This window comes from Dendrobates tinctorius, unplaced genomic scaffold, assembly GCF_039654945.1.
Source record: "Dendrobates tinctorius isolate UK_male_01 unplaced genomic scaffold, ASM3965494v1 ptg000035l, whole genome shotgun sequence".
NCBI lineage: Eukaryota > Metazoa > Chordata > Amphibia > Anura > Dendrobatidae > Dendrobates > Dendrobates tinctorius.
Window position 1 is genome coordinate 11,597,633 of NW_027361703.1, and position 72,089 is coordinate 11,669,721.

The window sequence follows — 72,089 nt, forward strand, 5'->3', positions numbered from 1 at the left end:
TGTCTTATATTCTAGGTTCTTCAAAGTAGCCACCTTTTGCTTTGATTACTGCTTTGCACACTCTTAGCATTCTCTTGATGAGCTTCAAGAGGTAGTCAGCGTAAATGGTTTTCACTTCACAGGTGTGCCCTGTCATGTTTAATAAGTGGGATTTCTTGCCTTATAAATGGTTTTGGGACCATCAGTTGTGTTTTGCAGAAGTCTGGTGGATACACAGCTGATAGTCCTACTGAATAGACTGTTAGAATTTGTATTATGTCAAGAAAAAAGCATCTAAGGCCGGTTTCACATTAGCGCTTTTTAAGCGCACGCACGGCCGGGGGTAGCTCCGCCCCCGAGCCGGCTCTCTGCCCGGCGTGCCCGCCCCTTGCTTGTAGCGCCGCCTACTAGCGGACAGCGGCGCCTGCGATCGGCGCACCCTATCTTTAGCATAGGGTGCGCAGATCGTGCGCAGGCCGTGCGCTAGTTGCGCTTTGACCTGCGCTGCGCACTTTTGACGGTGCGCCGTGCGCGCCAAAATCCGAAAAGTTTGATTTTGGCGCGCACGGCGCACCGTCAAAAGTGCGCAGCGCAGGTCAAAGCGCAACTAGCGCACGGCCTGCGCACGATCTGCGCACCCTATGCTAAAGATAGGGTGCGCCGATCGCAGGCGCCGCTGTCCGCTAGTAGGCGGCGCTACAAGCAAGGGGCGGGCACGCCGGGCAGAGAGCCGGCTCAGGGGCGGAGCTACCCCCGGCCGTGCGTGCGCTTAAAAAGCGCTAATGTGAAACCGGCCTAAGTAAAGAAAAACGAGTGGCCATCATTACTTTAAGAAATGAAGGTCAGTCAGTCCGAAAAATTGGGAAAACTTTGAAAGTGTCCCCAAGTGCAGTGGCAAAAAATCATCAAGCGCTGCTGCGGAGGATAAGTTCATCTGAGTCGCCAGCCTCAGAAATCGCAGGTTAACAGCAGCTCAGACTAGAGACCAGGTCAATGCCACACAGAGTTCTAGCAGCAGACACATCTCTACAACAACTGTTAAGAGGAGACTTTGTGCAGCAGGCCTTCAAGGTAAAATAGTTGCTAGGAAACCACTGCTAAGGACAGGCAACAAGCAGAAGAGACTTGTTTGGGCTAAAGAACACAAGGAATGGACATTAGACCAGTGAAAATCTGTGCTTTGGTCTGATGAGTCCAAATTTGAGATCTTTGAGATCTTTGTGCGACGCAGAAAAGGTGAACGGATGGACTCTACATGCCTGGTTCCCACCGTGAAGCATGGAGGAGGAGGTGTGATGGTGTGGGGGTACTTTGCTGGTGACGCTGTTGAGGATTTATTCAAAATTGAAGGCATACTGAACCAGCATGGCTACCACAGCATCTTGCAGCGGCATGTTATTCCATCTGGTTTGCGTTTAGTTGGACCATCATTTATTTTTCAACAGGACAATGACCCCAAACACACCTCCAGGCTGTGTAAGGGCTATTTGACCAAGAAGGAGAGTGATGGGGTGCTACGGCCAGATGACCTGGCCTCCACAGTCACCAGACCTGAACCCAATCGATATGTTTTGGGGTGAGCTGGACCGCAGAGTGAAGGTAAAAGGGCCAACAAGTGCTAAGCATCTCTGGGAACTCCTTCAAGACTGTTGGTAGACCATTTCCGGTGACTACCTCTTGAAGCTCATCAAGAGAATGCCAAGAGTGTGCAAAGCACTAATCAAAGCAAAAGATGGCTACTTTGAAGAACTTAGAATATAAGACATACAGTATTTTCAGTTGTTTCACACTTTTTTGTTAGTCATGAAAATAAAGAAAACTCTTTGAATGAGAAGGTGTGTCCAAACTTTTGGTCTGTACTGTATACTCGACACAAATGGAAGACAAGCATGGTATATCCATTGAGTGATAAAAATTCGTTAAATAGGTAAGCAATATATATCACTAATGGTATACATATGGAATAATTAGGACCAACTGCAAATTCAAACACAAGAAAAAACGAACCCTCCGCACCACGCAGTCATGAAGTCCAAGAAAAGTAGAGAAAATTACAAAATCTTCATTAAATATTCAAAAAAACCAGGACAGAGATAAAAGCGGGAAGCCAAAAGTGGCAGCAACATCAGCACCCATACAAAAGGGCTGGGAGACACGTATTAATAGAGGTGTAACTATACATATGCAAATCAAGCCTGCGCATATGGTGTAAAGCAGGACAAGACCCCTTATATCATAACATGGGTAATATAAAACATAACCCATACATGCCACAAAAACATGTCATAAAGACACCCCCTGAGGAAGGAGTAATTTCTCTGAAACGCGCGTCGGGGTGGCTGGTGGACCACGCGTGACCCCGCTGCTGCACCCTGCAAGGTACAGTGCCTTGCGAAAGTGTTCGGCCCCCCGGAACTTTTCAAACTTTTCCCACATATCATGCTTCAAACATAAAGATACCAAATGTAAATTTTTGGTGAAGAATCAACAAGTGGAACACAGTTGTGAAGTTGAACGAAATTTAATGGTTATTTTAAATTTTTGTGGAAAGTCAAAAACTGAAAAGTGAGGTGTGCAATATTAGTCGGGCCCTTTACTTTCAGTGCAGCAAACTCACTCCAGAAGTTCATTGTGGATCTCTGAATGATCCAATGTTGTCCTAAATGACTAAGGATGATAAGTATAATCCACCTGTGTGTAATCAAGTCTCTGTATAAATGCACCTGCTTTGTGATAGTCTCAGGGTTCTGTTTGAAGCACAGAGAGCATCAAGAAAACCAAGGAACACAACAGGCAGGTCCGTGATACTGTTGTGGAGAAGTTTAAAGCTGGATTTGGATACGAAATGATTTCCAAAACTTTAAACATCCCAAGGAGTACAGTGCAAGCCATCATATTGAAATGGAAGGAGTATCATACCACTGCAAATCTACCAAGACTCGGCCGTCCCTCTAAACTTTCATCTCAAACAAGGAGAAGACTGATCAGAGATGCAGCCAAGAGGCCCATGATCACTCTGGATGAACTGCAGAGATCTACAGCTGAGGTGGGACAGTCGGTCCATAGGACAACAATCAGTCGTACACTGCACAAATCTGGCCTTTATGGAAGAGTGGCAAGAAGAAAGCCATTTCTCTAATATATCCATAAAAAGTGTCACCTGGGAGACACACCAAACATGTGAAAGAAGGTGCTCTGGTCAGATGAAACCTAAATCTAACTTTTTGGCAACAATGCCAAACGATATGTGTGGTGAAAAGACAACACAGCTCATCACCCTGAACACACTATCCCCACTGTCAAACATGGTGGTGGCAGCATCATGGTTTTGGTCTGCTTTTCTTCAGCAGGGACAGGGAAGATGGTTAAAATTGATGGGAAGATGGATGGAGACAAATACAGGACCATTCTTGAAAACCTGTTGGAGTCTGCAAAAGACCTGAGACTGGGACGGAGATTTGTCTTCTAACAAGACAATGACCCCAAACATAAAGAAAAATCTACAATGGAATGGTTCACAAATAAACATATCCAGGTGTTAGAATGGCCAAGTCAAAGTCCAGACCTGAATCCAATCAAGAAACTGTGGAAAGAGCTGAAAACTGCTGTTCACAAACGATCTCCATCAAACCTCACTGAGCTCGAGCTTGCCAAGGAAGAATGGGCAAGAATTTCAGTCTCTCGATGTACAAAACTGATAGAGACATACCCTAAGTGACTTGCAGCTGTAATCGCAGCAAAAGGTGGCGCAACAAAGTATTAAGTTAAAGGGGCCGAATAATATTGCACGCCCCACTTTTCAATTTTTGAATTTCAACAAAAATTTAAAATAACCAATAAATTTCATTCAACTTTACAATTGTGTCCCACTTGTTGTTGATTCTTCACCAAAAGTTTACATTTGGTATCTTTATGTTTGAAGCATGATATGTGGGAAAAGGTTGAAAAGTTCCAGGGGGTCGAATACTTTTGCAAGGCACTGTATATAACTTTATGTACTATCTGTATACTCTGTCTTTATGACATGTTTTTGTGGCATGTATGGGTTATGTTTTATATTACCCATGTTATGATATAAGGGGTCTTGTCCTGCTTTACACCATATGCGCAGGCTTGATTTGCATATGTATAGTTACACCTCTATTAATACATGTCTTCCAGCCCTTTTGTATGGGTGCTGATGTTGCTGCCACTTTTGGCTTCCCGCTTTTATCTATGTCCTGTTTTTTTTGAATATTTAATAAAAATTTTGTAATTTTCTCTACTTTTCTTGGACTTCAAGACTGCATGGTGGGGAGAGTTCGTTTTTCATATATACTCAAGTATAAGCCGACACGAGTATAAGCCGAGGCACCTAATTTTGCCATGAAAAACTGGGTAAGTTTATTGACTCGAGTATAAGCCGGTATGCATTGTCCTCTCATCCCTGTCCTGGTATGCATGGCTCCCCCGTCCATGTCCTTGTATGCATGGCTCCCCCATCGCTGTCCTGGTATGCATGGCTCCTTATCTACCAATCCTTGTATGCATGGCTCCCCCATCGCTGTCCTGGTATGTATGGCTCCTTATCCCCTATCCTTGTATGAATGTTTCCTATTAATAAAAACAAACATCCTACTTACCTTGCCTACGCGCCCTTGATGCATCTCGTTCCAGTGCCAGCAGCTCTTCTTGCCGAGCGATCACGTGGCCCCACTCATTAATGTAATGAATATTCACTCCACGCCTATGGGAGTGGAGAGGCGTACATGTTCATCACCTTAATGAGCGGGGCCACGTGATCGCTCGACCGAAAATGCTGCTGGCGCCGGGACCAACAAGCAGCAAGGGCGCGCAGGAAGGTGAGTAGGATGTCTTCTGGAAGCCGGTGGCTGCGGGTGTCACTGTGCGCGCTATAAGAGAAATTAATATTCATTTCTCTTTAGCAGCTGGCACAGTTACAGCTGCGGCTCCTGCCTCCTGTGACCCGCTGCTCCGCCGCTCCCCCCTCCCCCACCAGCCTTCTGGGACAATTGACTCGTGTATAAGCCGAGGGGGATTAATAACAAAAAAATGTGCTGAAAAACTCTGCTTATACACAAGTATATACAGTATATTTATTTTTCTATGATGGAGAGGTGTGTAATGTTTTATCCATGCTTCAAACAAGTGGTGATGACTTCTGAGTTCTTCTTTATGTTTGAGTGGTTGTTTATTTTCAACATCATTCTTCAGTTCTCATCTCAACACATCCACTTTCATTGAGAACATATGAGGGGCATTCATTAAAGATTTCCCCTGACCCACGTCCTGTGGACTGAGAGCAATGAAACTTGGCACAGTTATTAGTCATTCCCTACATAGGTGCCACCTAGGGACACACACTTCTTCTATCTCTTGAAGCAACTGTAAACACCTCGCTTGTAGAAGTCGACAGGTTGCTCCAAAAGCCACGTTGTGACTTCGGGAATCAGAGGTTCATCATCTGGAAAATGCTTGTCCTTCAAAAGATACTTCATTGTTGGAAAGAGGTGGAAGTCCGATGATGCGAGGTCAAGTGAATAAGGGGGATGCGGTAGAAATTCAAAGCCATATGTGCATGCTTCCGTTTAAGTAACATGTGAGTTTTGAACTGGTGTATTGTATTGCAGAAGGCGGACACCTTTGGTGAGCATGTCACATCTCTTGGTTTTGATGGCCTCCCGCAGTTTCCGCAGCAGTGAAGCATAATATGCCCCAGTGATTATGGTACCCTTTGATAGGAAATCCATCAATACAACTCCGTGCTGGTCACAAAATACTCTGAGCATGACCTTACCTGCCGAGGTTGGGGAATGTGTCCTCTTTGGAGTCGGTGAATCATGATGCCTCCATTGCATCGACTGGACTTTAGTCTCAGGATCATAGTGATGGACACAGCTTTGATCCTGTGTGAACAGTCTGTTGAAAAAGTTCTCCTGGTTTCCATGGCACATCGTCAATAGAGCCTGAGAGCTTCCGACTCATTCCTGCTTCTGGAAAGGTGTGAGCAGCCGGGGAACCCAGCGAGTGAGTGCCTTATGCATGTAAAGATGGTCTTAGATGATTTTTTCCACAGACCCCACATGAATCTTGACATTTTGGGCTAGATGGCGAATGGTTACTCAGCGATTTTCCAAAATGGCAACCTCCAATTGCTGAATAGTGTGTTCATCAATAGCAGAGTGGGGTCGCCCTGGAATTGGAGCTGATTGCACCGAAGTCCGACCACATTTGAATTGACGATGCCATTTCCTCACTACATCATATGATGGGGAATCATCACCATAAACCTCTTTCATCTCATCGCATGTCTCCTTTGGTGTGCGGCCTTTCAAGTAAAGGAACCTGATGACTGCTCCGTATTCCACTGGGTCCATTATCAAACCTCACACCACTACAGCACCTGTAAAATCAAGACCGTTATCAGTTCTGAGCTGCAAATTGACACATAACCTATAGAGACTTATATGATTACACATGTGCAGGTTCAGCGCCCTGTGATAAATAGAAGTGGGTCATGGGAAATCTTTAATGTTTCTGATGATTGTTCTACAGTGACACTGTAAAAAGCAATTCCACAAGCATTTCCAAACTATTATCTCTTTTGAGTGGCTCACGTCACAATCTGCACCAGGAGAAAGGTCCGGAGGTAAAATCAGGTTTTCTTGAATTAGAACATGGGTTATTTACCATCTCGATAACTGTGTTGAGGTCTACATTTTTACAAAGGGGGGAACTTCATTCCTTTTGTTCAATGCCCTTTATGCTAATCATAAAAATGTGCTCTATTTATACAATGTGAATGCATTACCAAAGTATGTGGGTGCATTACCATCTGGATGCTAAAAATATAATGTCTATAAACAGCTGTGCAATATGATGGCCCTATACAAGCAATTATAATAAATAATCAGACAACCTTTCTCAATCTTTGACCATATTTTTACTGCAGCATCATCTCTGCTCAAAGATGATCTCAGCAAAATCTTTGATATGCAACAATTTATGGGACAGATACTTTCTAAGGAACATTCTTCCAAGTTGGCAAACCATTCTGTAACTCAGAAAACTCTCATTTGGCCACCTACTTGTGACCCTCTTTATTTTAAAATGTAAAGGACTTTGTAGCAGCATGTTCTTAATTTTCCCAAAAGAACAGTGACATGTTAGATTAACTCTTTACCCTACCTATTTCAGACTATTCATGGATCCTGGAACACCAGTACTATCACCGTCCTAGGTGGTAGTTAAGCAGTTTTCCAAAATACCTGTCTGTCCATTAAAGTGGTCTCTCTTCAGTGGCATTGAAAAAACAACATTTCTACCTATATAAGAGCTTCCTAAATACACAGTATCTAGAAGTAGAATTAACTACCAAGTTCTGGAGAGCTCTCAAAAAGTTATTTCCTGCCGAGTTATATTTGTCTTCAGCTTTCTATCCTTAATCCAATAGATGAACCTGGAAAATAAATCAGATCTTGGAGAACTTCCTCAAGAATTTCTGTATTCGTAAACAAATCAGTGAACTCACTTCCTCAGACGATGTTACTTACAATCTTCATACTGGAATGTCTACTCAAGTGGCACACCTCCTCATTATGTATGGACAGTAGTGTTGAGCTATACCTTCCGATATCGTGAAATATCGGATCGGATTGGATCGGACCGATACCCAAAAAGTATCGGATATCGCGGATTCCGATACAGGAAACCAATGCAAGTCACTGGGACAGAAATATCGGAATTAAAATAAACCCTTTCTTTCCTTGTAGATTAATTCTACATGAAGAAAAACAACTAAGAATAATGAAGAATGTATTGGGGGAGGTGGAGGAGACATTAAAGGCATAGAGGTTTAGCCCAATCAAATGGAATAGCAGGAATTTTTTTTTTTTTTTTTTAAGACGTTCGGCGTTACAAAGATATTGACTATGTTAACCTTTGTTATATTCTGTCAGATATGTATGTTTCACTACTTCCATGCTCTTCACCTTCTTTTTTACTCTCCCACACTTTCTCCTTCATGATCCTCAGCAGCAGCAGTTACTTTTTCATCAACTTCTTCTTCACCTTATTCATCTTCTTCTTCTTCTTCTTCTTCTTCTTCTTCACCTTCTTCCTATTATTCTTTTTTTTTACATTCTTCATATTCTTCTTATTCAACTATTATTCTTCTTCATATTCTACTTCTTCATCTTCTTCCTATTCTTCTACATCATATTCTTATTTGTGACAGGCATTCCTGTAGTTGTTATCTATAAAAGTTTGAAGATTACACCTTCCGTTCTGTCTGTCACAAAAGATTTACAACAGGATTTGTCCGCATTCAGTTTGGCCTGCAGCAGCAGGCATTTTCCAGGGGCACCACGAGGAGGAACGGACTCACCCCCATACACTGCTTAGTCTTCTTCTGCTTATAATTTAGATAATATCTTTTGCTCTGATTTTTAGTCTTATGCTTAATGTTCTGCTTTTTGTTCTTCTGCTTCTTGGTCTTCTGTCTCTTGATGTTCTGTATCTTGGTGGTTGTCTTCATGTTCTTTGTCCTCTTGGTCATCTTCTTCAGGGTCATCTTTTTGGTCTTCTTTGGGGTGGTCTTCAGGGTCATCGTCAGGGAGATACAGAGTGATTACCAAAAACCATTTCAAAAAGCTTAAACTTGGAAATGTAGCAGAAGGTACAAGAACAAGAAAGCTGAGGAACTGCCGAGAACCAGCTGACGGTACTGGAACCCGGATGGGTAGCAGAAGGAACAAGAACCAAAGGAACTACCGAGGACCAGCTGATGGTACTGGAACCCGGTTACTAAGCAGGAGGTACCTGTGCCAGAAAGCATTACCAAGGGCCAGCAGATGTTGCTGGAACTCGGATACCGAGATGGAGGCACCTAAGCCAAAGGCACTGCCGAGAACCAGCTGACGGTGCTGGAACCCGGAGGGGCAGCAGAAGGAACAAGAGCCAATGGCACTACCGAGGACCAGCTGACAGTACTGGAACCCGGTTACTAAGCAGGAGGTACCTGTGCTAGAAAGCACTACCAAGGACCAGCAGACGTTGCTGGAACTCGGATACCGAGATGGAGGCACCTAAGCCAAAGGCACTGCCGAGAACCAGCTGACGGTGCTGGAACCCGGAGGGGCAGCAGAAGGAACAAGAGCCAATGGAACTACCGAGGACCAGCTGACGGTGCTGGAACCAGGAGGGGCAGCAGAAGGAACAAGAGCCAATGGCACAACCGAGGACCAGCTGACGGCACTGGAACCCGGTTACTAAGCAGGAGGTACCTGTGCTAGAAAGCACTACCAAGGACCAGCAGACGTTGCTGGAACTCGGATACCGAGATGGAGGCACCTAAGCCAAAGGCACTGCCGATAACCAGCTGACGGTGCTGGAACCCGGAGGGGCAGCAGAAGGAACAAGAGCCAATGGAACTACCGAGGACCAGATGACGGTGCTGGAACCCGGAGGGGCAGCAGAAGGAACGAGAGCCAATGGCACTACCGAGCACCAGCTGACGGTACTGGAAGCTGGTTACTAAGCAGGAGGTACCTGTGCTAGAAAGCACTACCAAGGACCAGCAGATGTTGCTGGAACTCGGATACCGAGAAGGAGGCACCTAAGCCAAAGGCACTGCTGAGAACCAGCTTATGGTACTGGAACCCGGATGGGTAGCAGTAGGTACCCATGAAAAACAAAGTTGCAAGGCCGCGAGCAGGCGGCAGTTACCGAAACCCACAGTCCTACAGGGGGTGCTTTCCTATTGGCACTATGGGACCAGCCTTTATTGCCAGATCCCGCAGCCCACATAGGAAGCACCTAAACTGCAGGCACCATAGAGTCGGCTAACCCGACCGCAACATGACAGGACAAAGTATTGGTGCCAAATTGCCGTTGACACTTCCCGGAAACAGCTGGCATGCTGGAGCCAGGCTGGGCAGGAGGGAGTACCCGTGCCAAAGACACTGCCGAGAACCAGCTGACGGTGCTGGAAACCGGAGGGGTAGCAGAAGCTACAAGAGCCAATGGCACTACCGAGGACCAGCTGACGGTGCTGGAACCCGGTTACTAGGCAGGAGGTACCTGTGATAGAAAGCACTACCAAGGACCATCAGATGTTGCTGGAACTCGGACACAGAGATGGAGGCACCTAAGCCAAAAGCACTGCTGAGAACCAGCTTACAGTACTGGAACCCGGATGGGTAGCAGAAGGTACCCATGAAAAACAAAGTTGCAAGGCCGCGAGCCGGCCGCAGTTACCGAAACCCACAGTCCTACAGGGGGTGCTTGTCCTATTGGCACTACGGAACCAGCCTTTATTGCCAGATCCCGCAGCCCACATAGGAAGCTCCTAAACTGCAGGCACCATAGAGTCGGCTAACCCGACCGCAACACGACAGGACAATGTATTGGTGCCAAAGTGACGTTGACACTTCCCGGAAACAGCTGGCGTGCTGGAACCAGGCTGGACAGGAGGGAGCACCCGTGCCAAGACACTGCCGAGAACCAGCTGACGGTGCTGGAAACCAGAGGGGTAGCAGAAGCTACAAGAGCCAATGGCACTACCGAAGACCAGCTGATGGTGCTGGAACCCGGTTACTAAGCAGGAAGTACCTGTGCTAGAAAGCACTACCAAGGACCAGCAGACGTTGCTGGAACTCGGACACCGAGACGGAGGCACCTAAGCCAAAGGCACTGCCGAGAACCAGGTGACAGTACTGGAACCCGGATGGGTAGCAGAAGGTACCCCTGAAAAACAACGTTGCAAGGCCGAGAGCCGGCCGCAGTTACAGAAACCCACTGTCCCACAGGGGGTGCTTGTCCTATTGGCACTACGGAACAAGCCTTTATTGCCTGATCCCGCAGCCCACAAAGGAAGCACCTATACTGCAGGCACCATAGAGTCGGCTAACCTGACCGCAACACGACAGGACAATGTATTGGTGCCAAAGTGACGTTGACACTTCCCGGAAACAGCTGGCGTGCTGGAACCCGGAGGGGCAGCAGAACGAACAAGAGCCAATAGAACTACCGAGGACTAGCTGACGGTCCTGGAACCCGGAGGGGCAGCAGAAGGAACAAGAGCCAATGGCACTACCGAGGACCAGCTGATAGTACTGGAACCCGGTTACTAAGCAGGAGGTACCTGTGCTAGAAAGCACTACCAAGGACCCGCAGACGTTGCTGGAACTCGGATACCGAGATGGAGGCACCTAAGCCAAACGCACTGCCGAGAACCAGCTGACGGTGCTGGAACCCGGAGGGGCAGCAGAAGGAACAAGAGCCAATGGCACTACCGAGGACCAGCTGATGGTACTGGAACCCGGTTACTAAGCAGGAGGTACCTGTGCTAGAAAGCATTACCAAGGACCAACAGACGTTGCTGGAACTCTGATACCGAGATGGAGGCACCTAAGCCAAACGTACTGCCAAGAACCAGCTGACGGTGCTGGAATCCGGAGGGGCAGCAGAAGGAACAAGAGCCAATAGCACTACCGAGGACCAGCTGACGGTACTGGAACCCGGTTACTAAGCAGGAGGTACCTGTGCTAGAAAGCACTACCAACGACCAGCAGACGTTGCTGAACTCGGATACTGAGATGGAGGCACCTAAGCCAAAGGCACTGCCGATAACCAGCTGACGGTGCTGGAACCCGGAGGGGCAGCAGAAGGAACAAGAGCCAATGGAACTACCGAGGACCAGATGACGGTGCTGGAAACCAGAGGGGTAGCAGAAGCTACAAGAGACAATGGCACTACCGAGGACCTGCTGATGGTGCTGGAACCCGGTTACTAAGCAGGAGGTACCTGTGCTAGAAAGCACTACCAAGGACCCGCAGACGTTGCTGGAACTCGGATTCCGAGATGGAGGCATCTAAGCCAAAGGCACTGCCGAGAACCAGCTGACGGTGCTGGAACCCGGAGGGGCAGCAGAAGGAACAAGAGCCAATGGCACTACCGAGGACCAGCTGACGGTGCTGGAACCCGGAGGGGCAGCAGAAGGAACGAGCCAATGGCAATACCGAGGACCAGCTGATGGTACTGGAACCCGGTTACTAAGCAGGAGGTACCTGTGCTAGAAAGCATTACCAAGGACCAACAGACGTTGCTGGAACTCTGATACCGAGATGGAGGCACCTAAGCCAAACGTACTGCCAAGAACCAGCTGACGGTGCTGGAATCCGGAGGGACAGCAGAAGGAACAAGAGCCAATAGCACTACCAAGGACCAGCTGACGGTACTGGAACCCGGTTACTAAGCAGGAGGTACCTGTGCTAGAAAGCACTACCAATGACCAGCAGACGTTGCTGAACTCGGATACCGAGATGGAGGCACCTAAGCCAAAGGTACTGCCGATAACCAGCTGACGGTGCTGGAACCCGGAGGGGCAGCAGAAGGAACAAGAGCCAATGGAACTACCGAGGACCAGATGACGGTGCTGGAAACCAGAGGGGTAGCAGAAGCTACAAGAGACAATGGCACTACCGAGGACCTGCTGATGGTGCTGGAACCCGGTTACTAAGCAGGAGGTACCTGTGCTAGAAAGCACTACCAAGGACCCGCAGACGTTGCTGGAACTCGGATACTGAGATGGAGGCATCTAAGCCAAAGGCACTGCCGAGAACCAGCTGACGGTGCTGGAACCCGGAGGGGCAGCAGAAGGAACAAGAGCCAATGGCACTACCGAGGACCAGCTGACGGTGCTGGAACCCGGAGGGGCAGCAGAAGGAACGAGCCAATGGCAATACCGAGGACCAGCTGACGGTACTGGAAGCCGGTTACTAAGCAGGAGGTACCTGTGCTAGAAAGCACTACCAAGGACCATCAGACGTTGCTGGAACTCGAATATAGAGAAGGAGGCACCTAAGCCAAAGGCACTGCCGAGACCCAGCTTACGGTACTGGAACCCGGATTAGTAGCAGAAGGTACCCATGAAAAACAAAGCTGCAAGGCTGAGAGCTGGCCGCAGTTACCGAAACCCACAGTCCTACAGGGGGTGCTTGTCCTATTGGCACTACGGAACCAGCCTTTATTGTCAGATCCCGCAGCCCACATAGGAAGCACCTAAACTGCAGGCACCATAGAGTCGGCTAACCCGACCGCAACACGACAGGACAACGTATTGGTGCCAAAGTGACGTTGACACTACCCGGAAACAGCTGTCGTGCTGGAACCAGGCTGGGCAGGAGGCAGTACCTGCGCCAAAGACACTTCTGAGCAGCAACTGGCGGTGTTGGAGCCCAGGGATTACAGTAGAAACAGAGTGTATCCAGAGGCCTAATTGGAGCAAGATTAACCCCTTTCTGCCATGAGACATACTATCCCGTCCATGTGCCCTGGGACTTAATCCCCAGGGACGGGATAGTACGTCATAGCGATCAGTGGCTACGGACCGCCCCCGACACGTTAACCCCTTGTACACCGCGATCAAACACGATCGCGGTGTACCGGGGGTTAAAGGGAAGCATCGGCAGGGAGGGGGCTCCCTCCGTGCTTCCCTGAGCCCCCCACGGCAGCGCAATGTGCAGCGCTGCTGCGGGGGGCTTTTTCTCTACAGGCCCCCGGATCCAAGATGGCGACAGGACCTTCGGGGGCCTGCAGGGAGCTGACCTCTTCACTGCCTGCAAAGCGCAGGCATGAGGAAGTCTGCTGCACTCCCTGTGACAGATCGCTGATCTGTCACAGTGATCTGTGATGTGACAGATCAGCGATCTGTCACAGGACAGTGATGTCCCACCTGGGACAATGTAATAAAATTAAAAAAAAAAAAAAAGTGTAAAAATAATTTTAAAAAATCGCTAAATAAATTAGTAAAAAAAAAAAAATATTCCCCAATAAATTCATTTTTTGAAAATAAAAAAAAACAATAAAAGTACACATATTTGGTATCGCCGCGTCCGTAACGACCCGCCCTATAAAACTGTCCCATTAGTTAACCCCTTTAGCGAACCTCTTAACAAATAAAAATAAAAAACGAAGCAAAAAATAATGATTTATTATCATACCACCGAACATAAAGTGCAATAACGCGCGATCAAAAAGACGCATATAAATATCCATGGTACCGCTGAAAATGTCAGCTTGTCCCGCAAAAAACAAGCCACCATACAGCGTCATCTGCAAAAAAATAAAAAAGTTATAGCTCGCAGAATAAAGCGATGCAAAAATAATTATTTTTTATATAAAATAGTTTTCATTGCATAAAACCGACAAAACATAAAAAAACCTAAATGAGGTATCGCTGTAACCGTACTGACCCAAAGAATAAAACAGCTTTATTAATTTTACCGCACGCGGAACGGTGTAAACGCACCCCCCAAAAGAAATTCATGAAACACTGGTTTTTGTTCATTCTGCGTCCCAAAAATCGGAATAAAAAGCGATCAAAAAAGTCACGTGCCCGAAAATTGTACCAATAAAAACGTCAACTCGTCCCGCAAAAAAATAAGACCTCACATGACTCTGTGGGTCAAAATACGGAAAAATTATAGCTCTCAATATGTGGTGATGCAAAAACTATTTCTACAATAAAAAGTGTCTTTTAGCGTGCGACAGCTGCCAAACATAAAAACCGCCAGAAATAGTAAATCAAACCCCCCGTTATCACCCCCTTAGTTAGGGAAAAATAATAAAACTAAAAGAAAATGTATTTATTTCCATTTTACCATTAGGGTTAGGGTTAGGGCTAGGGTTAAGGCTAGGGTTAGGGCTAGGGCTGAGATTAGGGTTAGGGGTGTGTTGGGGTTAGGGTTGGAGTTATAATTGGGGGGTTTCCACTGTTTGGGCACATCAGGGGCTCTTCAAATGCAATATGGCGTCTGATCTCAATTCCAGCCAATTCTGCGTTGAAAAAGTCAAATGGTGCTCCTTCCCTTCCATGCTCTGCCATGCACCAAAACAGTGTTTTACCCACACATATGGGGTATCAGCCTACTCAGGACAAACTGCAAAACAACTTTTGGGGTCCAATTTCTCCTGTTACCCTTAGGAAAATAAAAAATTGTGGGCAAAAATATCATTATTGTGGAAAAAAATGATTTTTTTTATTTTCATGCCCAGGCGTTATAAACTTCTGTGAAGCACTTGGGGGTTCAAAGTGCTCACCACACATCTAGATAAGTTCCGTGGGGGGTCTAGTTTCCAAAATGGGGTCACTTGTGGGGAGTTTCAATAGTTTAGGTACATCAGGGGCTCTCCAAACGCACATGACACCCGCAGACCATTCCATCAAAGTCTGCATTCCAAAACGTCACTACTTCCCTTCCGAGCCCTGACATGTTCCCATACAGTAGTTTTCTCCCACATATGAGGTATCAGCGTACTCAGGACAAATTGGAAAACAACTTTTGGGGTCCAATTTCTCCTGTTACCCTTGGGAAAATAAAAAAAATTGGAGACTAATTGATTATGTTTGTGTAAAAAATATGTTTTTTTTATTTTCATGCCTGGGCATTATAAACTTCTCTGAAGCCCTTGGGAGTTGAAAGTGCGCACCACACATCTAGATAAGTTCCTTAGGGGGTCTAGTTTCCAAAATGGGGTCATTTGTGGGGGGTTTCCACTGTTTAGGTACATTAGGGGCTCTCCAAAAGCAACATGACACCTGCAGACCATTCCATCAAAGTCTGCATTCCAAAACGTCACTACTTCCCTTCTGAGCTCCGACGTGTGCCCATACAGTAGTTTTCTCCCACATATGGGGTGTCAGCGTACTGAGGACAAATTGGACAACAACTTTTGGGGTCCAATTTCTCCTGTTACCCTTGGGAAAATAAAAAAAAATGGGGACTAAAAGATGATGTTGAAAAAATACGATATTTTTATTTTCACGCCCGGTCGTTATAAACTTCTGTGAAGCACTGGGGGGGTTCAAAGTGCTCACCACACATCTAGATAAGTTCCATAGGGGGTCTAGTTTCCAAAATGGGGTCACTTGGGGGTTTCCACTGTTTAGGTACATCAGGGGCTCTCCAAAAGCAAAATGACACCCGCAGACTATTCCATCAAAGTCTGCATTCCAAAACGTCACTACTTCCCTTCCGAACCCCGACGTGTGGCCATACAGTAGTTTTCTCCCACATATGAGATATCAGCGTACTCAGGACAAATTGGACAACAACGTTTGGGGTCCAATTTCTCTTTGTACCCTTGGGAAAATAAAAAATTGGTGACTAAAAGATCATGTTTGTGGAAAAAATACGATTTTTTTTATTTTCACGCCCGGGCGTTATAACCTTCTGTGAAGCACTGGAGGGTTCAAAGTGCTCACCACACATCTAGATAAGTTCCTTGGGGGTCTAGTTTCCAAAATGGTGTCATTTGTGGGGGTTTTCCACTGTTTTGGTACATCAGGGGTTTTCCAATCGCGACATGGTGTCCGATCTCAATTCCAGCCAAAAACGTCAATTGGCGCTGCTTCCCTTCCGAGCTCTGCCATGCGCCCAAATAGTGATTTACACCCACATATGGGGTATCAGCGTTCTCAGGACAAATTGCACAACAACTTTTATGGTCCTGTTACCCTTGGGAAAATAAAAATTGGGGGTGAAAAGATCATTTTTGTGGAAAAAATATGATTTTTTAATTGTACCGCTGTACGTTATAAACTTCTGTGAAGCCCTTGTGGGTTCAAAGTTCTCACCACATACCTAGATAAGTTCCTTGGGGGGTCTAGTTTCCAAAATGGGGTCACTTTTGGGGAGTTTCCACTGTTTAGGTACATCGGGGCTCTCCAAACGCGACATGGCGTCCGATCTGAATTCTAGCCAATTTTGCATTGAAAAAGTCAAACGGCGCTCCTTCCCTTCTGAGGTCTGCCATGCGCCGAAACAGTGGTTCCCCCCCACATATAAGGTATCAGCGTACTCAGGACAAATTGCACAATAACTGTAGCAGTCCAATTTCTTCTGTTACCCTTGGTAAAATAAAAAAAATTGAACCTGAAGTATTTTTTTTGTGAAAAAATGTTAAATGTTCATTTTTTTTAAATATTCAAAAAATTCCTGTGACGCACCTAAAGGGTTAATAAACTTCTTGAATGTGGTTTTGAGCACCTTAAGGGGTGCAGTTTTTAGAATGGTGTCACTTTTGGGTATTTTCTATCATATAGACCCCTCAAAGTGGCTTCAAATGTGATGTGGTCCCTAAAAATAAAATGGTGTTGCAAAAATGAGAAATCGCTGGTCAATTTTTAACCCTTATAACTTCCTAACAAAAAAAAATTTTGGTTCCAAAATTGTGCTGATGTAACGTAAACATGTGGGAAATGTTACTTATCAAGTTTTTTGTGTGCCGTATCTCTGTGATTTAAGGGCATAAAAATTCAAATTTGGAAAATTACGAAATTTTCAAAATTTTCGCCAAATTTCCTTTTTTTTCACAAATAAACGCAAGTTATATGAATGAAATTTTACCACTACCATGAAGTACAATATGTCACGAGAAAACAATGTCAGAATCACCGGGATCCATGGAAGCATTTTAGAGTTATTACCTCATAAAGGGACAGTGGTCAGAATTGTAAAAATTCGCCCGGTCATGAACGTGCAAACCACCCTTGGGGCTTAAGGGGTTAAAATCTGGAGGAGTGTGAATGTGGACATAGCAGGCGAAATTGCCGGACACACAGCAGGGGATCAGCTGACATTACTGAACCCCAATAACACTGGAGCATATGTTGACTGTGCAGACGGCACTTCTGAGCAGCAACTGGCAGTGTTGGAGCCCAGGGGCAATCAGGGTGTAGGCTGAGGCCTGTTTGGAGCAAGTTTAATATCTGATGTAGTGTGAATGTGGAGGGAGCAGGAGACATTGCCGGACACACAGCAGTGGAGCAGCTGGCGTTACTGAACCCCACTAACACAGGAGCTAGTGTTTTTCTCTGTGCAGACGGCACTTCTGAGCAGCAACTGGCGGTGTTGGAGCCCAGGGATTACAGTTTAGGTGGTAGAAACATGAACACAACAGGAGACCTGGATACTGTTGCCAACCAATTATTTTATCTGGAAGAGGACTGGCAAATTCCGGCGAGATCCAGGCCTTGTTCATTTTCAGAAAAGTAAGCCGGTCAACGTTATCGGAGGATAGTCGCATGCGACGGTCTGTTAGTACACCACCTGCGGCACTAAAGACGCGTTCCGATAATACACTAGCAGCAGGGCAAGCCAGCACCTCCAATGCATACTGGCTAAGCTCTGGCCATGTATCCAGCTTAGAGACCCAAAACTTGAAGGGGGAAGAGCCGTCTGGGAGTACACTGACAGGGCAAGACATGTAGTCTGTCACCATCTGACGGAAACGTTGCCTCCAGCTGACTGGAGCCGTCTGTGATGGTGTAGACGTTTGTGGCGGGCACACAAAGCTTTGCCACATTTGGGCCATACTGGTCTTGCCTTGTGCTGAGGCGCTGCCTCTGCTCCCTCTTTGTGCAGAGCTTCCTCCACTGCCTCGACGCACAGAGTTGCTTTGTAAAGCACTAGCAGCACTGCTCTCGGGTGGAATGGAGAACATGATGGAATGCACCAGTGTGTCTTGGTACTCCTGCAGTTTACGCTCCCGGTTCAACGGTGTTATGAGGCTTTGTAAGTTGTCCCGGTAGCAAGGATCTAGGAGGGTCTACACCCAATAATCAGCTGTGTTGAGAATGTGGGCGATGCGGCGGTCGTTTCTCAGGCACTGCAGCATGAAATCATCCATGTGCTGCAGACTCCCAACTGGCCAAGAAATGCTGTCCCCTGCTTGAGTCGTCATCTCTGCCTGCTCTGCATCACCCCACCCTCGCTCTACATACTGACTACTAGAGCATTGTGTACCTCCCTCCTCTGGAGAGATGTCTTCCTCCTCCGTAGACTCCTCCTCATCCTCCTCACAAAGTGTCCCCTGCCTAGGCTTTTGTGAGGAACCACGTTGCGCAGACTGTCCAGAAGCAGATGGCATTTGTGACTCCACATCCTCCACCTCTTCCAGAACCTCTTCCCTTAGTGCTTGCAGTGTTTTTTGAAGCAGGCAGATAAGGGGGACAGTCATGCTGACTAGTGCATCATCTGCACTCGCCATCCACGTGGAATCATCAAAGGCACTCAAAACGTGGCAGATGTCCTTCATAGAGGCCCACTCAGTGGTGGTGAAATGTGAACGGCGTGCAGTGTCACTTGTTTGCGCCTGATGCAGCTGGTACTCCATTACTGCTGCCTGCTGCTCACACAACCGCTCCAACAGATGTAACGTTGAATTCCACCTGGTGGGTAGGTCACATATGAAGGCGGAATCGGTGCTGCAGAACTGCAATGCACGATCTTGCCATGCTGGAACACCACAAGTGAGCGTACTCTATGCGGACCTTGTGCAGCAGTGCATCAAGATCCGGACAGTCCCTCAAAAAACTCTGCATGACCAAGTTGAGAACATGTGCCAGACATGGGATGTGAGTGAGGTTGCCTAGGCCCAGAGCTGCCACCAGATTTCGGCCATTGTCACACACTACCAAGCCTGGCTGGAGATTCGCTGGCACAAACCACACGTCGCTCTCCTGCTTGATGGCATTCCAGAGCTCATGCGCTGTGTGGCTTCGATTGCCCAAAGAAATTAATTTCAGTACGGCCTGTTGACGTTTGGCCACGGCTGTGCTCATATCGGCCGTAACAGGTAAGCGTTCACGGGTCCATGTGGAGGTAGACCATGACGGCTCCTGCAGCGCTGATTCTGAGGAACTGGAGTATGAGGAGGAGTCAATGTGTACAGACTGGATTCCTGCAATCCTTGGAGTTGGCAGAACACGTACAGCGCCACTCTCAAGATCTGTACCTGGCTCCACAACATTTACCCAATGGGCAGTTAGGGAAAGGTATCGTCCCTGTCCATGGTTACTAGTCCACGCTTCGGTGGTCAGATGGACCTTACTACTGACGGCGTTTAGTAGCGCATGTTTAATTTTTCCCTCTACATGCTTTTGCAAGGCAGGGACGGCTTGCCTGCTGAAATAAAAGCGGCTGGGCACATTGTATCGTGGGACTGCCAATGCCATGAAGTTACGGAAGGTGTCAGTCTCCACCAGCCTGAATGAGAGCATTTCAAGGGCCAGTAGTTTTGCAATGCCAGCCTGTGCTCGGGGATGGTTTGCCGAGTATGGCCACCTTTTCTCCCATGCCTGTGCTACCGATGGCTGTAGAGTGGCCTGGGAGTGTGAGGATGACAGGGAACGTGGTGCTGTGGGTGTAATTATACTGGGTCTCTGTACAACACTGCAAGAGGTTCTTCCATGGTGATCCTGCGAGGAAGCCGAACCAGCTGTGTGAGCTGGAGGAAGAGGCTACAACACGAGCTGAAGAGGTGGTAGGTGGTGCTGTAGGTTGTCCTACGTCTTCAGTGTGTCTTTGTAACTCCACCACGTGTAACTCCGCACATGTTTCCACATATTTTTGGTATTGATGTTGCTGACACTTTTCCCTCTTTTGACTTTCTGATTACACAGCTTGCATTTGACAAAGCAAATGTCATCTGCCACTGTGTCAAAAAAGGACCACGCACTGCAAGTTCTGGGAGCGCCCGTTTTTGGTTTTGGAAGAGGAATGCTCCTAATGGGTGCTGAAGTGGAGGCTACAGGCAACCAAGTCTACCCCTCCTTCTCCCTCCTGTCTTGGCCGTTCGGGGAATCTCTTCCTCAGAGCTGCTCCCACCACCTTCCTGTTCCTCACGCCATGATGGGTCAAGGACCTCATCATCTACACTACCCTCTTCAAACACCTGCTTCTCCTGGGTAGTCTCACCAGCACAGTACACACCAGAAAGTGGCACCTGAGTCTCATAATCAGATGCGTACTGAGGTGTTCTGACCATAGGCACTGGCCCACCCGCCTCTTCAGATTCAGAGAGACAAAGCTGTTGCACATCACTGCATACTCCCTCTTCTTCACATTCTAGAATGCTACTTGGCTGGCCCCCTCTTTCCAAGCCAAGAGATTCAGAGAACAGAAGTAGAGAATGAGATGGCTCCTGTCCAGGGCTCTCTGACTGCCTAGGCAATTTGGCAGGGGGTGAAGAGACAGATGGTTGCTCTTCAGTGCTCTGGACCTGAGAGGATGTGGAAGTAATTGAAGTCGATGCGTTAGCTGCCATCCATCTGACAACAGCTTCAATTTGTTCCTCCCGCAGCAGTGGGGTACGGCGAGCTCCTACAAAGCTGCGCATAAAGGACTGTTCCCTGTTAAAACTTGGGGATGCTTAGTCACTGGTGCCCGCAGCAGGCACAGAATCTCCACGTCCTCTCCCTGCTGAAACTCCACGTCCACGACCACGTGCCTTACTCCCTGCCTTCTTCATCTTGGTAGACTGATAAAGATAGGCAGAAAAGTACTAAGGGCTTAGTGTGCTTATTCCTGAACAGCTGCTAACAGGTATAAGAAACACTAATTTTATAAAGTGTGTGGACTACACTTTAATATGTGAAAATGAGGATGAATGAACTCATGGAGATCAACATCCAACACTGTGGAGACACCATCATTTGTTTCTCAACGCAGTTATTCTAGGGCAATGCCCCACCCTTAAGGGAAATATGTAAATATATGCAAAACCAAAGCCGTGGAGACACCATCACATGTTTCTCAACGCAAGCAATGACTAGCCAGGTCTTTCCCCGGGAGGGAACAATCACGGGAAGGGCAGTCTCCAATGAAGGAAACCACCTATGCCAAAACATGGTATCCATCCACAGACAGCTCTTTCGGGGTATTGCCCCTCATCAGTGTGGAGTAGGAATCTGGCCAGTAGGAGCAATGCCTAGTAGAAGACTGTGAAAATGATGAATGAACTTGTGGAGATCAACATCGAACACTGCGGAGACACCATCACGTTTCTCAACGCAGTGATTCTAGGGCAATGCCCCCACCCTTATGGGAAATATGTAAATATATGCAAAACACAAGCCGCGGAGACAACATCACATGTTTCTCAACGCAAGCAATGACTAGCCAGGTCTTTCCCCGGGAGGGACCAACCACGGGAAGGGCAGTCTCCAATGAAGGAAACCACCTATGCCAAAACATGGTATCCATCCACAGACAGCTCTTTCGGGGTATTGCCCCTCATCAGTGTGGAGTAGGAATCTGGCCAGTAGGAGCAATGCCTAGACTGATAAAGATAGGCAGAAAAGTACTAAAGGCTTAGTGTGCTTATTCCTGAACAGCTGCTAACAGGTATAAGAAACACTAATTTTATAAAGCGTGTGGACTACACTTTAATATGAGCTAATGTGGCCTACACAACTGTAAAGTGGAGTGTTTGGTGAACTTTATTTACGTGTTTTTTTTTCAAAAAACAAAAAGGATGTGACCAAAGATGTAAAAGCGATAATATCACAAACTTTTTGGAGCTATTACAATGCAGGAAGGTAACCTACAATGCAATAGATGAGGCTCCAAAAATAGGCTAATATTAATCTGTCTGGGGCTGCAGGGCACAAGCCAGCAAAAAGGCTCCCCTATCTACTCCTATATAGTGTTTGCAACCAATCTAGCTAGATACGGATGGAAGCACACTAATAGGAGAAATTAAGGAAAAATAAGCAGCACTACAGCAAAAAGGACTATGTATGAGGCAGTGACGCACGCTGAGCGGACTACAACCAGAGGTGGCTGCAGAACACACTACAGCGTGAGCTGCACTCACACACAGAGACCTCACAGACAGCCGTGAACAGTGCAGAGAACTGTGCACTAGCTCTGAAAGGCTGCAGAAAGGCTCCGCTATCTACTCCTATATAGTGTTTGCAACCAATGTAGATGGATACGGATGGATGCACACTAATAGGAGAAATCAGGAAAAATGAGCAGCAATAAAACAAAAAAAGGACTACAGTATATATGAGTCAGTGATGCACGCTGAGCGGACTACAACCAAAGGTGGCTGCAGAACACACTACAGCGTGAGCTGCACTCACACACAGAGACCTTACAGACAGCCGTGAACAGTGCAGAGAACTGTGCACTAGCACTGAAAGGCTGCAGAAAGGCTCCACTATCTACTCCTATATAGTGTTTGCAACCAATGTAGATGGATACGGATGGATGCACACTAAAAGGAGAAATCAGTAATAATGAGCAGCAATAAAAAAAAATGTATGAGGCAGTGACGCACGCTGAGCGGCCTACAACCAGAGGTGGCTGCAGAACACACTACAGCGTGAGCTGCACTCACACACACAGACCTTGCAGACAGCTGTGAACAGCGCTGCAAGGCAATGGAAAGCTTCACACAGGGGTTGCTAAAGTATCCTGGGTAAAGAACTGTATAGAAAATTGCTATCTCTAACTGTCCCTCAGAGTCAGAAGAGCAGCGTCCTGTCCCTAACTGAATCCACAGCAGAGTGAACCCAAAATGGCGGCGGCTTTTATAGTGCATCATGGCATCATTTCAGCAGCCAATCACAGCCATGCCATTAGTTAACATGCCTACATGCCTAACAGGATGTGCCCACACTTCTTAGGATTCCTCATTGGCTGAATCAAATCAAACTGGCTCATAGCATTATGGGAACTTCCGATTCCAGTATTCGATATGCTAAAAGTATCGGAACTCAGTATCGGAATTCCGATACCGCGAACACCGGCCGATACCCGATATTTGCAGTATCGGAATGCTCAACACCAATGGACAGCATTCCAAGAATGTCCCCCGTTCTGCATGCCCCCTAAGGTGTCTGCAGCCAATTCTTGTTTTGACTGATTTTTGGGAAATCTGACAAAACAAACAATTTCCATTAAGGCCATTTCAAGAGAAATACAGCAAAATATTCACCTGATAACATGGTTTGACTTCTCCCTCTAATAAGCCTGCTCCTCGCTTTTCGAGTCCATAAATGTTGTAGTAATACTTTGCAATCCTGCATGTTAGAAAACTTGTATTCCCTATTCTCTACAGCTTCCTAATGTCTCATAAAATGCCGAATTATTGTTTTTCCAGAAAGCCTGTTACTCATCCTAATGCTGTTTATATGATCAACCAGATCCTAGAGGCAAATTGTTCCATCTCACTGACTTTATCCCAGGTGTGTTATCCTGGGAAAATATGAAAGGAAATATTTATTTATCCTTAAAGGGAATCTGTCACCAGGTTTTTCCTGCTCTATCTGAAAACAGCATGAGGAAGAGACCTTGATTCCAGTGTTATCACTTACTGGGCTGCTTGCTGTAGTTTTGATAAAATCACTATTTGATCTGCTGCAAATCTACAAGTTCTCCGAATGCTGAGCTCTGTTTAACCCTGTCTATATCACTGGCAGATGTCTCAGTACACTGTGCTGCCAATCAGCGGTGGTGGAGTTGTGAAGTTCTACCAAACTCAAGAATATGGAGGACTACATAGCAGCAGGATTACTAGTCTTCTAGTGAAAATTTCCTGCTAAAAAACAGTGATTTTATTAAAACTACCCTAAGCAGCCCAGTGACACATAGCTGGAATCAGGGTCTGTGTCCCTACATTATTCAGTTTTCAGATTAGGTATCAGAATCCTGTCAGCGCTGGCTGACTGCCGCGGCTGAGCAAGGTAACTCACCCAGACTACGGGAGAGCCCGGAGTCCTATACTGCAGGGAAAGTTCTGAGAACAGGACCCGCGACACTAAAGGTAGAAAAGTGTTCAAGGACCTACGATCATGTGACCACAGGGGGCGTGGCTTAGCATCCTGCTGCAGGAGATGACTGTAGGATTCTACTACAGGAATCCTGAAGTAAAGACTAGGGAAACTCAGGTCAGACAATCGGGGGGGGGGTCATACATAGAGAGGGCGGCGCGGTACCGGAGGGGCAAGCAGAGAATAGTCAGAACGTAAGCAATGAGTCATACACAAAGATAGCAACGCGGTACAAGGGGGACAGTCAGAGAGTAGTCAGGTCCAAGTCAAAAGAGTCATACACGGGAATAGCAGAGCAGTACAAAAGGAACAGGCAGAACTCGTAACAGGGACAGAACCGGATCAAAACCAAGCAAGCATAAAGTATCACAGTCACAAAGCACACCAGGGTCACAAACACTCGGCCAAGGATCTGAGTATAAGCGATGAGGAATGAGCCCACAATGAGGCTATAAAAAGCCTCCCAGAATCTCAGAGTGAGGCTGTCCAGATTAACCTCTGAACGACCTAATCCCATGAGCTCAGCAGATCATGACATTAGGTAGCAAAAATCTGGTGATGGATTCCCTTTAAAGATTTCACAATAGAGACCACATACATTTGTTTAAATATATCTTAGGCCTCATGAGGCTTGCTTTCCGAATAATCCTGATGATTTTAGTCCACCTATGACTGTAGTTGGATTCATGAAATGTAGGGAAAATATTTATAATAGCTTACACAGGCATTCTGAGACTTTTCAGTGTAAAACATTATCAAGTTGAAAATAGCTCTTTAATAATATGTGCAATTTCACATGTGAAATCTGGAGATAAATTCATTTTAAATTCCAGCAACAAAGACGAAGATGCCAGGGAGTAAGGGAGCTTATTGTCAGGATCCAGAGGATTCTCCATGGCAAGGCCTGTCCACCATGTGGCTATGATTCCTGCTTGCTACCTTAGTACTGTGACATGGTGTCATAGTGACTTGGAGTGAATATCATGCAGTAATCAATTCAGTAACAATTTCACCTCATGAAAAACATTTTAGCTTCTATAGAGGAAATGCTCGACCACACTGAACATTATGAAGCAAGAACAATGGGACTAAAATAACCGGCTGGTCCAAGAGAGATGAGCATTTGGCTTATGCTGAAATATTTGTGCTCGGAATCATTTTCATCGCAGCAACCATTGGAAATTTCATCTTGATTTTGGTTTGTGGAACAGAAGAAAGAAGCTGTCTCGGGTGTATGTGTTTATGCTTCACCTATGCCTGGCTGACTTGGTTGTGGCATTTTTTCAAGTCCTCCCTCAGCTGATTTGGGACATCACTGATGCTTTCATTGGACCTGATCCACTTTGCCGGATTATTAAGTATTTACAACTGGTTGGAATGTTTGCCTCTACATATATGATCGTTGTAATGACCATGGACAGGTTTCAAGCAATATATTCCCCCATGGTGACATTTCAGAAGAAGCCAGCACTGTGGAACTCTGTAATCTGCACAGTTGGTCAATCTCTCTCATTCTCAGTGTTCCCCAGGCTTTCATTTTCGATTGTTCCAGGCATCTTTGAATGCTGGGCTCACTTCATCGAACCATGGGGCTTAGTGGCATATGTGACTTGGATTTCTATAGCATATTTCTTATTCCAGTTGTAATACTTAGTATATGTCAGATAAAAATTTGCTAGGAGATAAAAATGAATGTCTTTGTGAAAAAACACAGGAGGTTCCCAGTTCATGAATCACAGACTGGAGTAATAGAGAGTTAGGCTAATTTCAGACATCAGTTTTCTTTATCCGGCAGGATTCGGTGAAATACCGGACTATCGGATCCGGCCGCAAACGCTGACACCGGATCCTTCTTTCTGCCGGATATATTCCTGGCAGAGGTCTTCCGAGCATGCGCAGTGCGAAAAACCGGTCCGACGTTTGAAAAAAATGTTGCATGCAACGTTTTTTCCAGACGCCGGACCGGCAATTCTTGCCGGATCCGGCAAAAGCCGGACGCGCCGCATTACCATCCGGCGCAATGCGGCAACAATTGAAGTGTACGGGCAAAAAGCCGGATCCGGTCGTAACAGGCGCCGGATCCGGCTTTTACATATTTCGCCGCATCGTGCCGAATAGCAAAAAACTGACATGTGAAAGTAGCCTTAGTAGTGTTAACTGCGTTATCAAAAGCCATGATTAAGAATGTGAGCATGACTGTAGTCACAGTTGTCTCTTATGTCACATGTTGGACACCGTTCTTCATCGCTCAGATGTGGGCTGCTCGGTCGGCTGATGCTCCTGACGGTAAGATATTATTGATTAATGACCTAGATAAATGAATGATATACTATCTCGAAAAATGTTCTTGTTTACACTAGTAAGAAAGTTCTGTATTGTCGACAGCAGTGCATATTTCCTTTTTTAAGTATTAAGTGAATCCGTCACCAGGGTTTTGCTATGTAATCTGACAGACCCATAATTTAGGGACAGATACCCTGATTCCAGTGATGTATCACTTGGTGGGCTGCTTCCTGCCATTTTGATAAAATCACTGTTTTTTTTTACTATAGCAGATATACCTGATTGTATAAAAATGACAGAACGCAGCCCAGTAAGTGACACATGGCTGGAATCTGTTTTCTGTCCCTGCATTATGCTTCTCTTAGATGGAATCACAAACCTGGCGACAGATTCCCTTTAATAATTGCAATGACTAAGTATAAAGTGCTATATAAAAAAAACATGAAAAAAATCAAAGGAGGGGATTTAATAAGAGGGGATATTATAGGTATTGTAAGTATTAGTGATGGATACTATAACCCTAAATAAAAAAAAAACTAATATGCTTTTTTTTTTAGGTCCTGTATTCACAATTATAATGCTTCTGGGAAATCTAAACAGCTGTGTAAACCCCTGGATATATCTGTATTTCCGTGGTGACATTGCACACGGTATTAAACAGATCTCAAAACATATTGCGAATCATCAGAAATTTCAAGACTCAGGAAGCCTCAGTGGCAGACAAAGACTTTGTGAAAAGCCGGTTACCTATGTATAAGTGCTTCCCGCATAAGGAATGTATTGTTCAGCTAGGTGTCTTACATGTCTCTTGTATTAGTAATGTCTGTGACTGCTGAGTATGGCAGGATTTCTTACATTTTATTAAACAAGCCATAGTAATTATTTTATTTTGTTACGTACCTACTGTACATGTTTTCTAGAGAATTGTGTGCTAATAATGCGAACTATAAATGCTTTTATTTTTCACACCTACATGTTCAGTTATATTTATCTATTTCATGAACAGAGGTATCTATTTCAATACATCTAATTAACGGGAACAATAACTGCTAATAAACCTTTTAAAAATAAGCACGTCAGTGTTAAAACAAAATAAAAACACAACTCACTTACCAGACCCCTACCACTCTTCCATATTGCCACATGTGTCCCTCCCTGGTTCCCTGCTCTCTTGGGACACAAGGAGGGCATCAGGTGGACACTAGTGACCCCCAAAAACTGGCTAAAAAAATTAGGCAGAAACAATCCAAATAATTAAAAAATATTCAGTTTTATTAACACATTATAAACGATAACACCATAAAAATAGAGATGGAAACAAAAAATTAAAAATGTAATAGATAATTACAATATACAAAATAAGAGGGGGGATAGGTGTGCAAGATCAGCTTTCTGTTCTCTCACCAGGTTTGGGGTTTTGCCCAACAGCTAAGTTTGATCAGTTCACAACAATCAAAGATACCTTTTGGCTTGCTAGGAAACTTTAGCTTTAAAAATTGCATGCCAATCATTCCAATTACCATTCTTTTTCTACAGAAGAACTGGAGGCATTACAGACATTAGAGGACCTCTTGGCTGAACAACTGCCAGCGGGAAAGTTTCCAGATTACATTAAGAAAAGATCCACCACATTGCCTCCTTTGTCTCTCAGCTCTTCCATCGAAATCTTTGTTAAGATGCTTTGTGAAGAAATATATACTATTTCCTCCCATAGGCCGTTTGATAATTTAAATTCAGGACAAAGGTGGGCTTTGCGGGAGCTTGAAGGATATTGTCTTTAAACCCGCTGATAAGGGGGGAAATGTGGTGGTATGGCCCGTGGCACAATATGAGGAAGATGTCTTTAGACAACTCAATGATGTCGATTGTTATTCACGCCTTCCAGGGTATCCGACCCTTAATTTTCAAAGAGAACTTTTTTCCATTTTGAATTTGGCTCATGACAATGAGGTTATATCCCAAACTATATGGGAAGGCTACAAGGTTGAACAACCTTCAGTATCTACCATATACAGTATTTACTTCCCAAGGTACATAAGAACCTACAAGATCCCCCCCCAGCCGCCCGATCGTTTCGTGTAATGGAAGTTTATCAGAACCCATTTACAGATTTTTGTACTTTTATCTAGAACCTATTGTTATGGAACTTCCCACATATGTGAGGGATAGTACTGAGATTTTGAAAAGATTGGATGGTGTGTACATGGATAAGGACATGTACTTAGTCACATGTGACATGGAATCTTTATACACGTGTATTTCACATAAACATGGTCTTCTGGCATCTAGATTTTACCTAACAAACCGGGTTTGGATGGGGCACTAGTGGAATTGTTGATGTTACTCCTTGAATACATATTATCACATAAATATTTAGTCTTCAAGGATCGGTATTACCTGCAGAAAAGGGGTATGGCAATGGGTGCGGCTTGTGCCATATCCTTTGCCAATCTCTTTCTAGGCCTCTGGGAGCATGAATTTATACAAAACTTCGATCATACTTCATCTGGATCGGTTTTGTCTTGGATGAGGTTTATCGATTATGTTCTAGTCATTTGGCAGGGATCACGGGAAGATTTGGACGAATTGCTTGAATACCTTAAGGTAAATACCTTGAACATCAAGATCACACATCACATCCATCAGGAGGTCATTAGTTTTTTGGATCTGGAAATTTCTGCTGATTCCAATGGATCGCTTCACACTAACATCTTCCGCAAGGAAACGAGCATTAACGCATTTTTGCATGTGAAGTCTGGACATCCGGCACATGTTGTTCGTGCAATACGTACCGGACAGTTTACAAAGGCCCATTGCATCTGTGACCCGGACTGTGTGTTTGAAGAAGTACATGATCTGTCAGGTTTCTTCAAAGAGGATATCAGATGGACAACATACAGTGGGCTTACTATCAGGCCAAGAAAACTGACAGACAAACCTTACTCACTGCGAAGTCTAAGAAGCAGACGAACAAGTTCGATTAATTAGAAATTACAATTCTAGATGGAAGGAAGTGACCAATATATTGGCAGATCTTCAAGTTGGATCATGTTATACAACAGTTTTTGCTGGATCGACCCTTGATTTACAGCTAAACAAGTCATTATGTACTCAAAACATCCTCTTTTTTGTTTGGTTGACAGGGTCCTAAATGGGGGATGTGATGAGGTGAAAACTGCAAAAACTCTTACTTTTTCTCTTATTCAGTCTCGTCTCGACTATTGTAACTCTTCTAATCGGTCTCCCTCTTACCAAACTCTCCCCTATCCAATCTGTCTTGAATGCTGCAGCCAGGATCATATTCCTCACCAATCGTTACACCGATGCCTCTACCTTGTGCCAGTCATTACACTGGCTACCCATCCACTCCAGAATTCAGTATAAACTTATTACCCTCACCCACAAAGCTCTCCATGGCTCATCACCACCCTACATCTCCTCCCTTGTTTCAGTATACCACCCTACCTGCGCTCTCCGTTCTGCTGATGACCTGAGGTTAGCATCCTCAATAATCAGAACCTCCCACTTCCGTCTCCAAGACTTTACACGTGCTGCGCCCATTCTTTGGAATGCACTTCCCAGGTCAATACGATTAGTCCCCAATCCCCACAATTTTAAGCGTGCCCTGAAAACGCATTTATTCAGACTGGCCTATTGCCTCAACACATTAACATAATCTATCCCTGTGTGGCTCAGCCAAAAGTTTTACCATAACCAGGTTCCCCGCATCATGTTCCCACATGCTTTATGCATCCATTAGCCCTCTGTGTCTGTACTGTTACACACTTAACATTATGGCTGGTCCAAACAATCAGGGCAACTGTTACCACCCACCTTTCGTGTCTACCTTTTTTTTCCTCATAGATTGTAAGCTTGCGAGCAGGGCCCTCATTCCTCTTGGTATCTGTTATGATCTATGTGATTATTGTTATGCTGTAATGTCTATTGTTTGTACAAGTCCCCTCTGAAATGTAAAGTGCTGCGGAATATGTCGGCGCTATAGAAATAAAAGTTATTATTATTAACTGCAAGGCCTGCAAATATATTGCTAAAACAAATTTATTTTATGACTCCTCTGGTGAGGAATTTAAGATCCTACAATACATTAACTGTAGGACGTTGTGTGTCATCTGTCCATGTGAACGCATCTATGTGGGGATGAAAACTCGTGAATTATGAGTATGCATCCTTGAACACATCAAGGACATCAGAGCGGCTAGGTGAAGCGGACATGATTAAAAAATTAAAACCTTTGGCCAGACATTTCCGTGAATGTCATCCTCAACAAGAGTATCTTCTCTGGTTTAGAGAAATCGACCATATCTATCCAGGCAATAGGAGAGGAAACCTGGCCAAGAGGTTGGCTCAGGTTGAATGCAAATGGATAACTGTTATGAAAAGCATGACCCCTAGAGGGTTAAATGAACAATGGGGTTTCTCGAGCTTTTTTGAATTACATCTTTATATTACACATTTCTCTTTTTGGTGTTTCTACCTTATAACAGGAATTTAATACTGATATACATTTCATATACAAACGTGGTCATAATTGTTGCTACCCCTCGTTTTATGACAGAAAAACCCACAATGATCACAGAAATAACTTGAATCTGACAAAAGTAATAATAAATCAAAAATCTATGAAAATAAACAAATGAAAGTCAGACATTGCTTTTCAACCATGCTTCCACATAATCTGCCAGTGTATGTAAGTGTGTGGCGCCCCCAGGAGTATGGTCGCCACAGTGGCTTTGCCTTCCTCCAGGGAGGGTAATGCCAGGCTTGGAAGCAGTGAAGGGTCTCTCTCGCAGTTAACCTATACATGCAACACAGTTTCACTCTAGGCCAGCAGGGGGGACTCTGAACCGGAATTGAGGGGAGGAGTGCTCTCTGAGGGCCAAGAGGAAGGAGTGGTCAGTTAGTGTGAGGAGGTCCACATGTGCAGACGTGTGGAGAGCTGAGGTTGAGCTGAGGAAAGAGAGCTCCCTCACAGTGAGAGCGCATGAACTGGAGCCTGGTCTCCACAGTTGTACGGATACTGCAACAGATACCAGAGGAGTAGGAGGCTGTAAATGCCCTACTCCCATCTAAGACTTGGAGGCACAACAGCACGGAGTGAGCCAAGGGAGGAATACAGCTACAGCTGTCTGCATACAAGGTAGTTCTAAGAGACAATAAGAGAAGTAGGAAGAACTTAAGTGTAACTCAGTACTAGGAGTACTTCACTCAAATAAGTGCTAAGGAGACTGCACAGCCCATCTGCTGAGAGAGAATCCCTGAGCTACTTCCAGGCTAGCCTGCTCCAGTACCATCTGTAATCAGGACCCTGGACTGCATTTATCAAGTAAAGGTACAGAAATTGCACCCCGCTTTGTCTTTGCTTCCTACCCTTCTGGCACTGCTACATCCCCGTGCCAACCACATCTACACTGCCCTGGGACTACAGCTTCACCTGTGGGGAGCTTTCACATCTTGGCTGCACCATACCATCAGTCCCAGTGGATCTGCATGCAGCGTCGGCTTAACATCTCACTTGCCGAACACCACGGGTGGCATCACAAACTATTCCATTAACTACATTCCACCATTTCAATTCCCCCATTACTTGGGTGCCCAGGGCCACAGACCGGGTCACCGCTGCTGTGACACATCCCCCTGACACCGGCCTGGTACCAAGTACCCCACAGCCCTGGGAGGGTAACACCAACTTGGCATCACGAACAGGATTACGGAGCCCGGTATCCCCGGGTCCTGTGTGCCATAGACTGTGTTTGCGTAAAAGACTGTGTGTGAAATTGGTGCCAATTGCCGCGCTGCTTGGCGCGCGTGGGAAGAAAAAGGGGCAGGCCTTCATGGGCGGAGCCTGCCACAGAGTGCGAAGAAGTGAAGTGCCACGCTGGAAGAGATGACAGTGTGCAAGGGGAGGAGCTGAGGCCTACAGCCTGGAGCGTCGGGCCTGCGAAGCGGCCGCCGGTGAGCTCACACAACCCCCGGCCCTGGCTAACGTTAACTAGGGGGGAAGAGAATGTCTGTGCCAAGCAACAATGCAGCGGCGGACGCCGTCGCCAACCCTGCAGCGCCGCAAGGAGTAGCACTCGCCGCAGCGGTCCCCATAATGCCGCTGCCTATGCCCTACCTCCCGGGAGCGGCCTGGCTACCGCGGTACTCGGGTGAGTCACATACTCGGAGTGAATTTAAAGAGAGACTGTGCAGTTTGTTTAAAGTATACCCTCTGTCTGAAAGCCAGAAAGTGAACATCCTCATTGGACAGCTAACGGGTGCAGCACAGAGAGAGGTGAAAGCCTGGCAGAACACTGACAAGGAGACTGTTAAAAAGATTCTAGCCAAGCTGAGGAGCACCTTTGACACCCGCACTGCAGGTGAGATCACGATGAGATTCTTTGGATGTAAACAGAAAGCGCAGGACAGTATGAGGGACTATGCTCTTAACCTGCAGGAGGAGCTGTGAGCAGTTAAGCAAGTTGATCCTGACAGTGTGAAGGAGGAAGATAAACTGTTAAAGGAGTTCATTGAAGGACTCCTATCCAGTACCCACAGAGGACAGTTGCGCATCATAACCCTGCAAAACCCTGATCTGGACTTTGCTGATTTCAAGGACAGGGCTATTCGGGTACTGCAGGAATCAACTGACAGCCGTCCAGCGCCCCCTAGGCGCTCAGCGATCACCTACCATCAGGAAGCAACATCTTTTCCTTCCATCCCTGTAGAGGCTGACGCACAGACTTTGGATAAAGATCCTACAGAAGAGCTGCGTCTTCAGGTCCAGGAGTTGACCAAAGGGATAGCTGCACTTACTAAAACTGTGCAGTCCCTGCAGGTGTCCTCCAAAGAAAAGATCCAGCTTGCTTCCAGTCCAGAGGATGTCCCGTGGCTCTGGAAGAGGAGAGCCCCGCCACTTCGAGGAAGGAACAACGATCGCTATGACCAGGGCGGACATCCCATCTGTCGTCGCTGCTAAAAGGCAGGTCATCTTGCAAGATTTTGTCCTTTAAATGAGCAACCCCTGGAGCAGAGGGCCAACCCCCAGGAGTAGGACCACAAGGCCCAAGGAACTGGAGAGCCAAGTATGTTGGAGGGAGACCGATCCTTCCAGTGGTGATTGATGGCATCCCCATGAACACTTTGCTGGACACTGGCTCCCACGTGACCACTATGCCGTACATTCTTTACAAGCGGTATTGGGCTGATTCTGAACTTACCCGTGGCCCAACTGATGAACTGACAGTAGTTGCCAGTAATGGTCAGTCTTTGCAGCAGATTGGATGTAAAGAGATTACTGGTAAAGTGGGTCAGGTAGAGCTAAAATCTCAAGGTCTGATAGTTGTGGATATTGATTGACGTGAATGTAATCCCATGATGACTCTTGGTACAAATGTAATTGAAAATTGTCTTTCCGAGGTTATTGTCTTGTTGCAACAGGTGGCTGAGACTGCTGGTTCCAGTGAACGAGTCCTACAGAAGGAGATCAAGGCCCTGATGCAAAGACAACAGGTAGAACTGGCAGAGAAATTGGTAGTGTCAGAGTGAGTGATGCTTTCCCCATTGCAATACTCCCCAGATGTGAAATGTTGATTTGGTGTCGGGCAGCCATAGGCCTCAGAGGGAAGGATTACCAGGCATTGGTAGAACAAGTATATTCTGATAGCAGGCCCAGTCCTTTCAGCCAGAGGGGTGGTTGATGTACGTAAAGGGAGAGTACCTGTATGCCTTTTGAATTGTGGGGAGGAGGAGGCCACAATACCTCGATATGCCACAGTTGCTAAGCTGCTCACTGTTAATAACAACTCTTTGCAGGCAGCAGAGCCCTTGGTCTCATCCGACCAGGTGGAGGACAATGGCTCTGGAAAGCAGCTAGAGGAGTGGTGCCAGCAACTGCAGGTGGGGACTGACTCTACACCTTCATACCAGAAAAATGGGGTTTACAGAGTGACACAAGAATATGAGCGGGTATTCAGCAAACACCCACTAGATTTTGGGCAGGCAAAAGGGGTTCATCATCATATCCCCACTGGAGATCATCCACCCATTAAAGAAAGGTACCGGCCTATACCCCCAACACAATACCAATGTGCAAAAGGGATGTTGAGAGAGATGAAGGAAGCAGGGGTTATCAGAGACAGTTGTAGCCCCTGGGCAGCTCCAATAGTTTTTGTAAAGAAAAAGGATGGTACCATGAGAATGTGTGTTGATTACAGGAAAATTAACAGCATTACACATAAAGATGCCTACCCATTACCCAGAATTGAAGAGACATTAGCTGCACTTAAAACTGCCAACTACTTTTCCACCTTGGATCTCACCAGTGGGTATTGGCAGGTTCCCGTGGCAGAGGCAGACAAGGAGAAAATAGCATTTACCACTCCGATGGGTCTCTGTGAGTTCAATTATATGCCATTTGGGCTCTGCACTGCCCCAGGAACATTTTAACGGTTGATGGAGTGCTGCCTGGGACACATGAACTTTGAGACAGTCCTGTTGCACCTTGATGATGTCATTGTTTTCTCCAAGACTTATGAAGCCCATCTGGAGCACCTGGCTGAGGTGCTTGAGGCCTTGTCCAATTTTGGCCTAAAGGTGAAGCCTTCTAAATGCCACCTCCTGAAGCCCAAGGTACAGTACCTCGGTCATGTAGTGAGTGCAGAAGGTGTGGCACCAGACCCTGACAAAGTCACAGTCATCTGGGACTGGCCAAAGCCCAACAACCTCCATGAGGTACGCCAATTCCTAGGGTTGGTAGGCTACTACCGAAGGTTCATCAAAGGCTTCACTTAAATAGCCACTCCTATGCAAAATCTCCTGGTGGGGCAGTCCAAGAAAGCCAAACAGAAAAGTTTCACATTTGAATGGACTGAGGAGTTGGAGAGGTCCTTCACCAGACTGAAGATGGCTCTCACAGGAGATGAAGTTCTGGCCTACCCAGATTATGACAAACCATTTGTGTTGTATACGGATGCCAGCAACGTGGGACTGGGAGCAGTACTGTCGCAGGTACAGAATGGCAAAGAAAGAGTGATCTCCTACGCCAGCAGGAAGCTTCGTCCCACTTAAAGGAACTCTGACAACTACAGTTCCTTCAAGCTGGAGTTCCTCGCCATAGTCTGGGCTGTGACTGAAAGATTCAAGCATTACCTAGCTTCAGCCAAGTTTACTATTTTCACGGACAACCCGTTGACTCACTTGGACACTGCGAAACTAGGTGCACTGGAACAGCGATGGATGGCTCGGCTATCTATGAGTTTACCATCAAGTACCGAGCAGGGCACAAGAATGCCAATGCTGATGCGCTGTCCAGAATGCCTAATCTGCCAGATGCAGAAGACCCTGAGGCTCTAGAAGAAATAGAGTTGCCTCCCTTCCACCGGCCACTTGCGGCCCAACGTGCTCAAGGAGTGAGAAATGGACGGTCTGGCTTGAAAGAGGTCACCCTAAATCCATTGCCCCATTATGACTGGGCAGAAACTCAGGATAATGACCCCGCAGTCCGCCTGGTGAAGGAGCTACTGTCACAAGCTGACTCACGCCCAGAGTTGAATGCTCCTGAGGAAACCCAGCAGTTGTGGAAGGAGAGGCCGGCTGTTCATTTATGAAGGAAAGCTGTGTCGGAGGAGTATCAATGCCCGCACTCATGAGCTGGTCTGGCAGGTGATAGTCCCAAAGAGAGTGGCATCAATGGTCCTGGAAACATACCACAATGGAGCTGGACACTTCGGATGGAAGAAGTTGGAAGCATTTCTCCGGGAGAGGTTCTACTGGGCTGGTATGAGGAAAGCCATTGATAGGTGGTGCCGAGAGTGTGGACAATGTAACCTGTGCAGAAAGGATCAAAACAGCCAGAGAGCTCCTCTACAGCCAATCATCACCAAACAGCCACTTGAGTTGGTAGCCCTGGACCATGTGAAGCTGGTTCCAAGCCGGTCAGGCTACAGCTATGCTCTTACCATTGTGGACCACTACTCAAGATTCCTGGTAGTTGTGCCTGTTAAAGATCAAACAGCCAGGACAGCAGCCAGAGCATTCCAACAGCACTTCTGTAGACCACATGGATATCCTGAGCAGGTGCTTACAGATCAAGGTCCCGCCTTTGAGGCAGAAGTGTTCCAGGAATTCTGTAACTTGTATGGTTGTAAGAAGATCTGGACAACACCGTATCACCCACAGATCAATGGCATGTGTGAGATGAACCAGGTAGTGATTGATCTACTGAAGACATTGCCTTTGGAGGAGAGAAATCTGTGGCCAGAGAAGTTGCCAGATCTGGTGGACCTCTACAACCATATTCCAGTGAATTCCACCAAGTGTACCCCAGCCTACTTAATGAGAGCAAGATCTGGTAAGCTGCCTATTGATTTGGACATGGGAGTCCTTACGCCTGAGGAAACGTCACCAGATGCTGACTGGGATACAGAAAGACAACAACAGTACAGAAGAGATCAAGAATGCGTGGAAAAGAGTGTAGCTCAGACAAGACAAAAGCAGGAGAAGCTTTACAATCAAAATGCGCCTGCAGTTCCCTTGTCACCAGGAGAACAAGTCCTTAAGAGGAAAAGACTGCATAAGCTGGATGATCAATGGGAAGCTGAACCCTACACCATTCTACCCTCAAACTTTGACAATACCAAGGTGTGCCTTATTAGTAAAGATGGAGGAGAAACCTCAGCAGCCGTGTCAAGGGATCATTTGAAATTATGCCCTGACCAGTTAAGAGAAAGAGTGGAAGAACAAGATAACATCCAACCCATAGAGGAAGAAAAGGTCAGCACCATACTTGGAGAATTCCCTGCTAATTGGACTAAAGTAAATGATGCAATAGTGGTGCCAGTGTTGACCTTTCCCCAACTGGTAACACAGGAAGAAGTGACTCAAGAAAATCCTGAAGATCAGGAAAATCAGGCAGCAGATGCCACACCAGCAGTGGAGCCAGAGAACCCTCGCCCTGACAGTGGTGAACCTGTTATGCCCATGGTGAGTCTAAGAGTTCACAATCTAGTATCCCTGTGCCATGCAGAACCACCAGTAGTATATCCAGTACGTTACACACCACACCAGTATTACGCAGGTCTACCCGTACTACACAAGGTATACCACCCATCAGATATCGTATCTAGCTAAGTTTATGTAAATGTTGAAATTGTGTATATATGTAACTGTTTTCAAGTTTTGTGCCTACAGGAAACCTGTAAGAGTTTCTTTTGGAATTTTCCAGTTTTTACCTTGTTTTATGGACATTGTACCACAGGACTTGTTTGGTCACCAACTTGTATATAGTTCACCATTTGCCCAGGAATGGACCATGGACATTGATGCTTGGACTTGTCATCATAGGACCATTTTTGAAGCACTTGGTTTTTGTACATTTTTCCTTTTTACAAATCTTGTACATTATTGTTCACCTTAACTGTCTATGTTTTCATGTTTTGTTCAGCCCAGGAGTGGACTTGCACTAGGGGGGGAATGTGGCGCCCCCAAGAGTATGGTCGCCTCAGTGGCTTTGCCTTCCTCCAGGGAGGGTAATGCGAGGCTTGGAAGCAGTGAAGGGTCTCTCTCGCTGTTAACCTATACATGCAACACAGTTCCACTCCAGGCCAGCAGGGGGGACTCTGAACAGGAATTGAGGGGAGGAGTGCTCTCTGAGGGCCAAGAGGAAGGAGTGGTCAGTTAGTGTGAGGAGGTCCACGTGTGCAGACGTGTGGAGAGAAGCTGAGGTTGAGCTGAGGAAAGAGCTCCCTCACAGTGAGAGCGCATGAACTGGAGCCTGGTCTCCACGGTTGTACGGATACTAACGGTCCTGCAACAGATACCAGAGGAGTAGGAGGCTGTAAATGCCCTACTCCATCTAAGACTTGGAGGCACAACAGCACGGAGTGAGCCAAGAAAGGAATACGGCTACAGCTGTCTGCCATACAAGGTAGTTCTAAGAGACAATAAGAGAAGTAGGAAGAACTTAAGTGTAACTCAGTACTAGGAGTACTTCACTCAAATAAGTGCTAAGGAGGAGACTGCACAGCCCATCTGCTGAGAGAATCCCTGAGCTGCTTCCAGGCTAGCCTGCTCCAGTACCATCTGTAATTAGGACCCTGGACTGCATTTATCAAGTAAAGGTACAGAAATTGCACCCCGATGTGTCTGTCTGCTTCCTACCCTTCCGGCACTGCTATATCCCGGTGCCAACCACATCTACACTGCTCTGGGACTACAGCTTCACCTGTGGGGAGCTTTCACATCTTGGCTGCACCATACCATCAGTCCCAGTGGATCTGCATGCAGCGTCGGCTTAAAATCTCACTTGCCGAACACCACGGGTGGCATCAAAAACTATTCCATTAACTACATTCCACCATTTCAATTCCCCCATTACTTGGGCACCCAGGGCCACGGACCGGGTCACCGCTGCTGTGACACATCCCCCAGCCACCAGCCCGGTACCGAGTACCCCACAGCCCTGGGAGGGCGACCCAAATGATGCTTACATGTGTTATGGAAATATATATGTATTTCATCTAGATCTGACTTGCCTGCTATAAGCTATATGTGAAACCCCATCAGCGGACCCAATACCTCAAATCACTGGGGGCTGTCATATCTTTCCTTGTGGACACTGGTGCAGTCAGAAGTGAAAATCCCCGACCCCACCAGTCTATCAGAGCACTATGTGTCTTGTATAGGGATTCAAGGTCAAGACAGATGTTCCCCAGCTTGCAAGCCCCTGAGCATGAGGACACTCCATCCTGTTGCAGTTTCTGGTGGAGACCTGCCCACCCCACCTGATGAGCGTGGACCTACTGCAGGAACTCAAGGTGACCAAAGTGTCCCATGAAAATGTGACCTTGAAATCTTCTCCACCCCAGTCCCAGGAAGAATCAATCATGCCCATGCTGGTGGCCCTACAAGAGCCTCACTCGAACAACCGGTGCAAGCCTACCCAAGGAGGTGCTAGACATAGCATCCGGAAGCCTATGGTCCAAGGGAGACTTCAAGTTGCGCCAGTGCGGGTGTCAATCAAGTCTGGAACCCCGGACGCTCAGAAGGCCCAACATCCACTGCTCATCACCCAGAGCCAAACTGCCTCTGACCAACTTGAGGTCTAAGCGGAACTGCTGTTCAAGAACCGGCCTAAGAATTTTGGCATGGGCCAGGAAAACTCTCAACCCAGAAGGACCACACCCGCTTCGTGAAATGGCTGCACTGCTTCCGGCTCCAGAGGATCCTATTGGACAAGATTCTGAAGGTGCTCCCTGAAGTTAATCCAGGCCCTGGACCAGAAGACAGCCACTCAGCCCCTCAAACTGATTAACAAATGCAGACCTGAGATCAAGCTGGTTGAAAGGAACGGCTGCTGGCTGGTAAAGAAGATGCCCCAGCAAAAAGATCCCCTGCGAGAGCAAGAAAGCTCAGCTGGATGTCATCTGATGAAGAGAACCCCAGTATAAGGGCTTTTTTTTCCTGCCGGCCCTGTGCCAGAAGATGGGAGTCACTCACGGCACTGTGAAGAGCAAGGCCAGATTGAGCCGCCTCTCCCATGGGAACCATCATGCAGTACCAGCTTTTCTCGATCAAGAGGAAGACTGTGAAAGGAGAATCAGACTGGGTTGAATGGTGCATAACCTGAGGGCTGTGAGCGAAGCAACAGTGTTTGAAACCCCAGTTGTGCCAGATCTGCACACTCTGCTGACAAACATGCCAGCCACAGCAACGGTGCTCACAGCAATGGATCTGCCCCAAGCTCCCCTCAATGTTCCCTCTAACCTGGAAGACCAGTTCCTGAAAACGCACAAGGGGGGTGCAGAGCAAATGGGCAGTGATGCCAAAGAGGGACCAGAACAGCCTTTCACAGCTCACCAGAGCATTGTCCTCCATACCCGTCAACTGGATTGCGGAGCATGCAGAAGTCATCGACATCGCTACCTGCACAGCGCTTTCCATGTCTCCTCTACTCTGCCTGGCGGAGCAGCAACGTAAGTTCTGCAAAAACAGTCCAGTGGTGTCAAAAGCAAGTTCCTGAAGACACCATATCGCCCACTAGACGAAACACTAGACAGAAGACCGGAAGACCGCAGAGAAGATGGCTCCCTCAACAACTCCGAAGATGCAGGCCTTCTTTGATCTAGTCTCGTACTGCAGAACTTGTATCCCTGGTGCTCCAGGCTTAATGCAGCCGCTGTACAATTGCATCAACGCATTGCAGCCTTCATCTCGTACAGGAAACTGAAAGACTACATGGTCTCTGCGCCAGCTCTAGGCCTCCCTGACTACAAGAAGCAGAAAAGGAAGGACAAAGATGGAGAAGGTCATGCTACTGGCCAGTCCTAAACAGACCCGCCGAGGAAAACCAGAGGCTACTGCAAAGAAGCTACTCTCAAAAATAATGGGCAGATATGGGGGCTCCAGAAGCAATAGCAAGTGATCAGGGACCCACATTCAGAGCAAACCTGACACAAGAGATCTGATCAGCAGTAGGGTCAGATTTAGGCCTACACACACTACCCACCATCCCACACCATAGACTAGGTGGGACACTTAAGAGCAGCATGCTAAAAAAATTCTGCCAAGAGACAGACAAACCCTGGCATTAGACACTCCCATAGGCTCAGAAAAAAGCTGTCACCAATATGAAACTTTATTTGGGTCTAACCCCCAGGTTAGGGGTATTCTTTTCTTAGCAGTTAACTATGCAAAATGATACTTTATTTGCATGTGTAATTGAATTTATCAAGAATCTTGCTAATGTCCATTCTCGAGTTTTTCCTTCATTGCAGGTCCAGATTCGGTGCCTGGTATGCACGCCCTGAAGTCAGGAGACTGAGTGTGGGTGGAAAAAGTTCGTAAGGTGAAGCACTCGATCCCAGATCCGATGGCCCTTCTCCAAGTGCTGACGCCACCAACCTGGAAGGAAAACCTCCACCTAGATCCACGCACCGCATTGCGGGAAAAGGCCTTCATACCAGAAGATACACCTGAGCTGGAATGATGCTGTGGATGACCTACCTGACTGAATAAATCACCTACCTGATGGAGAATACACATGCATTGACTGCATAGACTGCTAAGAGACTTTGATTACATTGCACCAAACCCCCCGTAAGGGACAGATCTCCTGACCACCCATTTGTGAAAAGTCTGTACAGAGGAGGATGCGCTAGGCGTACGTCAGTCCACTGGCAGCATAAAAGAGTTGCAGCGCTTTGGGCCAGGAGTAGGATTTTAGGGCAAGTGATATCTAGGGGGGATTGTTATGGAAATATATATGTATATGTATTTCATCTAGATCTCACTTGCCTGCTATAGGCTATATACAGTGGGGCAAAAAAGTATTTAGTCAGTAAGCAATAGTGCAAGTTCCACCACTTAAAAAGATGAGAGGCGTCTGTAATTTACATCATAGGTAAACCTCAACTATGGGAGACAAACTGAGAAAAAAAAATCCAGAAAATCACATTGTCTGTTTTTTTTTCCTTTTATTTGCATATTATGGTGGAAAATAAGTATTTGGTCAGAAACAAGCAATCAAGATTTCTGGCTCTCACAGACCTGTAACTTCTTCTTTAAGAGTCTCCTCTTTCCTCCACTCATTACCTGTAGTAATGGCACCTGTTTAAACTTGTTATCAGTATAAAAAGACACCTGTGCACACCCTCAAACAGTCTGACTCCAAACTCCACTATGGTGAAGACCAAAGAGCTGTCAAAGGACACCAGAAACAAAATTGTAGCCCTGCACCAGGCTGGGAAGACTGAATCTGCAATAGCCAACCAGCTTGGAGTGAAGAAATCAACTGTGGGAGCAATAATTAGAAAATGGAAGACATACAAGACCACTGATAATCTCCCTCGATCTGGTGCTCCACGCAAAATCCCACCCCGTGGGGTCAGAATGATCACAAGAACGGTGAGCAAAAATCCCAGAACCACGCGGGGGGACCTAGTGAATGAACTGCAGAGAGCTGGGACCAATGTAACAAGGCCTACCATAAGTAACACACTACGCCACCATGGACTCAGATCCTGCAGTGCCAGACGTGTCCCACTGCTTAAGCCTGTACATGTCCGGGCCCGTCTGAGGTTTGCTAGAGAGCATTTGGATGATCCAGAGGAGTTTTGGGAGAATGTCCTATGGTCTGATGAAACCAAACTGGAACTGTTTGGTAGAAACACAACTTGTCGTGTTTGGAGGAAAAAGAATACTGAGTTGCATCCATCAAACACCATACCTACTGTAAAGCATGGTAGTGGAAACATCATGCTTTGGGGCTGTTTCTCTGCAAAGGGGCCAGGACGACTGATCCGGGTACATGAAAGAATGAATGGGGCCATGTATCATGAGATTTTGAGTGCAAACCTCCTTCCATCAGCAAGGGCATTGATGATGAAACGTGGCTGGGTCTTTCAACATGACAATGATCCAAAGCACACCGCCAGGGCAACGAAGGAGTGGCTTCGTAAGAAGCATTTCAAGGTCCTGGAGTGGCCTAGCCAGTCTCCAGATCTCAACCCTATAGAAAACCTTTGGAGGGAGTTGAAAGTCCGTGTTGCCAAGCAAAAAGCCAAAAACATCACTGCTCTAGAGGAGATCTGCATGGAGGAATGGGCCAACATACCAACAACAGTGTGTGGCAACCTTGTGAAGACTTACAGAAAACGTTTGACCTCTGTCATTGCCAACAAAGGATATATCACAAAGTATTGAGATGAAATTTTGTTTCTGACCAAATACTTATTTTCCACCATAATATGCAAATAAAAGGAAAAAAAAAACAGACAATGTGATTTTCTGGATTTTTTTTCTCAGTTTGTCTCCTATAGTTGAGGTCTACCTATGATGTAAATTACAGACGCCTCTCATCTTTTTAAGTGGTGGAACTTGCACTATTGTTGACTGACTAAATACTTTTTTGCCCCACTGTACTTATGTACTCATATATACTCTATATACTCATATGCACACATACATATTCACAGCTTGAACTTTGAAACCAGTTATTGGAAATGACCTGCTACCCCCCCCCCATGAGCCAGTCTGGGGAGCTGATGTTACCTCATGATAGCATTGTCTTGTGACATTTGTCCCAGACATACAGAAGAGGAAGTTAGGACAGATGTTCCAAGCCGATATTGGAGTCTTGCTCACATTGGAAGACAAGGGACAGTAAATCATCTGATGTCTAAGTCACCTCAGGTCGGACACCTATATAAGTTCATGTATTTAAACGGACCAATTAGATAAGAAGTTCAGCCTCTATGTTAATGAGTAACCACTCCTTTGTACGAACTGATAAAACCAAGTATATTCAATAAACTTCCAGAGTTCTGCTGGAAAGGATTGCTAACTAGGCTTGGGGTCTTTCTTTCCTTGAGCGCTCAATAAGACTGCCTAATTAGGACAAGCTGCAGCACACACAGGGATATATCTATCCATATAAATTTCTACAACACATGTATGATTTTGAGGATAGAATATTGTGTGGGGGCAGTCCCCAATGTACGAGAATAAGTCATCTTTATACTCAGGTACTAGGGGATCTCTCATAACATGCCACAAATAGGGCACTTGCAGAGGAGAGCTTCATACTAAACTGTTTCCATTTCACCCCTCATCATACCATAGCCATTTCAGGAACTTGAGGACAATACAGGTACCCCTCAGCATTATTATTCTAATCACTATCCTATCCTCATGATACTTACTCACTGGGAACTGCCCCCACACAACTCTATCCTCAAAATCAAACAAGTAAGCATCATTTACCTACACTGGCAGATTATGCCACCCATCCTACTATCTTTACCTTACTATGACAAGTGTATTTCATATTATGAACATCATTATGTACCTCCAGGGACTTTACTTTATAATATATCCCTTTATCCATGTATTCCCTTGCTAATTCTTGTTAATAGCCCTTCGTGATTTTATTATTTTTTGTACATATGGATCTGTCACTTATTGTATGCTTTCTTTTACAGTGACGTAATGAGTAAGGCCTGGACAGGCCGAAACGTCTACATTTGAATACAGTCGCTCTATAATGTTATCTATTTTTTCCTGTGATTTGCTTTTTTCTAGTCTTCACGAATGTGAATATATATTCTTCTTGCATCACCCAAGTTTCAGAGTGTGCGGTGAATTCTGATTAGACTGATCTGAGGTCAACTGGCCCGTTACAACAGCACCTCGCTACCGGACAGAGTGCAGGCCAAATACTTTTCCTCTCAGTATTGAGCAGAATCACCCTTTTGAGCTAGTACAGTCATGAGTCTTCTTGGGAATGATGGAACAAGTTTTTCACACCTGGATTTGGGGATCCTCTGCCATTCTTCCTTGCAGATTCTCTCCAGTTCTGTCAGGTTGGATGGTGAACGTTGGTGGACAGCCATTTTCAGGTCTCTCCAGAGATGCTCAATTGGGTTTAGGTTAGGGCTCTGGCTGAGCTTGTCAAGAATGGTCACAGAGTTGTTCTGAAGCCACTCCTTTGTTATTTTAGCTGTGTGCTTAGGGTCATTGTCTTGTTGGAAGGTGGACCTTTGGCCAAGTCTTAGGTCCAGAGCACTCTGGAAGAGGTTTTCATACAGGATATCTCTGTACTTGGCCGCATTCATGTTTCTTCCAATTGCAACCAATCGTCCTGTCCCTGCAGCTGAAAAACACCCCCATAGCATGATGCTGCCACTACCATGTTTCACTGTTGGGATTGTATTGGGCAGGTGATGAGCAGTGCCAGGTTTTCTCCACACATACCGCTTAGAATTATCACCAAAAAGTTCTATATTCATCTCATCAGACCAAAGAATCTTATTTCTCGTAGTCTGGGAGTCCTTCATGTGTTTTTTAGCAAACTCTATGTGGGCTTTCATATGTCTGGCACTGAGAAGTTTCTGTTGAGCCACTCTGCCATAAAGACCTGACTGGTGGAGGGCTGCAGTGATATTTGACTTTGTGGAACTATCTCCCATGTCTCTACTGCATCTTTGGAGTTCCACAACAGTGATTTTGGGGTTCTTCTTTACCTCAATCACCAAGGCTCTTCTCCCACGATTGCTCAGTTTGGCTGGACGGCCAGGTCTAGGAAGACTTCTGGTGGTCCCAAACTTCTTCCACGTAAGGATTATGGAGGCCACTGTGCTCTTAATAACATTGAATACTGCAGAAATTCTTTTGTAACCTTGGCCCGATGTGTCTTGCCACAATTCTGTCTCTGAGCTCCTTGGCCAGGTCCTTTGACCTCATGATTCTCATTTGGTCTGACATGCACTGTGAGCTGTGAGGTCTTATATAGACAGGTGTGTGCCTTTACAAATCAAGTCCTATCAGTTTAATTAAACACAGTTGGACTCCAATGAAGGAGTAGAGCCATCTCAAGGAGGATCACAAGAAAATGGACCGAATGTGTCTTAAATATGAGTGCCTGAGCAAAGAGTCTGAATACTTGTGACCATGTGATATTTCAGTTTTTCTTTTAATAAATTTGCAAAATTTTCTACATTTCTGTTTTTTTTCAGTCAAGATGGGGTGCAGAGTGTACATTAATGAGAAAAAAGATGAACTTTTTTGAATTTACCAAATGGCTGCAATGAAACAAAGAGTGAAAAATTTAAATGGGTCTGAATACTTTCCGTACCCACTGTATGTATTTTCCATCAGGCTCCATGCACGTTTAATAGGATCTACTGGGCTCTTTATAGAGGGGGTTTACTCACCTTTATTGTTATCCACACATTATGTGATTAAATTATATATATTCTGTTTTGGGCATTACACAATGTTAGCACGCCGGTAGGCAAGGCGGGCTTCCCGGAGTGGACCCTCTGGACCGTGACACCGAGGGGCCCCGGACGAGCAACCAGGTGGAACCAAGTCTGTTACATCTTGACGAAGGGTTGGCCACCAATAATACCGAGATATGAGAGCAAGAGTCTTCTAGATACCGGCATGGCCAGCCAATTTAGAGGAACGCCCCCATAGTAGCACTTTTCTTTTGACACTCTCTGGCACGAGTCTTGCCTGGAGGTGGCGAAAGCAGCCTCGCTGGCGCCACGGTGATAATCTTCGTGGGCTCGATAATGTGGGACGGTTCCTCCCCAACCCCAGACGGCTGAAAAATTCTAGATAGGGCATCGGCTTTGGTGTTTGTCCCGAGGGCGAAAATGGAGCTCAAAATCAAAGCGAGCGAAAAATAAGGACCATCTGGCCTGTCGAGGGTTAAGTCCCTGGGCGGACTGAAGGTAGGCCATATTCTTATGGTCCGAGTAAATGACAAACGGATGGACGGCCCCCTCCAGAAGATGACGCCACTCCTCCAATGCCAATTTGATGGCCAAAAGCGCACGGTCGCCAATCGAGTAATTGCACTCAGAAGAGAAGGCTTTGGAGAAGAATCCACAAGGGCTTAGGTGACCGGAGGAGGTCACCTCCAGCACGAAAGGTTTGCTACTCTCAGGATGAGACAACACAGGAGCCGTGGAAAACGCCTGCTTTAGCGACTGGAAGGCGTCCTCAGCCTCAGGCGTCCAGGAGTTTGGCAAGGTCCCCTTACGGGTAAGGGCGGAGATTGGCTTGGAAAGCGAAGAGAAGTGCGGAATAAACTGCCTGTAGCAGTTGGCGAATCCAAAGAAACGTTGGATGGCTCTCAGGCCGACAGGGCGGGGCCATTTGAGGATGGCGGATAGCTTCTCGGGATCCATCTGCAGCCCGGTGTCAGAGACGATGTAGCCCAAAAATGGTAGTGAGGTTTGCTCGAACAGGCATTTCTCCATCATGGCATACAAACGATTCTCCCGAAGACGCTGAAGAACCAGGCGGACAGTTCTCCTATGAGATGGAAGATCAGGTGAGAAGACAAGGATGTCGTCCAAGTACACTACCACACAGGAGTATAGAAGATCCCGAAAGATTTCATTGACGAACTCCTGGAATACCGCCGGAGCGTTGCACAGACCGAATAGCATCACCAGGTACTCATAGTGACCGTCACGGGTGTTAAAGGCGGTCTTCCACTCATCGCCGGCACGGATGCGGATAAGATTGTATGCTCCCCTGAGATCCAACTTGGAGAAGATCCGTGCCCCTCTGAGACGGTCAAACAACTCCGGGATGAGTGGGAGGGGGTACCGGTTCTTGATAGTGATGTTGTTTAGACCCCTATAGTCGATGCATGGGCGCAATGAACCGTCCTTTTTAACAAAGAAGAAACCAGCTCCTGCGGGGGAGGAAGACTTCCTAATAAAACCCTTGGCGAGGTTTTCCTGTACGTATTCAGACATGGCTGCGGTTTCCGCGGGAGACAGTGGGTAGATCCTACCCCTGGGAGGAGTGGAACCAGGATTAGCTCAATAGGACAATCGAAGGACCGGTGTGGTGGAAGGACCTCCGCCTCCTTCTTGTGAAAGACGTCTGCGTAGGACCAGTAGGCCGAAGGAAGCCGCGAGAGCTCCAGGGGTGGACGTGCGGGTGCAGCCGGACGAATAGGATTCAGGCCCCGGCCCTGACACGGATCTCCCCAGCGCAAAACCTCCCCCGATGACCAGTTGAGAACCGGCTGAGTCCGTAGCCATGGGAGACCAAGCAGAATGGCGTGAGACATATCGGGCAACACGTAGGCCACTTTTTCCCGGTGGAGAGCGCCGACTTGCAAAACAACCTCCTTTGTGCCTGCGGTGATGGGCTCCTGTAGTGGTCTGCCATCAACGGAAGTGATCAGTCGGGGATTCTTTAGGGTAACCACGGGAATCTGATACTTGTCCACTTCACGCCGGATGAAGTTACCTGCCGAGCCTGAATCCACGTAGGCCACCTCGGACCCACACCTCTCCCCTGAAAGTAAAAGAACAGATAACGTGAGCGCTTGAGAGGAATCATTAACACCTAGGGAGGCCTCTCTTACCTGACCTAGGTGGAAGAGTTTCCCGGTCTCTCAGGGCAAGAACGGATGAAGTGGGATGCTTCTCCACAGTAAAGACAGAGACCCTGTGCCTGTCTCTCTCTCTGACGTGTCTCAGCCATCCGGACCCGATCTACCTGCATGGGCTCGGGAGGCGAAGTGTGAACAGATCCAGCTGGTCGGGGACTAAAGGACCGAGTAGCGGTCAGGGCTGGTCTGGTGGGTCTCCTGTCCCTAGCTGACTCCCGTGCGTGCTCCTGGAACCTGATGTCTATTTGAGTGGCCAAGGAGATAAGGTCCTCGAGAGTGGTGGGAGTATCCCGACCCGCCAATTCATCTTTTATCCTGCCCGACAACCCACGCCAGAAGGCTCCGACCAATGCTGCATTGTTTCAACCCAATTCTGAAGACAACGTGCGGAACCGGATGGCATACTGGCCAACAGTCAGGGTGCCCTGGTGAAGGTTGAAGAGTGACTCCGTAAGGGAGGCTACCAGTCTTGGCTCATCAAACACTTTACGAAAGGTGTCCAAGAAGACCAGGATGTTTGAAACCATGGGGTCATTCCTCTCCCAGAGAGGACTCAGCCAGGATAAGGCCTCCCCCTCCAGGTGGGACATGATGAAGTCCACCTTGGCCCTATCAGAGGGATACTGGTGAGGCTGAAGCTCGAAGTGCAGACTACATTGGTTTAGGAACCCTCTACACAGCTTAGGGTTACCACTGTACCGAGGTGGTTTAGCCAGACGAGGAGAGGGAAACGAAGCGGAACTGGGGTTAGAAAGAGTAGAAAGAGTAACTCCTTTTGACCGGGAGCCGAAGCACCGGCGGGATCCATGGCCTGACTGTACTGTTAGCACGCCGGTAGGCAAGGCGGGCTTCCCGGAGTGGACCCTCTGGACCGTGACACCGAGGGGCCCTGGACGAGCAGCCAGGTGGAACTGACCCCTATACAGGGATCGTTTGGAGCAGGGGTTCGAATGCCACGGCAGCCGGAACCAAGAGGGGTGGCTCGGAAAGGATTGTAGGGCTAAGACGGATCAGCGGAATGGGAGCAGGACTGCCGGAATGGACACGAGTAGGCATGACTGGAGCGGGACTGTAGGTATGGACACAGCCAGGCAGGACCGGAGTAGGACAGCAGGTGCGGACACGGGTAGGCTGGACTGGAGCAGGACTGTAGGTATGAACACAGACAGGCTGGACCGGAGTAGGCCTGCGGGTGCGGACACAGACAGGCAGGACCGGAGTAGGACTGCAGGTGCGGACACAGACAGGCAGGGCCGGAGTAGGACTGCAGGTACGGACACAGACAGGCTGGACTGGAGCAGGACTGCAAGGAAGCAGAAGACAATAAGCGAGAGCAGAGGCGAATTGCACAGACAAACCAGAGCCTAGACAGAAGCTAGAACAACAACGGTCAGGCGCCTCCACTAAGGGAAGGCGACCTGATATACCTGCAAGTGTGCCCCCATTGGTCCGGTGGTGCTACCGGGTCAGGGCACCGCCGGAGGATAAGATCATTGGCAGTGAGCCGGCCGCGGCCTATGGCGCATGCGCAGAGCCCGCAATGACGTCACAGGCCGCGGGCCGGTCAGAGGAGGACGGCGTCGCTGGAGCAAGAGGGAGCGAGAGGCAGCGGTGCCGGGCGAGTATGGACGCTTGCGACGGGGGTGGCGTGGTGCGCGATAGGAGGAACGGAAGGCACGGGAACCGTGACATGCAATGTGGTGATGTGCAATAAACAGTCATAGTCTGATCAATTTTTCATTATAAATTGTCTCTATTTGATCTATAAATTATTACTTTTTATCTGATGAGATCATGTATGAACAATATACTTTGCACGCACTTTACTTATGACTTCTTTATGCCTTCATTTAGACAGTGATTCTGTTCCTACTTACATTTATTGATACCTTATGCCCTATTGCATAATTTGGTAAATTATGATGAATTGACAGTTTAATCATTTTGCACACCTGTCCTCCCTCTTATTTTGTTTATTTTAATTATTACATTTTTAATTTTTTCTCTCCGTCTCTATTTGCTATGGTTTATAATGTGTTAATAAAACTAAATATATTTTAATTATTTAGATTGTCTTTGCCTAATTTTTTGAACAAGTTTTTGTGGGTATTCAGTTGGTTTGTTCATAGGCATTTATGCATTCTTAATCTTTGGTATTTCCTTCTATTTAGGTTTATATACATTAGGTGGACACTGACTGGTTGCAGTGGTCACATGATGCCCCCGCCGGAAGATTAAAGGGGTTGTTCCCTACTCGGACAACCACATCTCAATCACTATATTTTCCCTATGTAAAATAATAACAGCTATACTCACCTCTTGTGAGGGTGTTGTTCCAGCGACGTCGTCACCTGGTCTCACAGGCCTTGCTTGGCATTGTTATGTCACGCTAGCTCTGTAGCTAATCAACAGCCGCTTCACTCTCACTTCTTTTGGATGAAACTCACACATGGAAGTGAGAGCTGCTGCTGCTCTGTGAATGTTACATTTGAAGGAAGTGAGAGTGAAGATGGCCATTGATTATCTAACGGGAGCCCTGAAATCAATGTCATGCGAGCCCTGGGATACCATGTGCTTACAACACTGGAATGGTGTATAGCCGTTATTATTTTATATAGGGGAATTATAGTGATTGAGAATGGTTTGTCCATGTCACCACTAAAGACACCAGTGGCAATATAAAGGAGCAGCAAGTGTCTAGTCGCAGAGTAATGTGATTTTTTAGAAGTTTAGTAGTGGACAGCCAATATATTTCTATGCATCTATATCCTTGCTACTTTATCTATCTGCACTATGAAATGCATTTTAGTCTGGAGTTGCATAGATTTCTGGAAACTAAATAGTGCATACACCAGGAATCTTCAGGTGAAGATAGTAGCAAGAAACATATTGTAACCTACGGAAAAAGGGAACTGTTTTCCTGAGGGAAAATTTTTAAGGAGGCCTTGAGCATAATAGTAAGAGCACTGTAAAGCATGCGCACTAAACTCATGATCCCTGCACCGGTGAAGGTCTCTCTAAACTACTGGCGTGGAGAAGAGTGTCAGAACTGATGCCCCCCAGGACTAGGGCCGGTTTTAAACAAAGTGGGGCCCTGAGCAAAAATTTAATGTGGGGCCCCAAATGCTCACATACTGCACCATCACACAGAAACATTTCGGTTGTATTTACATGTGTCTAGTTCAGGCCACTAACCGAGAGCAATTAACAATATTGAAGTCGTTCAAATCTTGTTTCCCGGCCTCCTTAGGGTATGTGCACATGTTCAGTAATTGACAGTGCTTTGGACGCAGCACATGTTTGCTACTGGCTATTGCACGCAGGTGAATTCTCTGTGTTCATTGAACCAAGCAGATTCACCGTGTTCAATACATTATATGGGTGAAATTTATCTTGCGGAGGCTCGCGTCGCTGCAAGATAAATAGGCATGCTGCGGTCTGGAAAGAGGTGCTGCATGTCCATCTCTGTGAGTGAGCCGCGGGCGTCTGTGCATGCATAGTGGACATGGAATTTCTTGAAATCCCATCCACTATGCTGTAACATGTAGTGGCCGTGGTATTGGTCATGCAAAGAAAGGCAAGGCAGCTCCATCCAGAAAGACAGGTAAGTAGTGGAAACAACCTCCATACAGATATTGTGAAGTCTCGTCATAGCACCTCCCTGATTAAACCCTGATGTTTTTCCTCTAAAGGGCTCATACTCACTGGAGAGACTTTTGACAAGTGGTGTTTACCCACGTCCAGGAGGACCAGGTTGCGCTGATATTTTCAACTATTAAGATTATCCTGCGTTACAGCAGCATTCTGACCATTTGATTACTGGCGTTATCAGTGAATAACCTAAAAAGCGCCCTCCTTCAAGCTACTTTCAAACATACTAGCACGTAACTGATGAAGGTCTATATTGACCAAAACGTTTTCTGGTACTACAATAAACTGCCTCACCAAGCATTAAGTTGAGTGCCAGGTTTTCATTTTATCATTCAATTGTGTGTCACATAAGGATTCTCTTAGTACTTTTGCTTCCCCCTGACCCCGCACCTTTCATGCATAAATACCTTTTTTATATCGGTTCAGATGTATGTAAACTGCCGCTGTCCGGTCCGCTGGGCGGGGCTTATTCACCTGCTCCCCCCTCCCTGTCTTGCTCTATGCATTTCTTCTTGTGTAGAGCAAGACAGGGAGGGGGAGCAGTTGAATAAGTCCCGCCCAGCGGACCGGACAGTGGCAGTTTACATACATCTGAACCGATATAAAAAAGGTATTTATGCATGAAAGGTGCGGAGTCAGGGGGAAGCAAAAGTGCTAAGAGACTCCTTATGTGACACACAATTGAATTATATCATTATATGATATCTCAAAAAAAGGGGTGACAGATTCCCTTTAAACACATCTGGCTAAAATCATACAGCCAGTGTCTGATATATGCTGTCTGTGGACCGGGCAGCACATATCAGCTGTCAATTTCCCTTCAAATACGACTAGTCACAATACACAGTGTCTGTAAAAGACGTGGCCCTATATTGGTAGATTACCCTATAAGCATCCTATAAATGACTAGAATGTAAAAAATATGTAAAAAATATGTCACATCTAGAGATGAGAGAATGTGTTCGGATATGGTCTTAGCCGAGCACGCTCGGGTGCTATCAGAGTGTCTTTCAAATGCTCGAATAATATATTTGTCGCCTTGAGCGCATCTCTCGTGACTATAGACAACCGAAAAACATGCAGACCTTATGGGAGCACGTTCGCTGATCACTAGTCACAACTCATACAGTATGCCCATATTCAGGTTCAAGTGATAATGTATGGGCTTAAAGGCAATCTGTCAGGATAAAATCTCTATTCAAACCAAGCCTATCACCTTGAAGGGGACATAGCCCTAATGAACATGGTGCCTTCTGTGTCCAAATCCACTTCTGCGCTGACCAAAACTTGCATTCAAACTACAAATGAGGTGTCCTGTGCATCTTCAGCATGGCTGAGCTGATCTTTCTACCGTCCCACCTACTTGTTAGCCATCCCTCCTCAATCTTCTGTAAAGCCAGAACTGTCAATCAATGCAAAGGATGGCAGTGATCTTGGCATACTGGTATCTTTGCAAAACTCTTGTGAGATCTTGCTTGCACATTTCGTAGAATTTACAGGAACTGTCATAACAGGTTTAAATTATGGTAGTAATATAAAAGATGTACGATTCCTTTTTATAATGGATGAAAATGACTTGTAGAAATGCTTGAGCCTAATAGAAATGTGTAAACTACAGAATAGAAAATACATTTAAAAATTAATAGCAGAGACATGAACATCTGCCAATGTTGTGTAAGCAATTTAAGTATGATTGGAGCTCCATCTGCTGTGGGTATAATGAAAATACAGCTGCATTACTGATGCCATGTTCAGTATTAACCAACCTATTTTTTTCTCAGTATAGCTTCATAATATTTTTACTATTACAGAACATATTGTTTACTTGAATGCCAAAGCTTAAGTTGAGATTAAAAATAGTCATTAAGCTAAGTATTCAAATGTCCCAACAGTCTTAGGGATACAAACATATAATAACCATGTACATCGCTCAAGTAGTAAAAATAGCTATAATAAGATAGCATATGCCTCTGATTTCATGTTTTTATTCTTTATGAGAAATGTGGCATTTTGAAATATCTCCAAAATATGGCACTGCATACAGCACTTATCCATGTGTATGAGGCTCAATGCTACTCATAATTGTCCAGATTTTTTATGGTCTACATCTCTATTCTCCTATTTTCATCTAATGAATAAATATAGAGGAAATTATTACAGCATATAATAATCATCTTTAGAGTACCATTGATTCCATGGTGCTGTGCATGAGAAGGGGTTATATATATGATACAGATGTAAAATACAGTTGTGAAGAATATGGGGGTATTAATAGCAGCTTACAATCCTTCTTCAGCATGTGTAGCTGTAACAGAACACCTGGCTCAGCAGGTGGTCTAGCCACATCAGATAGTATAGGACCTGGCATAATGTATGTCCATCAGTGTGGGTGACTGCAGAGGACCACTGGGAAAGACCAAAGGATGAGTTTGGAGGCTGTCGACAGGCAGATGTCAATGGGGATGTTGAAGTCACCCATGATGATGGTGGGAATGTCAGCAGAATGTGTAGAAGCCAGGTAGAAGAGTGGTCAATAAAGGTAGTTCTGGGCCTGGGGGTTGGTATTAGTGATGAGAGAATTATGAAATATTCGGACTCATGAAAATCAGCATAAATAATTTCTAATATCCATGCATTCGTACCAAATAACGAATCCAATGCAAGTTAATTGGAAAGCTCAACATTTTTCTGCTGAACATAACAAAATAGTCTGGGAGCATGAGAAAAAAGCTGAAATGGATGGGAAAGAGCTAAAACTAAATGAGAACAGCATGGAGAAGATGCCTGCATGCCTTTCTGACTCACATATGGTATCTGGGAATAATGTTGTCAGACTATTGCATCGGTTTTATGGATTTATAAGAAGACCTACCAAACCTAAATTTTTTTTAAGGGGAAAAATGCGAAGAAACATTTTTTCCTTCCTAATTACATTAACAAAAGCTATTCATGTACGTAAACAGCACATTGAACAATCATGAAATTTCAAAGTTAATCATAGTAAAATGGAAAAATAATGCTGTGAAATAATTGGACTAAAATATGGACTGATTACAAAACTGAACAGAAGGGGAACGGTGTGAACACCAAAAAAACGACCAATAGGCTCAAATTATGTGAAAATATAAATATATAATTTTATTAAATGGTCAGAAAAACAAGTAGGTAAACAGTGGATACAAAAATATGCAGCCAGGAGTACAATCACATGGCTGTGCGAGGATGCACGAACAGAGAGAAGCCATAATACACAAGTATCATGGCAAAAGAATCAAGGGATGTAATACAAATAGCCAATCTGCCATAAGTCAATGTATATAGCTATGCTATTTTTGCAGTGCAACAATCAATGGATATCATCCATACAGGTAACTACACAATGGCATGGTATGTAGACATGTGGACAAAACCACAATTAGTCATCATTATCCATCAGATTAAATGTCAATGACTGCCAGCATTAGTGAAGCATGTATACTGTAGATCAAGTTCTACATAGATATCAGGGGTACATTGCCTAAGTATAGAGTTTCTTCCGGTGAATGGCAGGATAAGGCTTCCCCAGGCAGTGCGTCTACCCCGACGAGCGTTTCAGATGATTCTCCATCCACGCCCCCTGATGAACAAGAATCATCCAAAACGTGCATCGGGGTAGACACACTGCCTGGGGAAGCCTTATCCTGCCATTTACCAGAGGTAACTATACTTGGGCAATGTACCCCCGACAGTTGACAGAGTTCTCCCTCTGGTCAAACCACTACCTCTTCTTGCCTGTTTTCGTGCTACGGATCCATCCCTCTCTGCACTGCTGTGCTCGCTAGGCGTGCCACCGTGCCAGGTTGGATCAGTAGCCTCATCATCGATCACGTCGTCTTCCAATTCATCAATCTGATCCTCTTTCTGAGTTGCGATTTTAGGCTGCCCTGATGGCAACTGTGCCTCATGATTATCCTACACCTCTTCAGACATTGATTGACCTTCCCTAACGTGGATTTTTCCTGGCTGTGGGTGCTCAAATGTTTGGGCATCACTGTACTCCACCTCCTCATGACCTGACAAATTACAAGGGAACGTAAAACAGTTCTTCAAAGTCGCCAGCGTTGGGGTCATATGTCTCCTGGGACTCTTGATGATGGAAGGAGGACCAGGTTGAGGATTAAGAGGCTCAGCCTCTTGGCTACTGAGACTAGACCGTGTGGAAAACTTCGTGGTGCTGCTTGTCAACACACTGGAGCCAGTGTCTGCCATCCAACCCACAACATCCTTGCACTTGTCTGGGTTCGTCACTGATGTAGAGAGCTGACCAAATTTTGACAGAAAGCTAGAACGAGATACAGTCACCTTCTGATCTGTCACTCGGCCTTGGCAGGCACCACATCCTTTAACATCACCCTTTCTCATATTGAATGCGTTATGCTTATGACAAAAAAAAATTCCTGGCTTTATTTTTCACAACACAGAGGTGTTATGTACAAATTCCCTGTGTCTAGCAATGTGTGGCTATTTTTTTTCCCCAGATATCAGCTTTTTACACACGGTAACAGCAGACTCACGAAAATTACAAGTAAATAGTCACATTTGCGTATCTCAGCAGGCTTGCCGCCAGTCGCACAACTGCTAGATAAATATCCGCTATTTATTAAACCAATTTGTAAATTTAAAAACCAGAGAACACCAGGTAGGATATATACCATATACTGTGTATATATATATATATATATATATATATATATATATGGATAAATCAAGCAGAGTAGGTAAGTATATGTGCAATATTATATTATGCCATTGTATATATGCCTCTTGATATCAAAGTATATTATGGTATCCCACAAAAAAGCTCTGATATAGTACAAAGCTCAGGGGCCAAGGCACACTAACCAGTAATAGCAAGGGTAAATATAAGTCTCAAGTGATTAGATAAATCTCATCTCTCGAGATTTTAGTGTTGAGATCTCCTTCTGCGCATGCACCGCCCCTGGCGGCCATTTCCCCGGAGTCCACTGCACAGGAAACCATGGAACTGCCGGGGCTCTGGCCTTTCACAAAATGTCGGCAGAGCCCCGGCAGCACTGGAGACACCCGCAGCAGTACCAGGCAGCACCGCCGGACACCCCCGTAGCACCCCTTCATCCCAGCCTGCAACAATGGTACCGGTAAGGTATGTACGCATTATAAGACGCACCCCCATTTTCCCACCAAATTTAGGGAAAAAAAAGTGCGTCTTATAATCTGAAAAATACAGTATATGCTAGTGTAAGGAGAGCCGTGGTTACGAGAGATGTCACCAGTGACTAAGAGAAGGGAAAAGAGCAGGTGGTTCAATGATTTGTGTTAGCATTGGTGGTTCAATGATTTGTGTTAGCATTTTGTGCACCGTATGGCAGTAGTGGATGGTTTGGAACGAATGAGAAATATCAGTAGAGCCTCGTGTTGTACATGGGAGAGGGGAGGGACTGATGTGGAGAGAGTGTACAGAATGTGTGTAAGGGTGGTCGAGTGATAAAAGCAGCAACTAAAACATATACAAAGCAAAGAGATATGAAAAATAAATATATTGTAGTACAACTGAACAAGAAGCATGTTTGTTTAAATATCTGACATAGCTTACCTGTCTCATGCCCTCACCAAATGCCATGTTTTACAGGTGAGACATTTAAAAAAAAATTACACATAGAATTATGGCACATGTGCTCTCCCTAAGCTGAATATATCTGAAGTGTCTGCTTGGATGTAGGAACAATTTGCCTTTTTGAATAATTAAGAAATTTGCACAAGACCACAGCAGGCATTCTTATGCAAGATATGCAAACACAGGAAAAGGTCATAAACCATCAAGTGAAAGAAAACTTTGAACATTTGGAAGCAAACACAGGAACAATTAGCAAACAGCAAACTTGAAATCGTGTGCAATTAAGAGATGTTCATACTTACAATCTGCTCTTGAAGATAGACTGAGGTCAGAGACCTCTTTTTCCAAATGTGTATATCTTTAACCCCTTAAAGTCCAATGACTGAAATATCCAACATTGGACATCTCCCCCAGTTTGGTGCAGGCTCCGGCGATGAGCTCACACCTTTTGCAGCACATGACAACTGATCTGATCAGCTGTCATATGCCCCTAACAGCCGTGGGTGGAATCGAAACTCTGACAGTGGCATGTAACATTACATGCACGTGCAGGCAGCTGTCATTAACCCAGCCCATCGGCGCCCGTGTCACATGACCATGGGTTGGCATGACTACCCGAGGTCTAAAGGAGACCCCTGTGGTTGTCATACCCAGAGGTCGGCGCTCATAGCAAGTGAGCATTTCTGCTACATAGAGCAGGGCTACTGTACCAACCAAAACAACAGCACATTGGCCAACACGGTACAACATTAAGGGAGGGTGCTGTGTCCCCCAATGAAGGCTCCAAGAAAGATATTTTGCAGTAAGTACCAAAAATTCCTCTCTCTTTCTCGCTTCATTGGGGGACACAGGTTACCATGGGACGTCCAAAAGCAGTCACAAGGGTGGGAAAGAAATGCTGAGAGAAGGGTACTTAGGTCGGCCGGTGGGAGACCACCGCCTGCAGTATCTTCCTACCCAAGCCTGCATCAGCAGAGGCGTGAATATCTACCTTGTAAAATCTCACGAAGGTATGGAGGGACGACCAGGTAGCAGCCTTGCAAACTTGCAAGGCCGAAGCCTGGTGACGAACGGCCCAGGAAGCTCCCACAGCCCGGGTAGAGTGAGCCCTCACCCCCCCGGAGGAGGCTGTTTGTCATGGATGCAGTATGCCTCCAGAACCGCTGAACGAATCCAACGAGCAGTGGTGGATTTGGAGGCTGGAAACCCTTTCCGACGACCTTCAGAGACGATAAACAGGGAATCGGACTGACGGAAGGGAGCAGCCCTAGCAAGGTAGATTCGAATTGCCCTGACCAAGTCCAACTTGTGAAGGGATCTCTCCAAGAGATGATCTGGAGAGGGACAAAGAGAGGGAAGGACGATGTCCTCATTGATGTGAAAGGCAGACACTACCTTTGGCAGAAAGGCAGGAACCGGGCTGACTACCTTATCCTGGTGCAAAACTAGGAAAGGGGAACGGCAGGACAATGCTGCCAACTCTGAGACCCTCCTAATAGAGGTGATGGAAACCAGGAAGGCGACCTTCCACGAGAGGAGGGAAAAAGAATTATCCTGAATCGGCTCAAAAGGCGCACCCTGGAGGGCGCCCAAAACAAGATTCAGATCCCATGGGTCGACCGGAGACTGGTAAGAAGGCGCTATGTGAGCGACTCCCTGAAGAAAAGTCTCACCTGAGGAAGAGAAGCCAGATCCCTTTGAAAGAGGATAGCCAGAGTGGACACCTGACCGTTTAAGGTACTGAGTGAAAGGCCAGAGTCGAGAACAGTCTGCAGAAAACCCAGGACCGAGGGAAGAGAATGAGTCATAGGAAACAAACTGTTGACCTCACACCACCGAAAGAAGGCTTTCCAACATCTGTAATAGATGCGAGATGACGCTGGCTTCCTTGCCTTAATCATGGTGTCACGGTCACGCGTGGCTGGACACAGCGCCTCCAGCAGGGCGGATTTAGATGACACGCGTGACCTTGGATACCCCGCCTCCAGTTGGGCGAATTTAAATAATAAAACGTGCAGCTGGATACGCCGCCTCCAACAGGCGAATTTCGGAAATACACGTATGTCTGGAAACCCCGCCTACAGTAAGGCGAATTTAAACAATAAAAGGGAAAACCTGGGTAACAATAACAATGGTGGCCCTGCGATAGGGAACGGGGATGTGGAGACCTCCTGCAGTCCCGAGTCAGTGTCTCTACACTCCTAACGATCCCTAGGCCGGTTCAACACCGGGCGCCGATCAGGATACCTAATAACCCTGACTCGCCCTGCACCTAAACCCTCACTAGTGAAGTGGATGATGCGGAAACTCATCCCGCCACTGCACTAAAACACACATAAGGAAAAGAGACAAAACAGGGAAACACCACTTAGCTTTGCTCTGTTGCTTACGCTCCCAGCAACAGAGCCCACCACCTGCGTGCATCTTTTCCTCCGACCGGATCCAACACCATAGTGCAGCCTTGGAGCAAACAGAGTCCACCACCTGCGTGCAGCTGTCCAGAAACAGAGTCCAGCATATGAGTCCAGCTTTCCAGCAAAAGAGTCCAGCATCTTAAGTCCAGCTTTCCAGCAACCGAGTCCAGCATCATGAGTGCAGCTCTACACCATAGCTGCCACTCCTCCAAGCCATGCAAGAACTCCTTGCTGACACCATAGCTGCAACTCCACCAAGCCATGCCAGCCCTCCTCGCAGACACTATACTGCCACTCCAGGACTCTCACTGAGCTGCCTGGGACTCTCCTTCAGCTCCATCCTTCACACAGGCTTGCTTGCAACTGAGGACTATCACCAACAGTGATTACCACACCTGACACTCTTTTATAGAGCAATCACACCTGTTTTATAATTACGTGCACAAAACTAAAGTAACCAAAGTGCAATGACCCTAATGGCCACCGGGGGGAACTTAGAACAAACGACACCAAGTGCAATAATCCTAATGACCACCGGGGGCAAAACAAACTCTGAGCACACAGCTCAAGGAAAAAAAAGGTTACTTGTGCATTTTCTCTGTCATATTCAACCTGGATCATGACACATGGTCTGGATGACCTTGTGGGAAAAAACCTGCGTCCCTCAGGACCGCGGCCTCAATGGCCATGCCATTAAATTCAGAGACCGAGAATTCAGGTGGAAGAGGGGGCCCTTGCGATAGAAGGTCTGGACGGTCTGGTAGCCTCCAGGGAACGTCCGAGAGCATGATCACTAGCTCCGCATACCAGGCGCTCCGTGGCCAGTCTGGAGCTACTAACAGAACGGGGACCCCTTCTGCCTTTATCTTTTTCACGATTCTTGGGATCAGGGGGAAGAGGTGGGAACAGATTGAGGTAATTTGGGCCTGTCGGTAGGTGTATACTGCTGGGGAGGAGCTAACTTTTTCTTATTTGCATAGTGCTAGCCTCCTAGTGACAGCAGCATACACCCATGGTAACCTGTGTCCCCCAATGAAGCGAGAAAGAAAAAAGTTTTTAAAAAGAATAAAAAAAATATAAAATTTCAAATAACCCCCTCATTCAAAATAAAACAATAAAAAAATTCAAACATATACATATTTGGTATAGCTGCGTTCAGAATCTCCCGATCTATCAATATATAAAAATAATTAATCCGATCGGTTTACGGTGTAGTGAGAAAAAAAAAATCAAATCGCCAGAATTATGCTTTTTTGGTAGCTGCAACATTGCAATTAAATACAATAAAGATTGTATCTGCACCAAAATGGTATAAAATGTCAGATAGGCGTGCAAAAAATAAGCCCTCACCCAGCCACAGATCCCAAAAAATGGAGATGACACGGGCCTTGGAAAATGGCAATTTTTTTTTCTTTAACAAACTGATTTTTTTTCAATCACTTAAATAAAAAAAGAACTTAGACATGTTTGGTGTCTGTGAACTTGTAATAACCTGGAGAATCATAATGGCCGGTCAGTTTTAGCTTTAGTAAACAGTAAAAAAAATTAAAAAAAACAAACAAAAAAAAAAACAATTGTGTAATTGCATTTTTTTTTTTAAATTTCATCACACTTGGAATTTTTTTCCCGTTTTCCAGTACACGATATGGTAAAACCAATGGTGTCTTTCAAAAGTACAACTCGTCCGACAAAAAACAAGCCCTCACATGGCCATATTGATGGAAAAAAAAAAAGTTTTCGCTGTGGGAAGAAGGGGTGCAAAAAAATGGAAACGCAAAGACAAATACCCCTGGTCCTCAAGGGGTTAATGGCACATGAAAGATACCAGATGAGATCAGAGGGGAGGAATCACAGGGAGGCAGGTAAGACAATTTGAGAAATATGGTAAATTAACAGACAGGAGTGAATACAAAACTTTGATAATTATACGGCCAGAAAGCAGCAGACATACCAAACATAGGAAGACAGATGTGAATTGCGATCAATGAATGTGAGGAATATTCAACTGAGGAAGCAGCATACCTGTGAATGAAACAGATTGATGGGCCAGATCAAAGAGGAAATTACATTCCATTGAAGGGATCATGAATTCACAGATTTACTGCTCTATATTGAAAGAGAAGATGCTACCATCACTCCATGTTCTTGTTAGACGTGCACTTTTCCAACAGGGCATTGATCCACATATCTAAGGCCATTGTTACACTTCTGAAGAAAAACAGGATGAAAGTAATTAAAGTGTGTCTCCTGATGTGAACCCTATCAAAAACCTATGGGGAATTCACTCTCCATCCAGCATCCAGGCTTTAATAGAGGTCATTCTTAAAGAATAGAAAAGGATAGATGTTTCAATATGTCATCAACTTGTTCATTCCATGCCTAAAAGACTTGGTGCTCTCCTTAAAAATCATGGAGGTAATAGAAAATACTAGCTGTAGTAGATTTTGATGTGGGGTGTAGTCATTTTTACGTCAACTAATTTGAGTAAAGCTGAAGAGTTTGTAATGAAAGTTATATTAACCTTAATTTCATGTTAAGGATTAAAAATGTTCTGTGAACTTCATTCTTTTCAAAATCTTGGAAATTGTTATTGTGTTCAAGGAGATATTGATTAAAATCTTACCTTTCAAAGGGGGGGGTGTACTCATTTATGCTGAGCACTGCATATGGAATGGATATAAAAAAAAATAACTGTTATAATGCCAGGTTTTTGTCAGGTAAAAAAAAAAAATCATAAAAACAAGACTCATTTCAGAACTTATTCATCTTTAACCCCTTCATTACCAAGCCTATTTTGACCTTAATGACCTGACCATTTTTTGCAATTCTGACCAATGTCCCTTTATGAGGTAATAACTCAGGAACGCTTCAACGCATCCTAGCGATTCCGAGATTGTTTTTTCGTGAGATATTGGGCTTCATGTTAGTGGTAAATTTAGGTCGATAATTTTTGCGTTTATTTGTGAAAAAAATGGAAATTTGGCAAAAATTTTGAAAATTTTGCAATTTTCAAATTTTGAATTTTTATTCTGTTAAACCAGAGAGTTATGTGACACAAAATAGTTAATAAATAACATTTCCCACATGTCTACTTTACATTAGCACAGTTTTGGAAACAACATTTTTTTCGTTAGGAAGTTATAAGGGTTAAAAGTTGACCAGTGATTTATCATTTTTACAACAAAATTTACAAAACCATTTTTTAGGGACCACCTCACATTTGAAGTCACTTTGAGGGGTCTATATGGCAGAAAATACCCAAATTGACACCATTCTAAAAACTGCACCCCTCAAGCTACTCAAAACTACATTCAAGAAGATTATTAACCCTTCAGGTGCTTCACAGGAGCTAAAGCAACATGGAATGAAAAAATGGACATTTTAATTTTTCCAACCAAAATTTTCTTTTAGCATCAGTTTTTTCATTTTCACATGGGTAACAGGATAAAATGTATCCTCGTATTTGTTGGGCAATTTCTCCTGAGTACACCAATACCTCATATGTGGTCATAAACCACTGTTTGGGCACACGGCAGGGCTCAGAAGGCAAGGAGCGCCATTTGACTTTTTGAATGGAAAATATGCTTGAATAATTAGCGGTTGCCATGTCGCGTTTGGAGAGCCACTGTGCGCCTAAACATTGGAGCTCCCCCACAAGCGACCCCATTTTGGAAACTAGACCCTCCAAGGAACTTCTCTAGATGCATAGTGAGCACTTTGAACCCCCCGGTGCTTCACAAATTGATCCGTAAAAAAAAAAAAAAGTACTTTTTTTTTTTTTTTTTCCACAAAAATTTTATTTAGCCTCAGTTTTTTCATTTTCACATGGGCAACAGGATAAAATGGATCCTAAAATTTGTTGGGCAATTTCTCCAGAGTACATCGATATCTCACATGTGGTCATAAACCACTGTTTGGGCGCACGGCAGGGCCCGAAAGGGAAGGAGCGCCATTTGACTTTTTGATTGGAAAATTAGCTCCAATCGTTAGCGGACACCATGTCGCATTTGGCGAGCCCTTGTGTGCCTAAACATTGGAGCTCAAACTCATATATAAATCCCTAAAACAATACTTTATTATTTAAAAACCACAGATGTGGTACACACCGGGAAAATGTGACAGTAATAGAAAAAATGAAAAATAGGTGTTCAAAATTAAACCCACACTAGGGTAACCCCTACGAGTCCCTATTAGGTAACTATGCTGTACCCTGCCTGGCTGCGGAGGTTGGCACCCTAAGGGGGGGACGTTGTGGCGCCCCCGCTCACGATGGCTATCCCTGGGGGCCCTGATAAACCCTACAGCCACTAGTGGTCCCTTCTACCCGGGTTACCAATTAAGAACTCGGTTCAACCAATAAAAGGTCAGATTGTGAACCTGTCCTCGCACGTTCTTACTACGGATGAGCTGAGTGTCCTCTCTAGAGGCCTAAATTTTGTGCCAGTGAATAGGTTCAACTGCTTCGAATGGGTTAAAGATTTGAATTTGTTTTGTAGAAAACTCAAGTGGAAAAAGTTTTTCAGACACAATAGTCGAGAGGCCTGCAAACAACAGGGCCTCAATGAGGAGGATATTGAAGGATATGAGGCGCTCATTGGACTTTTGAATGAAAATGATAGAGTTCCCACTGCTGGGAAGGGCCCCTTTACTACCTTGAGAAATAAAAGTGAAAGGATGCCGCCTGCAGGTGATATGGGAAATATCGATATATTTGCCAGCTTGGTGGAGAGGGACCTGAAGAAATTAGTAGGACCGGAGTGGGAAAATAAGGATAATCTGTTGGCCAGTGAGCGATTAGCACTTGAGGCTTTAAAGAAAAATGATCAAATAGTGGTTAAACCCTCCGATAAAGGGGGTAATATGGTAATTCTGAACCACATTGAATATCGTGAAATGTGCTATACTATACTGCAGGACAATTCAACATATGAGGTGCTAAAAGAGAACCCCATGGCCTCTTATAGAGAGGAACTGCGGCTGATCCTTAATGGGGCCTTAGCAGAGGGTGTGGTCTCTAAGACTGAATTTGACTTTATTCTTCCTAAGTTCCCTTTGGTGGCCACATTTTATGCTTTACCAAAGATACATAAGGGCCTAAATCCCCTGAAGGGGAGGCCGATTGTATCAGGTGTGGATTCGCTGACACAGAATAGTGGCCTGTATATTGACCAGATATTACGTCCCTTTGTGGTTTGTTTGCCGTCATATTTGAGGGATACTTCAGACTTACTGCTAAAATTGGAGGGCGTTCATCTGGAAGGGAATGCTTGGTTGGCCTCCATTGACATAGAAGCACTCTACAGTAACATACCACATGATGTGGGCATTAAAGGCGTGGGACATTTTCTTAGTCAGAGGTCCATAGCGTGTAGAGGGCACAATAGTTTTCTGACCTCCCTTCTGCAGTTTATATTGACCCATAATGCATTCTGCTTTGATGGCAAATTCTACCACCAGCTCAGGGGCACCGCGATGGGGTGCCCTTGTGCCCCTTCGTATGCAAATTTGTTTCTGGGCTGGTGGGAGGAGACTATCGTTTTTGGAGGAGAGGAGAAGTGGTGGCACTGCTTGATTGCTCTGTGGTATAGGTTCATAGATGATGTCTTCATGGTATGGACAGGGGATAAAGATCAATTTGAAGAATTTGTGAGAGAGTTGAATCGAAATAGTGTTAACTTGAGATTTACCTCAGAAATTCAGAAAACGGAAATACCGTTCCTGGACATTAAAATCCAGAAAGATAGGATGGGAGGCATCTCTACTAGTATATTTCGGAAACCTACGAGTACGAACAGCCTACTACATTGGCAGAGCCACCATCCAGTCCCTCTTAAGAGAGGTATTCCGAAGGGACAATTCCTACGGTTGAGGAGGAATTGCTCCAGGAATGACCTGTTCCAGAGGCAAGCTGGGGATATGTTCTGTCGGTTTAAGAACAAGGGATATCCGCAACATGTTCTAGACACTGCATATGATTTTGCAAGAAAAGCAGATAGGTCCAAATTGCTGCAGAAACGTGAGATTAAAGACTCGACGGAATTAATAAGAGTAATTGGGACATTTGACGTCAACCATCAGGAGGTCAGAAAGGTTCTATCTAAGCATTGGGATGTCCTCAGGTTGGATCCAGATTTGAAGAATATAATTGGCGAGCGTCCCAACATAACCTTTAGAAAGGGTAGATCTATTAGGGACATGTTGGTCCACAGCCAATATAGGAGACCATTGGCTGGTGGTACCTGGTTGGATAGGCGACCATGTGGTTTTTTTAAATGTGGGGACTGCAGTTTTTGTAATTATATGAGACCGGGGAAGTCTTTCTGCAGTGCGAGCACTGGTAGGATATTTTTTCATCGTGGCTTCTCAAACTGCAAAACCACAGGGGTCATCTATATGGCTACATGCTCATGCCCTAAAAATTATATAGGAAAGACCAGGAGAGAATTCAGAAGAAGAGTAAGAGAACATCTTGGAGATATCAGACATAAAAGAGAAACCCCGCTCGCAAAGCACATGTGGATGTATCATAATGGTGATCTTGGTGACATAAAATTCTGTGCTGTAGAAGTAGTCCATGTAAACCCAAGAGGAGGGAATGTGGATAAGGTGATGCTTAGGAGGGAGTGTGAATGGATATTCAGGATGGAGTCACTCGAACCGAGAGGGCTGAATGAGCAATTGTCATATGCCTGTTTCTTATGAGCCACAATTGAATTATATGTTCCTCTTCTAGAGGATACCAGCCTCCTTGATTTTGTTCTATTGGTTCCCTGTTGTAGTGGAATCTCCATGTATTGGCGTGGAATATTGTTTATATAGAAAGTCCCTCTTTACTGCCGCAGACGTATATCCCTATATGATTCAGGAGCATTTTTGAATCTGAACCCTTGCTGCCTCTTTATATTACTTTGACGGGGCGGTTGCATATTATTTCAGTGTGGATCATCTTTAGATTGCATAGATTATCTGAAGATAGATATCTGTACATTTTTGCCTCACAGTGATTATCTTGGGAGATTAGATATTTTGAACTTGATGGGGTAGTTGCATATCGACGCCTGGTCATATTAAAAGATATTTACATCATATGCTGTTTACTTATATTGAGATGGGTAGCTGTAGACGCCTGCTCACATTGCTGTGGGCGATGATGCGGTTTTGTATACATATATATATATCAAGCAGAACGCTAATTATCATGATCAGTATAACACATTAAATGAGATCGTCAGACATGAGCTCTTAAATGTAGCGATGTGGGTATACACGCCTGGTCTGTGGAACGTTTGCTGCACATATGGGGTTAAAGTGCAGAGATGATAATATGCCTTGGGTGCAGTGATCGGTGATTGCTGAGAGACTCTCCGTCTAAAGATATGGGATTGGTGAGTCAGCAGTGACGCTGCATGCAGGCTAGGTGCAGAAACCAATCTAAGCCAGGATGACAGGGGAGCTATGGGGAACCCTGTGTGTGAGGACACGTGATTGGTTAGTATGACGGTGCATCAGAGATCTGGTAACCGATTGGGGCAGCAGAAAATGGGTGGTGTTGTAAGAGGCAATGGGATTGCAGTGGGCGGAGCTTAGGCTCTGCGCGGCAGATTATAAGAGTGGAGACCTATGGAATATCGGTAAGCTATTTGCACCTATATTGGACACGAAATATCGTAGCATCGGGCCTCCTGATGAGCCCTGGAAGGCGAAACGCGTTGAGGCATTCATAAATTGATGGCAGGTGGCGAAAAACGCAGATAAGTACCGCTGTTGCAGCTCTGCGTTTCCCATATATTTTCATTAGTGGGAGACTATTGATGGCATCTTTCAGCTATTTCTACATCGATTTTTGTAAAAGATGCCTCTCCTTATTTTGTATATAAGAATTAGGCATGATCTGAACTGAGATACCCCACTGGGCTGCCTTGAAGTTTGTCTGTATCTTTTTGTGGGACTTCAATATGCCACTCGATGCCATGTGTGTTCTAATTTGTTTGAGGCATTCATAAATTGATGGCAGGTGGCGAAAAACGCAGATAAGTACCGCTGTTGCAGCTCTGCGTTTCCCATATATTTTCATTAGTGGGAGACTATTGATGGCATCTCCTTATTGTGTATATAAGAATTAGGCATGATCTGAACTGAGATACCCCACTGGTCTGCCTTGAAGTTTGCCTGTATCTTTCTGTGGGACTTCAAATATGCCACTCTATGCCATGTGTGTTCTAAATTTGTTTTTAACCTCTCTTTTTGGGACACAGGGTCCTCTATAGAGCAGGTCTGATCTCTGTCTAGAACGAGGGGTTCCCTTACATTGGGTAGAAGGGACCACTAGTGGCTGTAGGGTTTATCAGGGCCCCCAGGGATAGCCATCGTGAGCGGGGGCGCCACAACGTCCCCCCCTTAGGGTGCCAACCTCCGCAGCCAGGCAGGGTACAGCATAGTTACCTAATAGGGACTCGTAGGGGTTACCCTAGTGTGGGTTTAATTTTGAACACCTATTTTTCATTTTTTCTATTACTGTCACATTTTCCCGGTGTGTACCACATCTGTGGTTTTTAAATAATAAAGTATTGTTTTAGGGATTTATATATGAGTTTGATTTGAGAACCCTTAAGGATTATAATTTTCATATTGTAAACATTGGAGCTCCCCCACAAGTGACCCCATTTTGGAAACTAGACCCCCGAAGGAACTTATCTAGATGTGTGGTGAGCACTTTGAACCCCCAAGTGCTTCACAGAAGTTTATAACGCAGAGCAGTGAAAATAAAAAATCATTTTTTTTTGCTCAAAAATGATTTTTTAGCCCGCTATTTTTTATTTTCACAAGGCTAACAGGAGAAATTGAACCACAAAAGTTGTTGTGCAATTTGTCCTGAGTACACCGATACCTCATATGTGGGGGGGAACCACTGTTCGGGAGCACGGGAGAGCTGAGAAGGGAAGGAGCGCCATTTTGGAATGCAGACTTTGATGGAATGTTCTGCGGGCGTCATGTTGCGTTTGCAGAGCCCCTGTGTGCCTAAACAGTAGAAACCCCCACAAGTGACCCCATTTTGGAAACTAGAACCCCCAAGGAGTTTATCTAGATGTGTAGTGAGCACTGTGAACCCGTAAGTGCTTCACAGAAGTTTATAAACGCAGAGCCATGAAAATAAAAAAATATTTTTTTCCCTCAAAAATGATTTTTTTAGCCCGCTATTTTTTATTTTCCCAAGGGTAACAGGATAAATTGGACCCCAAAAGTTGTTGTCCAGTTTGTCCTGAGTACGCTGATACCCCATATGTGGGGGGGAACCACTGTTTGAGCGCAGCGCACGGCATGGCTCAGAAGGGAAGGAGCGTCATTTGACTTTTTGAATGGAAAATTAGCTCCAATCGTTAGCGGACACCATGTCGTGTTTGCAGAGCCCCTGTGTGCGTAAACTTTGGAGCTCCCCCACAAATGACCCCATTTTGGAAACTAGGCCCCCTAAGGAGCTTATCTAGATGCATAGTGAGCACTTTGAACCCCCAGGCGCTTCACAGAAGTTTATAACGCAGAGCCGTGAAAATAAAAAAAATTTTTTTCCTCAAAAAATATTTTTTTAGCCTGCTATTTTTTATTTTTAACAGGGGTAACAGGATAAATTGGACCCCAAAAGTTGTTGTCCAGTTTGCCCTGAGTACGCTGGTACCCCATAAGTGGGGGGGACCACTGTTTGGGCACACGTTGGGGCTCGGAAGGGAAGTAGTGATGTTTTGAAATGCCGACTTGATGGAATGGTTTGTGGGCGTCATGTTACGTTTGCAGAGCCCCTGATGTACCTAAACAGTGGAACCCCCCCACAAGTGACCCCATTTTGGTAACTAGATCACCCAAGGAACTAATCTAGATGTGAGGTGTGCACGTTGAACGCAGAACCGTGAAAATAAAAAATCTTTTTTTTCCACAAAAATAATTATTTTAGCCCCCATTTTTTATTTTCCCAAGGGTAACAAAAGAAATTAGACCCCCAAAGTTGTTGTGCAATTTTTCCTGAGTACGCTGATACCCCATATGTGGGGGTAAACCACTGTTTGGGCACACGTCGGGGCTCGAAATGGAGGGAGGACAGATTGACTTTTTGAACGCAAAATTGGCTGGAATAAATGGTGGCTCCATGTCGCGTTTGGAGACCCCGTGATGTGCCTAAACAGTGGAAACCCCTCAATTCTATCTCCAACCCTAACACACCCCTAACCCCAACCCTAATCATAACCCTAACCACAACCCTAATCCCAACACACCCCTAACGAAATCCCAACTCTAACCCTAACCACAAGCCTAACCGTAATCCCAACCCCAACCCAACCCTAATCCCAATTACAACCCTAACCCCATCCCTAATTCCAACCCTAACCCTAATTCCAACCCTATTTCTAACCCTAACCCTAATGGAAAAATAAAAAAATATATATTTTTTTATTTGTCCCTACCTATGGGGGTGATAAGGAGGGGCGGTGATTGACTTTTTTTTTTATTTTGATCACTATGAAAGTTTATCATAGTGATCAAAATAAATGAATGAATCTGCAGTGTTGCAGATTCGATTCGGCGCACTGCGCATGCGCCCGCCATCTTCCAAGATGGCAGCGCCCGTGACGCTGGACGGCGGGACGGATAGCGGGAGGTCGGAGGCACAAAGGAGGGTGAGAGGGAGTGATCAGAGGGTGAGAGGGGATGATCGGAAGGCGGGGGGGCAGATTATGTCGGCGGCTGCCGATCGGTGCCGTCAGACGGTGGCGGCAGCCGATCGGTGCCGTCAGTCAGTGTGGGGGGGTCGGGTCTCGGTCTCCAGCCATGTCCGATGCTATTTCAGCATCGGCCATGGCTGGATTGTAATATTTCACCAATTTTCATTTGTGAAATATTACAATCGCTCTGATTGGCAGTTTCACCTTTAACAGCCAATCAGAGCGATCATAGGCACGTGGGGGAAAAGCCACGCCCCCAGGTGTTAACTCTGAAGGGTCCTTTGTGTGCGGGTCGGGTGACCTTACAGTGACCCCGGTCACCCAACCCACAGGGGGGCAATCAATTCATGACGCCACATAGGCGTCATGGGTCGTATTGTCACGACTTTTCATGACGCCTACGTGGCGTCAAAGGTCGTGAAGGGGTTAATGTCACCAACAATTTGTAAATTGCCTCTTCAAAGAGGAAGAGGACTAAAACTCTATAGCTCCACCTGTTGGAAGCAGCGATCCTACAATACACTATCAACCCTTTAATTAGCCTTGCAATATGACTTCGGATAAAAGTCAAATCAGAATGTCAATGCAGACACAGTGCTTTGGGGTATTGCCCCTTGTCAGTGCAAAGTATGAGATCTGATTTGGCTAGGGGAGAGGCTCTGGACTATAGAGTTCTAGAACTCTTCCTCTATGAAGAGGCAATTTGCATATTTAATTTTCCAGAGGAGCATTGCAGGGCGAATAAGCCTCCTTACATTGGCATGCCAGGACCGGAATGCTACTCTCTACAAATTATGGGTCTAAGAGGTAATGTTTTTCCTTGTAAAGTTCAATTGAAAAAGAAACTAAAATCTTTTTGAGTCAAAAAGAAAAA

At 45.7% G+C, this 72,089-nt stretch overlaps 1 pseudogene; it reads left to right on the forward strand.

Moving 5' to 3' along the window:
- The first annotated feature begins 4,774 nt into the window (after positions 1–4,774).
- LOC141087812 (vasopressin V2 receptor-like) lies at positions 4,775–26,251 on the forward strand (annotated as a pseudogene).
- The last annotated feature ends 45,838 nt before the right edge of the window (positions 26,252–72,089 follow it).